Source organism: Hetaerina americana, unplaced genomic scaffold, assembly GCF_022747635.1.
Source record: "Hetaerina americana unplaced genomic scaffold, ioHetAmer1.1.p SCAF_39, whole genome shotgun sequence".
NCBI lineage: Eukaryota > Metazoa > Arthropoda > Insecta > Odonata > Calopterygidae > Hetaerina > Hetaerina americana.
Window position 1 is genome coordinate 2,283,325 of NW_027286974.1, and position 72,089 is coordinate 2,355,413.

General features: G+C 34.0%; 3 protein-coding genes across 3 annotated transcripts in view; 2 read left to right on the forward strand and 1 right to left on the reverse strand.

The window, feature by feature from the left end:
• Window positions 1–24,618: 24,618 nt before the first annotated feature.
• LOC139691686 (zinc finger protein 888-like) lies at window positions 24,619–35,036 on the reverse strand. The gene is made up of 6 exons (XM_071589530.1): window positions 34,902–35,036; window positions 34,557–34,727; window positions 32,766–32,990; window positions 32,356–32,479; window positions 27,258–28,118; window positions 24,619–24,716 (listed from the first exon to the last, which is right to left on the reverse strand). The coding sequence occupies exons 1-6, from the start codon at window positions 35,034–35,036 to the stop codon at window positions 24,619–24,621; spliced, it is 1,614 nt and encodes a 537-aa protein (XP_071445631.1).
• A 1,302-nt stretch (window positions 35,037–36,338) lies between these two features.
• LOC139691687 (uncharacterized) lies at window positions 36,339–56,078 on the forward strand. Its single transcript, XM_071589531.1, has 6 exons — window positions 36,339–36,470; window positions 36,664–36,822; window positions 37,709–37,822; window positions 46,741–46,864; window positions 49,090–49,223; window positions 55,956–56,078. Exons 1-6 carry the CDS (start codon window positions 36,339–36,341, stop codon window positions 56,076–56,078), a joined length of 786 nt encoding a protein of 261 aa, XP_071445632.1.
• Window positions 56,079–67,300: 11,222 nt separating this feature from the next.
• The window catches only part of LOC139691688 (GDNF-inducible zinc finger protein 1-like), a 5,157-nt gene continuing 368 nt past the window's right edge, over window positions 67,301–72,089 (forward strand). Inside the window, exons 1-4 of the mRNA XM_071589532.1 lie at window positions 67,301–67,357; window positions 67,985–68,203; window positions 68,567–68,690; window positions 70,780–71,016. Coding sequence (XP_071445633.1) covers window positions 67,301–67,357; window positions 67,985–68,203; window positions 68,567–68,690; window positions 70,780–71,016 — 637 coding nt within the window. The remainder of the gene's footprint in view (window positions 67,358–67,984; window positions 68,204–68,566; window positions 68,691–70,779; window positions 71,017–72,089) is intronic.

The following is a 72,089-nucleotide window of genomic DNA, read 5'->3' on the forward strand; positions in this document are numbered from 1 at the left end:
AGATTTAACAAAGCCGATTCGAGGAAAAACGATGATATTATGACATGATAATTTATACAATAGGGTTCAAACGTTGCAATGAACCAAAAAATTTTCGAAATATTTAGACGTTTGCTCCAAAAAATGATTAGAACAGTGCCTGATCGAATCGGAGTTACCATGGATTTCAGATGAATCAAAGCCGATTTGTGGAAAAAGAATGCATATTATTGGATTTAAAATTATATTTTTAGGGGTCAAATCATGAAATGAGCCAAAAAATGTAAAAATATTCAGACGTTTGCTCCAAAAAATGATAAGAACCTGATGGAATCGGTATTACCATGGATTTCAAAATATACAAAGCCGATTTGTGAAAAATCGAAACACTATGGGATTTACAATTTAACATTAAGTTTTAAACGTTGAAATGAACCAAAAAATTTATAAATATGGAAATATTTTCTCCAAAAATTGAAAAGAACATCGCCTGATTGAAATTGTGTTACGAAGGTTTTCAGAACAAACAAAACCCATTTGCAGAAAAACGATGTCTTCTATGAGAATAAAAATTATGAATTAGGGTTCAAACGTTATCATGACTAAAAACATGCCATAATATTTACATGCATGCTCCAAGAATTCAATAGAACAGCGCCTGATGGAATCGATTTTACCATGGATTCCAGAATAAATAAACAAAATTTGCGGAAAAACGATGCATATTTTGATATTGAAACTTAAACAATAACGTTCAAACGTTGAAATGAACCAAAAAATATACAAAAAAAAAGACGTCTGCTTTAAGAATTGATTAGAACAGCTCCTGATGGGATTGGCATTACCATGGATTTCAAAATAATCAAAGCCGATTTGAGGAAAAACGATGCATACATTGAGATTGATAATTAAACATCAGAGTTCAAACGTTGAAATGAACAAAACATGATAAAATATTTAGGTATATTCTCCAAATAAGGATTAGAGTCGCGCATGATGGATATGGTGTTATCATGGATTTCAGAATAAATAAAGATAATTTGCGGAAGAACGATATAAACGTTGGACTTAAAATTAAACATTACGTGTTAAACGATGAGATGAACCAAAAAATGTCGAAATATTTAGACGTTTGCTCCAAGAATTAAAAAGAACTGCGCCCGATGGAATCGGTGTTACCATGATATTCAGAAAACCAAACCGGAGTTGTAGGAAAACGATGCAAGCCATTGCATATTAAGTTAAACAATAAAGCTCAAAAGATGAAATGAACCAAAAAATATAAAAAACTTGAGACGGTTACTCCAAGAAATGATAAAAACAATGCTTGATGGAATCGGTTTTATAATGGGTTTCAGATTAAACAAAGCCGATTTGAGGAAAAACGATGCAAACCATGGGATATCAAGTTATTTTACCGTGTTTAAGCGTTGAAATGAAAAATAAAGCCTAAATATTAAGATTTTTACTTGAAAAAATGATGATACTAACGCCTGATGGAATCATTGGTACCATTGATTAAAAGAATTAAAAACCAAATTTGTGGAAAAACGATGATATTATGACATTGAAATTTAAAGAATAGGGTTCAAACGTTGCAATGAACCAAAAAATTGTCGAAATATTTAGACGTTTGCTTCAAAAAATGATTAGAACAGTGCCTGATGGAATCGGAGTTACCATGGATTTCAGAATAAAGAAAGCCGATTTTGGAAAAAACAAAGCATATTAAGTGATTAAAAATTATACATTAGGTTAAAACATTAAAATGAACCAAAATATGTACATATATTGAGACGTTTGCTCCAAGAAATAATTAGAAAAGCTCCTGATGGAATCAGTAATACCATGGTTTTCAGAATAAACAAGGTCCATTTGAGGACAAACGATGCATACTATGGCATTGAAAATTATAAAATATTGTTAAAACGTTGAAGTGAACCAAAAAAATGTGAATATTGAAACGTTTGCTCCAACAATTGATTAGAACAGCGGCAGATGGAATCGGTGTTACCATGGATTTCAGAATAGACAAAGATTATTTGCGGAAAATCGAAACCTACTATTGGAGTGAAAATTATACATTTAATTTCAATCGTTCAAATATTAACCCAAAATTGTAAAAATATTGAGACATTTGCCTTAAGAATTGATTAGAACACCGCCTGATGGATTCGCTGTTACAATATATTTCAAAATAGACAACGCCGATTTGCGGAAAAACGAAGCATTCTATGGGATTCAAAATTATACAATAGGGTTCAAACGTTGACATGACTGAAAATGTAAAAATAATGAAACATTTCTTTCCAAGAAATGATTTTAACATCGCCTAATGGAATCGGTGTTACCAAGGATTTCAGATCAAACAAACCCGATTGGTGGAAAAAACGATGCATACCATGGGATATAAAGTAAAAAATTAAATTTCAAACAATGAAATGAACCAAAAAATATAAAAACATAAGACGGTTACTCCAGGAAATGATTAAAACAGTGCCTAATGGAATCAGTGTTTCCATGGGTTTCAGATTTAACAAAGCCGATTCGAGGAAAAACGATGATATTATGACATGATAATTTATACAATAGGGTTCAAACGTTGCAATGAACCAAAAAATATTCGAAATATTTAGACGTTTGCTTCAAAAAATGATTAGAACAGTGCCTGATGGAAACGGAGTTACCATGGATTTAAGAATAAAGAAAGCCGATTTTGGAAAAAACAAAGCATAATAAGTGATTAAAAATTATACATTAGGTTAAAACATTGAAATGAACCAAAATATGTACATATATTGAGACCTTTGCTCCAAGAAATAATTAGAAAAGCTCCTGATTGAATCAGTAATACCATGGATTTCAGAATAAACAAGGTCCATTTGAGGACAAACGATGCATACTATGGCATTGAAAATTATAAAATATTGTTTAAACGTTGGAGTGAACCAAAACAAATGTGAATATTGAAGCGTTTGCTCCAAGAATTGATTAGAACAGCGCCAGATGGAATCGGTGTTACCATGGATTTCAGAATAGACAAAGATTATTTGCGGAAAATCGAAACATACTATTGGAGTGAATATTATACATTTAATTTCAACGTTCAAATATAAACCCAAAATATTAAAAATATTAAGACTTTTGCCTTAAGAATTGATTAGAACACCGCCTGATGGATTCGCTGTTACAATATATTTCAAAATAGACAACGCCGATTTGCGGAAAAACGAAGCATTCTATGGGATTCAAAATTATACAATAGGGTTCAAACGTTGACATGAGTGAAAATGTAAAAATAATGAAACATTTCTTTCCAAGAAATGATTTTAACATCGCCTAACGGAATCGGTGTTACCATGGATTTCAGATTAAACAAACCCGATTTGTGGAAAAAACGATGCATACCATTGGATATAAAGTAAAAAACTAAATTTCAAACAATGAAATGAACCAAAAAATATAAAAACATAAGACGGTTACTCCAGGAAATGATTAAAACAGTGCCTGATGGAATCAGTGTTACCATGGGTTTCAGATTTAACCAAGTCGATTCGAGGAAAAACGATGATATTATGACTTAATAATTTATACAATAGGGTTCAAACGTTGCAATGAACCAAAAAATTTTCGAAATATTTAGACGTTTGCTCCAAAAAATGATTAGAACAGTGCCTGATCGAATCGGAGTTACCATGGATTTCAGATGAATCAAAGCCGATTTGTGGAAAAAGAATGCATATTATTGGATTTAAAATTATATTTTTAGGGTTCAAATCATGAAATGAACCAAAAAATGTAAAAATATTCAGACGTTTGCTCCAAAAAATGATAAGAACCTGATGGAATCGGTATTACCATGGATTTCAAAATATACAAAGCCGATTTGTGAAAAATCGAAACACTATGGGATTTACAATTTAACATTAAGTTTTAAACGTTGAAATGAACCAAAAAATTTATAAATATGGAAATATTTTCTCCAAAAATTGAAAAGAACATCGCCTGATTGAAATTGTGTTACGAAGGTTTTCAGAACAAACAAAACCCATTTGCAGAAAAACGATGTCTTCTATGAGAATAAAAATTATGAATTAGGGTTCAAACGTTATCATGACTAAAAACATGCCATAATATTTACATGCATGCTCCAAGAATTCAATAGAACAGCGCCTGATGGAATCGATTTTACCATGGATTCCAGAATAAATAAACAAAATTTGCGGAAAAACGATGCATATTTTGATATTGAAACTTAAACAATAACGTTCAAACGTTGAAATGAACCAAAAAATATACAAAAAAAAGACGTCTGCTTTAAGAATTGATTAGAACAGCTCCTGATGGGATTGGCATTACCATGGATTTCAAAATAATCAAAGCCGATTTGAGGAAAAACGATGCATACATTGAGATTGATAATTAAACATCAGAGTTCAAACGTTGAAATGAACAAAAAATGATAAAATATTTAGGTATATTCTCCAAATAAGGATTAGAGTCGCGCATGATGGATATGGTGTTATCATGGATTTCAGAATAAATAAAGATAATTTGCGGAAGAACGATATAAACGTTGGACTTAAAATTAAACATTACGTGTTAAACGATGAGATGAACCAAAAAATGTCGAAATATTTAGACGTTTGCTCCAAGAATTAAAAAGAACTGCGCCCGATGGAATCGGTGTTACCATGATATTCAGAAAACCAAACCGGAGTTGTAGGAAAACGATGCAAGCCATTGCATATTAAGTTAAACAATAAAGCTCAAAAGATGAAATGAACCAAAAAATATAAAAAACTTGAGACGGTTACTCCAAGAAATGATAAAAACAATGCTTGATGGAATCGGTTTTATAATGGGTTTCAGATTAAACAAAGCCGATTTGAGGAAAAACGATACAAACCATGGGATATCAAGTTATTTTACCGTGTTTAAGCGTTGAAATGAAAAATAAAGCCTAAATATTAAGATTTTTACTTGAAAAAATGATGATACTAACGCCTGATGGAATCATTGGTACCATTGATTAAAAGAATTAAAAACCAAATTTGCGGAAAAACGATGATATTATGACATTGAAATTTAAAGAATAGGGTTCAAACGTTGCAATGAACCAAAAAATTGTCGAAATATTTAGACGTTTGCTTCAAAAAATGATTAGAACAGTGCCTGATGGAATCGGAGTTACCATGGATTTCAGAATAAAGAAAGCCGATTTTGGAAAAAACAAAGCATATTAAGTGATTAAAAATTATACATTAGGTTAAAACATTAAAATGAACCAAAATATGTACATATATTGAGACGTTTGCTCCAAGAAATAATTAGAAAAGCTCCTGATGGAATCAGTAATACCATGGTTTTCAGAATAAACAAGGTCCATTTGAGGACAAACGATGCATACTATGGCATTGAAAATTATAAAATATTGTTTAAACGTTGAAGTGAACCAAAAAAATGTGAATATTGAAACGTTTGCTCCAACAATTGATTAGAAGAGCGCCAGATGGAATTGGTGTTACCATGGATTTCAGAATAGACAAAGATTATTTGCGGAAAATCGAAACATACTATTGGAGTGAAAATTATACATTTAATTTCAATCGTTCAAATATTAACCCAAAATTGTAAAAATATTGAGACATTTGCCTTAAGAATTGATTAGAACACCGCCTGATGGATTCGCTGTTACAATATATTTCAAAATAGACAACGCCGATTTGCGGAAAAACGAAGCATATAATGGGATTCAAAATTATACAATAGGGTTCAAACGTTGACATGACTGAAAATGTAAAAATAATGAAACATTTCTTTCCAAGAAATGATTTTAACATCGCCTAATGGAATCGGTGTTACCAAGGATTTCAGATCAAACAAACCCGATTGGTGGAAAAAACGATGCATACCATGGGATATAAAGTAAAAAATTAAATTTCAAACAATGAAATGAACCAAAAAATATAAAAACATAAGACGGTTACTCCAGGAAATGATTAAAACAGTGCCTAATGGAATCAGTGTTTCCATGGGTTTCAGATTTAACAAAGCCGATTCGAGGAAAAACGATGATATTATGACATGATAATTTATACAATAGGGTTCAAACGTTGCAATGAACCAAAAAATATTCGAAATATTTAGACGTTTGCTTCAAAAAATGATTAGAGACAGTGCCTGATGGAAACGGAGTTACCATGGATTTAAGAATAAAGAAAGCCGATTTTGGAAAAAACAAAGCATAATAAGTGATTAAAAATTATACATTAGGTTAAAACATTGAAATGAACCAAAATATGTACATATATTGAGACCTTTGCTCCAAGAAATAATTAGAAAAGCTCCTGATTGAATCAGTAATACCATGGATTTCAGAATAAACAAGGTCCATTTGAGGACAAACGATGCATACTATGGCATTGAAAATTATAAAATATTGTTTAAACGTTGAAGTGAACCAAAAAAATGTGAATATTGAAACGTTTGCTCCAACAATTGATTAGAAGAGCGCCAGATGGAATCGGTGTTACCATGGATTTCAGAATAGACAAAGATTATTTGCGGAAAATCGAAACATACTATTGGAGTGAAAATTATACATTTAATTTCAATCGTTCAAATATAAACCCAAAGTTGTAAAAATATTGAGACATTTGCCTTAAGAATTGATTAGAACACCGCCTGTTGGATTCGCTGTTACAATATATTTCAAAATAGACAACGCCGATTTGCGGAAAAACGAAGCATTCTATGGGATTCAAAATTATACAATAGGGTTCAAACATTGACATGACTGAAAATGTAAAAATAATGAAACATTTCTTTCCAAGAAATGATTTCAACATCGCCTAATGGAATCGGTGTTACCATGGATTTCAGATTAAACAAACCCGATTTGTGGAAAAAACGATGCATACCATGGGATATAAAGTAAAAACTAAATTTCAAACAATGAAATGAACCAAAAAATATAAAAACATAAGACGGTTACTCCAGGAAATGATTAAAACAGTGCCTGATGGAATCAGTGTTACCATGGGTTTCAGATTTAACAAAGCCGATTCGAGGAAAAACGATGATATTATGACATGATAATTTATACAATAGGGTTCAAACGTTGCAATGAACCAAAAAATATTCGAAATATTTAGACGTTTGCTTCAAAAAATGATTAGAACAGTGCCTGATGGAATCGGAGTTACCATTGATTTCAGAATAAAGCAAGCCGATTTTGGAAAAAACAAAGCATTTTAAGTGATTAAAAATTATACATTAGGTTGAAACATTGAAATGAACCAAAATATGTACATATATTGAGATTTTTGCTCGAAGAAATAATTAGAAAAACTGATGGAATCAGTAATACCATGGATTTCAGAATAAACAAAGTCCATTTGAGGACAAACGATGCATACTATGGCATTGAAAATTATAAAATATTGTTTAAACGTTGGAGTGAACCAAAACAAATGTGAATATTGAAGCGTTTGCTCCAAGAATTGATTAGAACAGCGCCAGATGGAATCGGTGTTACCATGGATTTCAGAATAGACAAAGATTATTTGCGGAAAATCGAAACATACTATTGGAGTGAATATTATACATTTAATTTCAACGTTCAAATATAAACCCAAAATATTAAAAATATTAAGACTTTTGCCTTAAGAATTGATTAGAACACCGCCTGATGGATTCGCTGTTACAATATATTTCAAAATAGACAACGCCGATTTGCGGAAAAACGAAGCATTCTATGGGATTCAAAATTATACAATAGGGTTCAAACGTTGACATGAGTGAAAATGTAAAAATAATGAAACATTTCTTTCCAAGAAATGATTTTAACATCGCCTAACGGAATCGGTGTTACCATGGATTTCAGATTAAACAAACCCGATTTGTGGAAAAAACGATGCATACCATTGGATATAAAGTAAAAAACTAAATTTCAAACAATGAAATGAACCAAAAAATATAAAAACATAAGACGGTTACTCCAGGAAATGATTAAAACAGTGCCTGATGGAATCAGTGTTACCATGGGTTTCAGATTTAACAAAGCCGATTCGAGGAAAAACGATGATATTATGACTTAATAATTTATACAATAGGGTTCAAACGTTGCAATGAACCAAAAAATTTTCGATATATTTAGACGTTTGCTCCAAAAAATGATTAGAACAGTGCCTGATCGAATCGGAGTTACCATGGATTTCAGATGAATCAAAGCCGATTTGTGGAAAAAGAATGCATATTATTGGATTTAAAATTATATTTTAAGGGTTCAAATCATGAAATGAACCAAAAAATGTAAAAATATTCAGACGTTTGCTCCAAAAAATGATAAGAACCTGATGGAATCGGTGTTACCATGGATTTCAAAATATACAAAGCCGATTTGTGAAAAATCGAAACACCTAGGGATTTACAATTTAACATTAAGTTTTAAACGTTGAAATGAACCAAAAAATTTATAAATATGGAAATATTTTCTCCAAAAATTGAAAAGAACATCGCCTGATTGAAATTGTGTTACGAAGGTTTTCAGAACAAACAAAACCCATTTGCAGAAAAACGATGCCTTCTATGAGAATAAAAATTATGAATTAGGGTTCAAACGTTGTCATGACTAAAAACATGCATTAATATTTACATGCATGCTCCAAGAATTCAATAGAACAGTGCCTGATGGAATCGATTTTACCATGGATTCCAGAATAAATAAACAAAATTTGCGGAAAAACGATGCATATTTTGATATTGAAACTTAAACAAAAACGTTCAAACGTTGAAATGAACCAAAAAATACACAAAAATTGAGACTTCTGCTTTAAGAATTGATTAGAACAGCGCCTGATGGGATTGGGATTACCATGGATTTCAGAATAATCAAAGCCGATTTGAGGAAAAACGATGCATACATTGAGATTGATAATTAAACATCAGAGTTCAAACGTTGAAATGAACCAAAAATGATAAAATATTTAGATATATTCTCCAAATAAGGATTAGAGTCGCGCATGATGGATATGGTGTTATCATGGATTTCAGAATAAATAAAGATAATTTGCGGAAGAACGATACAAACCTTGGACTTAAAATTAAACATTACGTGTTAAACGATGAGATGAACCAAAAAATGTCGAAATATTTAGATGTTTCCTCCAAGAATTAAAAAGAACTGCGCCCGATGGAATCGGTGTTACTATGGGATTAAGAAAACCAAACCGGAGTTGTAGGAAAACGATGCAAGCTATGGCATATTAAGTTAAACAATAAAGCTCAAAAGATGAAATGAACCAAAAAATATAAAAAACTTGTGACGGTTACACCAAGAAATGATTATAACAATGCCTGATGGAATCGGTGTTACCATGTGTTTTAAATTAAACAAAGCCGATTTGAGGAAAAACGATGCAAACCATGGGATGTAAAGTTGATTAATCGGGTTTAAACGCTGAAAAGAAAAATAAAGTCTAAACATTAAGATTTTTACTTGAAAAAATGATGATACTAACGCCTGATGGAATCGATGGTACCGTTGATTAAAAGAATTAAATTGTCGTTAATTAATATTTTGCATGCTCCAAGAATTCAATAGAAGAGCGCCTGATTGAATCGATTTTACCATGGATTTCAGGATAAATAAACAAAATTTTCGGAAAAACGATACATATTTTGATATTGAAACTTAAACAATAACGTTCAAACGTTGAAATGAACCAAAAAATATACAAAAATTGAGACGTCTGCTTTAAGAATTGATTAGAACAAATCCTGATGGGATTGGCATTACCATGGATTTCAGAATAATCAAAGCCGATTTGAGAAATAACGGTGCATACATTGAGATTGATAATTAAACATCAGAGTTTAAACGTTGAAATGAACCAAAAACGATAAAATATTTAGATATATTCTCCAAATAAGGATTAGAGCCGCGCATGATGGATATGGTGTTATCATGGATTTCAGAATAAATAAAGTTAATTTGCGGAAGAACGATACAAACCTTGGACTTAAAATTAAACATTACGTGTTAAACGATGAGATGAACCAAAAAATGTCGAAATATTTAGATGTTTGCTCCAAGAATTAAAAAGAACTGCGCCCGATGGAATCGGTGTTACTATGGGATTAAGAAAACCAAACCGGAGTTGTAGGAAAACGATGCAAGCTATGGCATATTAAGTTAAACAATAAAGCTCAAAAGATGAAATGAAAAAAAACTATAAAAAACTTGAGACGGTTACTCCAAGAAATGATAAAAACAATGCTTGATGGAATCGGTGTTATAATGGGTATCAGATTAAACAAAGCCGATTTGAGGAAAAACGATGCAAACCATGGGATATAAAGTTATTTAACCGGGTTTAAACGTTGAAATGAAAAATAAAGCCTAAATATTAAGAATGTTACTTGAACAAATGATGATACTAACGCCTGATTGAATCGATGGTACCATTGATTAAAAGAATTAAAAACCAAATTTGCGGAAAAACGATGATATTATGACATTGAAATTTATAGAATAGTGTTCAAACTTTGCAATGAACCAAAAAATTGTCGAAATATTTAGAGGTTTGCTTCAAAAAATGATTAGAACAGTGCCTGATGGAATCGGAGTTACCATGGATTTCAGAATAAAGAAAACCGATTTTGGAAAAAACAAAGCATATTAAGTGATTAAAAATTATACATTAGGTTGAATTATTGAAATGAACCAAAATATGTACATATATTGAGACTTTTGCTCCAAGAAATAATTAGAAAAGCTCCTGATGTAATCAGTAATACCATGGATTTCAGAATAAACAAGGTCCATTTGAGGACAAGCGATGCATACTATGGCATTGAAAATTATAAAATATTGTTTAAACGTTCAAGTGAACCAAAAAAAATGTGAATATTGAAACGTTTGCTTCAAGAATTGATTAGAACAGCGCCAGATGGAATCGGTGTTACCATGGATTTCAGAATAGACAAAGATTATTTGCGGAAATTCGAAACATACTATTTGAGTAAAAATTATACATTTAATTTCAATCGTTCAAATATAAACCCAAAATTGTAAAAATATTGAGACATTTGCCTTAAGAATTGATTAGAACACCGCCTGATGGATTCGCTGTTACAATATATTTCAAAATAGACAACGCCGATTTGCGGAAAACTGAAGCATTCCATGGGATTCAAAATTATACAATAGGGTTCAAACGTTGACATGACTGAAAATGTAAAAATAATGAAACATTTCTTTCCAAGAAATGATTTTAACATCGCCTAATGGAATCGGTGTTACCATGGATTTCAGATTAAACAAACCCGATTTGTGGAAAAAACGATGCATACCATTGGATATAAAGTAAAAAACTAAATTTCAAACAATGAAATGAACCAAAAAATATAAAAACATAAGACGGTTACTCCAGGAAATGATTAAAACAGTGCCTGATGGAATCAGTGTTACCATGGGTTTCAGATTTAACAAAGCCGATTCGAGGAAAAACGATGATATTATGACTTAATAATTTATAAAATAGGGTTCAAACGTTGCAATGAACCAAAAAATTTTCGAAATATTTAGACGTTTGCTCCAAAAAATGATTAGAACAGTGCCTGATCGAATCGGAGTTACCATGGATTTCAGATGAATCAAAGCCGATTTGTGGAAAAAGGATGCATATTATTGGATTTAAAATTATATTTTTAGGGTTCAAATCATGAACTGAACCAAAAAATGTAAAAATATTCAGACGTTTGCTCCAAAAAATGATAAGAACCTGATGGAATCGGTATTACCATGGATTTCAAAATATACAAAGCCGATTTGTGAAAAATCGAAACACTATGGGATTTACAATTTAACATTAAGTTTTAAACGTTGAAATGAACCAAAAAATTTATAAATATGGAAATATTTTCTCCAAAAATTGAAAAGAACATCGCCTGATTGAAATTGTGTTACGAAGGTTTTCAGAACAAACAAAACCCATTTGCAGAAAAACGATGCCTTCTATGAGAATAAAAATTATGAATTAGGGTTCAAACGTTGTCATGACTAAAAACATGCATTAATATTTACATGCATGCTCCAAGAATTCAATAGAACAGTGCCTGATGGAATCGATTTTACCATGGATTCCAGAATAAATAAACAAAATTTGCGGAAAAACGATGCATATTTTGATATTGAAACTTAAACAAAAACGTTCAAACGTTGAAATGAACCAAAAAATACACAAAAATTGAGACTTCTGCTTTAAGAATTGATTAGAACAGCGCCTGATGGGATTGGGATTACCATGGATTTCAGAATAATCAAAGCCGATTTGAGGAAAAACGATGCATACATTGAGATTGATAATTAAACATCAGAGTTCAAACGTTGAAATGAACCAAAAATGATAAAATATTTAGATATATTCTCCAAATAAGGATTAGAGTCGCGCATGATGGATATGGTGTTATCATGGATTTCAGAATAAATAAAGATAATTTGCGGAAGAACGATACAAACCTTGGACTTAAAATTAAACATTACGTGTTAAACGATGAGATGAACCAAAAAATGTCGAAATATTTAGATGTTTGCTCCAAGAATTAAAAAGAACTGCGCCCGATGGAATCGGTGTTACCATGGGATTAAGAAAACCAAACCGGAGTTGTAGGAAAACGATGCAAGCTATGGCATATTAAGTTAAACAATAAAGCTCAAAAGATGAAATGAACCAAAAAATATAAAAAACTTGTGACGGTTACACCAAGAAATGATTATAACAATGCCTGATGGAATCGGTGTTACCATGGGTTTTAAATTAAACAAAGCCGATTTGAGGAAAAACGATGCAAACCATGGGATGTAAAGTTGATTAATCGGGTTTAAACGCTGAAAAGAAAAATAAAGTCTAAACATTAAGATTTTTACTTGAAAAAATGATGATACTAACGCCTGATGGAATCGATGGTACCATTGATTAAAAGAATTAAAAACCAAATTTGCGGAAAAACGATGATAATATGACATTGAAATTTATAGAATAGGGTTCAAACGTTGCAATGAACCAAAAAATTGTCGAAATATTTAGACGTTTGCTTCAAAATATGATTAGAATAGTGCCTGATGGAATCGGAGTTACCATGGATTTCAGAATAAAGAAAGCCGATTTTGGAAAAAACAAAGCTTATTAAGTGAATAAAAATTATACATTAGGTTGAAACATTGAAATGAACCAAAATATGTACAACTATTGAGACTCATCCAAAAGGAACCAAAGAGAAAAGTTTTTAAATTTAATTTATAATCAGAATATTTTTATATTTATCTGGAGGTATGTAAGCTTTTGCATGCATGAATTTATAGTTATTCTTCAATGCTGTGGTCAAATAATAACCTATTGCAAATCTTATGATCTGAATCATCAAAAATAATGCATGGGGCATTGACAAACAGGCTCCAGGGCCAATGAATATTAAAGGATTCCTGTTTCTCTTGCTTAGCGCATTAATAACTAAAGGGGGTTGATTGCTTTTTTTGTTTATCTAGTTACGTAACTAAATTTATTCATTGTAAGAAATTTATCTTTACTCCCTCCATTATTTTACTTCATATATGCAAATGTAAGTTACTCTCTTAAACACCTTCATATTATTCTTCAAAGAATGCAAAATTATTCTAAAAGACCCTAATTAGGACTTTTTTACGGACAACTATATCAAATCTAATCTAAGAAATTAAAGAAATCCATATTAAAATCCTTCATAATGCCTTAAATTAGGGATCACCATTAGAATGTGATTGTAAAAATAAATATAATTATAAACACTCTTTAATATATTCTTGGTCAGTTTCTCCTGTAGCAGCCAAAAAGGATCTTGTTTCTGCTTCCACCATAGATGACAGTAAGTTACGTGTTTAAATGGTCATTGTTTCAACTGGGATAAATTAACAAGTGACTGTACCAAAAGTATTAACCTTTATTGATCAAAGAGTAGCAGTTTTGACTGAAATTGTGGTCAAAGAAACATAAATACATAAATATATTACTCCGTTGAATATTTATGCATGTAATTTACCATTGTGAGTTGTACAGAGTTTGGCAAAACAACAAACTCAAAGTTCATAGTTAAATATGTTTTTGACAAAGAGAAATAAAATGTTACACGAATTAGAGTAATGTTATTGTTATTGTAAACTGGTATTATTCTAAGACCATCGTGTACATTATAAATAACCAACATTATTTGGACTAATTGAGAGGACTATCTAAGAGCACCAGTCAATTGGGGCAGTCATCAGAGATGCTAAATAGATAAGTTAATAGCAACAGCATAAATTATTAATTTTGTTAAGGGATTTGTTGAAAAGAATCTGCGGGATGCGGTAGAAAAAGAGTAATTGGCAAATCTTAATTGACAGAGCAAAACATACATTTTAGACAGGTATTTGCAAAGTGGTCCCTTTTAAATACAGAAATTTGTCAAGGAACCTAACATATAATAATTTAAATATAATTTAATTAATTCATTTTCCCAAAATGAAAATACTTTCTGGTCCCCTTTTCCCATGTTTAAAAACGTCATTTCTAAAATAAAAATTTGTTTTCAAAATGCTCTTAAAATATTCACCTCTGTAAAAAATCTGATAGAGAAATAATGGCCAATTTAAATGTTTAATGCTATTCTTAGTTTTGGGTTAATTTTTATACATATTGAAATTGCTATGAAAAGCAACTATTTGTATGTAAAAATTGCGAGGGGTAAATATCATTCCACTTTTTCTAAAAACATAAAACAGAGAACATGACTTACTTTAACATTTCATAAATCCTCTGTGGTATTTTCCAACATGAATTGTAATTTTCTATTTTATCCAAAAACATGGATCAAAACGTTGTAAACTACGAATGTAAAAACACAATTTGCACCCTTCATATTCGGCTTCATTGCACATTCTGATTGTTTCAAACTATTTGGAATGCTTCAAAGGACACAATAATGTTTAAATTGTAATGGTTTATACCACTATTTACTTGACGTATTATAAATAGATGATAAAACCCCAATGACAACAACACATACCACTGAATGTTGGGGGATCGAGATGTCGCGGGGGCTAACGTACTGGCTTCCCACCATGAGGGCGCGGGTTCAAATCCCGGCGGTGTTGAATATTTTTCATAGGTATCTCGATCCCTACTTGAGGTGCTTTGTGGAGGGCACTTTGAGTGAGTACGCCGTCCGTCGGATGGGACGTTAAACTGTGGACCCCTTGGCGCCTTTCGTTAAGAGTAGGCTAATGCCGACGCCGGGTTTCTCTCCACCCTTCATCCTTTCCTATCCATCCCCTATGGCGCAAATGACCTTAGCTGTCGGTCGCCTCCCCTCAAAACTACTACTACTACCACTGAATGTTTGTCCACTTGCATTTCATCATATCATTTACGATGCCAAAATCAAAAATTAACCATTAATCTATTCATACATCAGTTGTCTTTTTTACGGAAATGTAAAAATATTAAAACTTTACTATGATGTGGTTCTATTGACTTCCTTTCTATGTACACATCAAAATAATTCCACCATTGTTCACATGGCCTCACTAGTTGGAAAATTCTCAACATGTGATTAAGAATAATATCAACCTTTGAATGGTTTGAACTTGACAACAAGTAATCATTTCATTACTCATTTGTAAACTATTATTGGCTTTGTACAAAAATGAAAATTTAAGTTATACACCCTACTTCTCAATCATATTGTTATGATTATGAAAAGAATATGTAATATTGAATAATTTAACTCTACCATAAACTGATTAGAGGCAAATGATTATGGGGGAGAAAGAGTAAATCAGGATTATATCACAGTATTGAAATGAGGGAGTAACTTGTCTGAAAGTTATCTCAAATTACTTTTAATTAAAATTCTAAGAAAAGAAAATTCTTCAATTTGTAATTTTCATGATCATCTTCCATCATGTTTTTATTATGCTTCTTACTTTTTAATGGTTCATATTGAAGGAGTAGAGTCCCTGTACATTTATTTAACCTTGAATAAATTTCCTCAGGGAACAATGCATCTATATTGAGGAATTCTATGGTTGCAAGAAATTTAAGTTAATTCATTTCAACATGAAACATATAAGCCATGTACTGCAACAATATGTGTAAACAAATTACTTGAAAGATTATGTTGAAACTGGTCTAAGGACATGTATCCAGACAGAAATCCTAAGTTTTTATAATCTAGGAATACCAGCTATGGGCCAGGTACAGAACATTTCACCTTACCCATTTAAATCATTCCATTTCATAGTCTAAGAAGATTCTTTATCTTAATAAGGTTTTTCCTCATGAAAGCAGCTCTATTCCTGCAACCTCATTGAAATAACAGCTCATCCCCAATTAAGAAATTATATACATCACTTAAATTCCATAACAGCACCCTGTTTAATTTCTGTTGGTAAAGCATTCTAACAGGTCCACATACTTCCATTTCTTAAAATATATTGAATGAATGAATTGTCCTCAAACCTGCAAATGGGCGATGAGGAGATTTGTCATTAGGAGTGTCTCTGAAGATTAATATTTTTGTTCTACATGGATATATGTATTATTTATCAGCCTACCATTTTTTAAAATCTAAATGCACATGCATCTCAACAGATTTATGGCCATCCTTCAGGTGAATCATTTCCAAGGGATATAAGATAATGTTTTAATTATGCTTCCAACGTTTTATTGGTTAATATTGAAGGAGTACAGTCCCCGTACATTAAGTTAACTTTGCATTAATTACCTCAGGGATTAATGCATCTATATTGAGGAATTATAGGCCTGCATGAAATTTGAGTCTATTCATTTAAATAGAAAACATATAAGCCATGTACTGCAACAATATGTGTAAACAAACTACTTGAGAGATTAAGTTGAAACTGGTCAATGGACATATGTATCAGAAATCCTAAATTTTTCTCATTTAGGAATACCAACTATGGGCCAGGCACAGAACATTTCAGTTTACCCACATATATCATTCCATTTCATACTCTTAGGAGATTCTTTATCTTAATGAGGTCTTTCCTCATTAAAGTAGCTGTATTCCTGCAACCTCATTGACATAACAGGTCATCCCTAATAAAGAAATTATATGCATTATGTAAATTCCATAACAGCACCCTGTTTAACTTCTGTTACTAAAGCACTAGAACAGATCTACATACTTCTATTTCTTAAAATATACTGAATTAATGAAATGACCTCAAACTTGCAAATAATTGATGAGGACATATGTTACCAGGAGTGTTTCTGAAGATTATTTTTTTTGTTTTACAAGGATATATGCATTAGTTATCGGCCTACTCTTTTTTATCTAATTGCACATGCATCTCAAAAGATTGATATAGCTTCCTAGAGAAAACTGATGAGCAGAAATACTTATTTCAAAATGTGACCCATTAAATAGTTTCAATGTTGGCAAACTCATGATATAATAAATCTATGCAGGAATAATGGGTACTTGAAATATATCATAAATATTTTTCGAATGTTCAAATTACATACTTGAGGGCCATCTCATTCAAAATGCATTCTTGCCTTCATAGATTAATTACATTGATTCATTGATGTATCCATCTTTAAACAAAATTTATTTCAATAACAAAACAGGTGAGAAAATTCTTATGATAGTGACTCCAATTACCATTATCATGATTTTTAAGAAAGAAGTCTTGATCAAACATGGTAACTATGATTTAGAAGCCCTCTAGAAAGTATGCATACACTTTTGATGTAAGCAAGGCCTGCCGAAACAACTATCAGAAGAATACAATCAGCAAAATCTTTTACCCAGCATTTTATATAATGCCCTGCCTATCTACATCCTTTCCAGGACAAAAAGTTTGTGATATCTTTTCTGTTTTTATCTATTTCCAGAAGGTCATCATACTCTGCTAAAAGCAAACAGGTGATGGTTATTGCCAACACTCATACAAACATTGTCTCTATTCTAACAACCTCTCTATTACCAAAATTTACATAATCTTTGTTCCCTGACTGCCCAGGTGTGAGAATGAAGACCAGGATGAAATAGTAATGTCTGAACATGGAATATGTAATTTAGCAGAAGAGCAGTAAGCTAATGGCATCCTACTCTGGGCAGTAGGAAATGATGTCATACTACCTTGAACAAAAAGTTCCCGGAATAACCACCGTGTGGCGCTCCCATCGTTCCGATTTGAGTTCTGTTTTTTTTGTTAAATTGGTACATCTGTTGTTGATATTCCCTTTAAATCTTAGTGTCATAACTTGACATTTGCAAAAGTTACGTAGCCAAGAGTACATCTATCTCTGTGTGTGTTGGCGATTTTTTACAATTGCAGAAATGGATTTAAATTTGCAAGAACGAACTTGTATTAAATTTTGCGTAAAAAACGGATTTAGTGGCGCACGGACGTTGGAAATGTTGGAAAAGTGTTTCGGCAACGATTCTCTAAAAAAAACGGTCGTTTACCAGTGGCACGAGCGGTTCAGAAGTGGTCGTGAGTCAATCGAAGATGATGAACGCAGTGGCAGACCATCGACATCGAAAGTCGGTGAAAAAATTGATAAAGTAAAAGAAATGTTGGTCAATAACCGCAAATTAACCATCAGAGAAATAGCGGAGGACTTGAACATTGCCTATGGATCCGCCCAAGACATTGTGGTTAATGATTTGGGTTTCCGTCGTGTAGCAGCAAAGTTGGTGCCAAAAGACCTCAATTTCATGCAAAAAAGAGACCGTGTTGACGTCGCAAAAGACATGATTTGCGAGGCTGAATCCGATCCCACATTCATCAAAAGGATCATTACTGGAGACGAGACGTGGGTTTATGAGTACGACACGCAATCCAGACATCAGGCAAGTGAATGGCGTTCACCAAATGAGCCGAGACCAAAAAAACCACGTCGTTTTCAGTCAAAAAAGAAGGCAATGCTGACGGTTTTCATGGATTACAACGGTGTAGTGCATCATGAATTTTTGCCAGAAGGCCAGACAGTAAACAAAGAGTATTATTTGGGCGTTATGAGACGTTTGCGTGAAGCAATTCGCCGAAAGAGACCAGAAATGTGGGCAGAAAACTCGTGGATTTTGCACCATGATAACGCACCGTCGCACAGTGCTATCATTATTCGTAATTTTTTGACGAAAAATGCAACAAATACCATCCAACAGCCACCGAATTCACCTGATTTGGCTCCCTGTGACTTCTTTCTGTTCAATCGAGTTAAAAAACCATTACGGGGAACGCGTTTTAGCAGCCGAGAGGAAGTAATGGAAAAATAGCAGGAAGCACTGATGGACATACCGAAAACCGACCGTAACTTTTGCAAATGTCAAGTTATGACACTAAGATTTAAAGGGAATATCAACAACAGATGTACCAATTTAACAAAAAAAACAGAACTCAAATCGGAACGATGGGTGCGCCACACGGTGGTTATTCCGGGAACTTTTTGAACAAGGTAGTATATGACTAGCTCTATGATGGCATCCTCCAGTCCTAGCAGCAACCATCATAGTATTTCCACCATGGCAATTTTGCTTGGAAGCCTTGATTCACCACCTTACTTCGTGATTCCAAGGTTTTCGTCCCAACTATCACCGAAATCCCCATTTTCTGACGTGAGCGGGACAATAAAGGTCAAGGAAGAAGAGAAAGAGGCAGAAATGGAAAACGATGAAGAGGAGGTGGATGTGAAAAAGGTGAGGGGGGATGAGGGATACAAAGATAATGAAGACAACAGCAAACTGAGCATTGAACCGACACCCATCACTCCGAAGGTCCATGTCCAGGTGGAGAAGAACGAGTCTATTTCATGGCTAGTGGACATGGACGGAGCGGTCATCCCTGCCTCCAGCCTCTTGTTGCAAATGCAGGCTGGGGACATGTGGGGCAAAGTGTGTGGGGCAGAATGGGAGGAGAGGTATGGAGGGGGTGATTTTCCTCCCCAAAGTATATCCCAGCATCTTCCCACATCCCTGCCTCTACCTTCCTCAAACCCAGGCTTTCCAGTAAGAAATCCTATTTTCTAGGTCAATATTTGCTATTTTTTCTTCCTTTGAATCACATGCATAAATTTAATAAATATTCTATATAAATAACATGTAATTAAACTTGTAATCATTTATTTCAAAACCTGTATGGCTATGTCTTAGATGGACCCTGGCATTACAAAATAATGACCCCTGAAACCCTGATATTCATGATATTATATTTAAGAATGGACAAAATAGTGAATGAAAATGTTGATAAAAGCATAGTTATCATAGACCTATCAACTGATAATTTAGTATTGGTAGAAGTGCACATGGAATAAACACCCTTGATCATCTTTCTGGTCTACATCCCAAGGAAATATAAGCAGAAAGAAATTGATAGGATTTACCAATCTTACTGGACATAATAAATAATGAGTTCATGCAGGACAATAGGGCAGCATTTGTAACATATGATAGTGATTTAAGATTGGAATAAGATGTAAGGCAAAGAATAGATGGTGATTAGTTCGGAGAATCACCGCATGATGAAAGGAATTGAGTTCTGCAGGTTAAAGATGGAGCTAAGACATTATTTTCTCCTTTTTTTTGACACCAAAAGGAATAGGTATGCATGAAAATTGCCAGGTGACTCAGATAGGACTTAGTTAGATAAATAATACTGAGGTTTAAGAAGAATTAAGCATTAAGAATTAAATAATAAATTAACAAAAATGATAATAGTGTAAAAAGAATTGAAAAAAGGCTGTCTGAGGCTATGAAAAGTCTAAAAAGTAAGTGAGAAATTGGTACACTGTACAGTAATGCAGACTGATTGTCATTTGCCTAATGTCATTGGCGTGCTGCTCCAATTATATTTCAGGGAAAGAGTACTTGGAAGGGAGAGGGGGTGAATAATTGAATCAATTTGTGCAAGTGCATTTATTAATAAATTTATTTTCCACAAGAGTGTGCATTTTTTTATGCTGGAATATGTATGATCAGTTACCATATTACCTGCCTCTTCATTGTCTGACCAATGACTGCTACCTTCCTGTATTGATGCAACAATTGATGAATGAATATCCACTACTGGAGCAGTAGATTATCTAATGGCAATGTCAACCTCCTCTTTGACAATGATCATGTCATCTGGGATGCCACAGCCCTCTTGTCAATAGTATCACTGTCAATCAAGTCGTCAGAATGCTCTTTCTCGGTTTCAACAGGAATGTATCGCAAAGCATTATAATGCCATAATTCATTAACATCCTATTGTCAAAATTTCAAAATAAGAGTATCAAGGAAACAATTCCTTATGTCAAATGTCTTTCGTATATTTCTAAAGAGAATCATGTGGGACTCACTCATTTAGGAAAAAACTAACAAATTTATCCAAAGGCAATTAAATTGCTGACATCAACTATTCATAAAAGAGATTACATATTACTGCATGGTGGACTACAATTTAAATGTAAGTTTTGGTAAGGACACCAAAATAGAAATCTGATGCATTTTATTAATCTTGCCAAAGAAATACAAAAGCAGACTATGTAATTGGTTAAATAATAAACAGAGGTTAATCATTTTTAGAAAAAAAGGAACCATTGTGGAGATATGTTGTGAGGATATGGACACAACCTAATAGACTATGCCATTAACATGTATTAACACCAGAATGCACGTAACTCCTCTCGCCTATACTTATATATACATTTAGACAACAGTGTACGGAATATATAAACCAAATACTAATCCATTTAAGATAGCTAACAAACAAAATTTTTAAAACACTTAGCAAGACAACTGAACTTACTTTGGCATCTATTAAATCCTCTATCGTATTTTCAAAATTTATTTGAGAATATAGTATTCTAGCCGAAAACATTGATCAACAGTCGCGGTCTGTACGACCTACGTCGCGGTCTGTACGCGATACACCGAATGATTTACTGGACAATCTAACGTCAGAGAAATAATGCAATTTGTCAATATGTATTGAAATAGTATTAAAAGTTATTAACACAGCCGAAAGAACTTAGTAAACAACGTTATAGCAGGGCATTTGCATTTCGTTTTTCATTTGTTACACTCAATTGAGCTGTGATGCTATGGATTGAAATGGAAATAAATGATCTTAATCCGATCCTAATATTTGGGGCTATTTCAATGTAATCTACTAATTAGGTAAATTAAAAAATCTACCCTTTAATACATGTTTATTAGGCGATGAAGTATGATAGGCATTCTTTGATATAAAGTGGAAAACGAAAAAACTAATTACTTGGTAAATGTTCTGTTCATTCTTTCGACAGATCTGGGAAATATCTTATACACATAATTTAAAGAGCTAGCAAAATATTCTTTTGAACTTACTTTAACATCTATTAAATCCTCTATTTTCTTTTCCAGCATGAAGTGTAAATTAGTCTTCTCGCCGAAACATAATTTCATGTAATATCTACATCCTATCCATGACTAAAAGTTTGTGATATATTTTCTGTTTTTATCTATTTCTACAGGGTCATCGTACTCTGCTAAAAGCAAACAGGTGATGGTTATTGCCAACTCTCATTCAAATGTTGTCTCTATTCTAACATCTCTATTACCAAAATTTACATAATCTTTGTTCCCTGAATGCTCAGGGGTAAGACTGAAGACCAGGGTGAAATAGTCATGTCTGAACATGGAATATGTAATTTGATTACCTTGGTTATAATACCTTATTTCACCTGAATTTTAAACAAATATTTACATAAACTCTCAAGTATCCAAAACATACATGCTAATACATTCGGAATTACACACTTAACCATTCACAGAACATTTCAATATAGGCACTTTGAGTAGAATTAGTACTCAACTTGCAAATGGGTGATGAGGAGGTACGTCACCAGGAGTGTTTCTGAAGATTAATTTTTTTGTTGTACAAGGATATATTTGCATTATTTATCAGCCTACTCTTTTTATCTAGTTACACATACATCTCAACAGATTAAATTACTTTGCTAGAGAAAACTGATGAGAAGAAAAACTTTTTAAAATGTGACCCATTAAATAGTTTTAAAGTTAGCAAACTTAAATTACAATAAATCTATGCTGGAATAATGGGTACTTGAAATATATCATAAATATTTTTTGAATGTTCAAATTACATACTTGAAGGCCATCTCATTCAAAATGCATTGTTGCCTTCATAGATTAATTACATTGATTCAAGTTGACTGTTGTAACCAGCTATAAATGAAATTTCTTTTGAAAATAATACAACTGAGAATATTAATATAATAAGGGTCTGCAATTACCATTATAATTCATATTAAGATAGAAGTCTTGATCAAACATGGTAACTGTGATTTAGGAATCTTATACACTGTATACATATAATTTTGATGTAATATAATTAGAAATTGAAGAGTTTTGTGGAAAATTTATCTCTCTCAAAAAAAGGCAATTGAAACTTTTTATGCTGAGTTTCCTTGAATTGCATTACCTTTTATGTTATGTCAATATCAGAAGTAATTAAAATATACAATTAAGTTTGTTTTGGCAAGCAAAGCCTGTTGAAAGAAATCACTGTATCAGAAGAATACTCTCCGCAAAATCTTTTATATAATACCCTATCAATCTGCACCCAATCCATGACTAAGAGTTTGTGATATTGTTTCTGTTTTTATCTATTTCTACAGGATCATCGTACTCTGCTAAAAGCAAACAGGTGATGGATATTGCCATATTGCAACTGTCATTCAAAAGTTGTCTCTATTCTAATGACACTTCTATCACTGAAATTAACATAATCTTTGTTCCCTGAATTGCCAGGTATAAGACTGAAGACCAGGATGAAATAGTCATGCCTGATTGTGGAATATGATGGATAAATTGATTACCTTGGTTGTATTACCTTAATATACCACCTAAGAATAAGGAATTGTTGGCCCCTGCCCAATATTCTTAGCTGTATAAATTACACTCCAAACCTTTGGAAGGAATCTGAACACCAATCAAAAAGAAGAAAAGTTGTAGAGGGAATAACGAGAGAGACCAAATGGATTACTGGTAGCACTACTCATGTTATCCACCATACAAACATTTATTTTCTTAGGTATCTTACCAAGGATTGCATTGTCAATGTTAAAGGATCAACCTCTTGCAGGAATTGTAAAGCTTTTCAGCTCCATAAGCTAGTCATTGTTATTCTCCAACATTTATATCTATGACACTAATATGGATGCATTAAATTCTAAATGTTGCACAAACAAAGTAGCATCAAGAATTCTCAAAATAATATCATTTGGGCCTATAAGATAAAAAGATATTTGTTCCAGCATTAGCCTCATTCCTACATCAACTCAAACCAGCAATAGGTGAGCATGATTGAAACTCTCCACATGAAATTTTCTGTATAATTCCATCTCTCAACTATTCATTTAAACATGATTTCCATTTAAAGTATCTCTCATTTTTGTTATCCATCTTCTCCCATAACCAATGCCCTCCTAACAATACAGAATTGTGTTCTACAGGTGTAAACCTCATAGTTTTAAGTATTTTCAAAATAATTCCCTCAGTGTCAATAATTATCAGAAGGTAAAACAAGCTTTAATTTGGTCCTTACTCCTCTCTCAACTGTCTGGCATAAGAAGCAAAGTATCCATCTGCTGATATAATGACCTCAAAAGCCAATGAACCATAAACAAGAATTACCTCCCCTTTATAAAATGTAAACAAGCAATTGATTACTGCGATTCCCCATGGACAGTCAGGTTGACCGATAGTATGCGTCATCAATATGTCCACACTATAGACAATCTTTGTCTCGACAGGGAAAGAGTATATTGGATTGAATGTCTGATATCGATCAACCTCCATATTAACCATTCATAGGCATCTACTCAGTGAATCATTCAGGAATTGAGGCTATGGAATATTACTGTAAATGTTTATATATTTGATGGATAAGGCTTGATAATGGTGTTTCCTTTTCCAAAAATAGTACTATTTGTTGTGAAATATATTGATATATTTTTTAAATCCTGCTGTGACACCTAATCTTCCATAGATATATATAATAAAAGATAAGAAAATAAGTACTTTATTATTTTATTTTTTACACTACAAGCCTTTTGAAGTGTCATCAAAAAATTCCATAAATGACCCATGTGCCCAATAGAAAGGTATATTAGGTTTCTTTAATCAAATTTTCACCGAGTTCTATCTTATTCACTCAGCTATTCCACTAATGTTATCCCATATATCCAATACATCCATGTCATACTTTACATCACTTAAAATATTAGCTCTTTTATCCCCATAGGGGTTGATAAATAAAAGTTCTATTTTGGATAGTAAAAAATGATATATCTTTTAATCAAATTTGGACCTGATCCCTATGTTTACCTGAATCATCTTGGACCACTCCATTCTCATTGTGTGATCTGTTATCCTCAGGCAGTTCTCCCTCCTCATTAAGCTTTCCATTATGATGTGATATTTTTAACTCTTCCATATGACATGATATATTATCCTTCAACTCCATGATGGACCACCTCAATCTATAAAATCAAAATCCTAGCAAACCCACTGGCCCCAAAACACAACGCTGTGATATTATCATTTGAAAATGAGAATTTTTTTGGGTAAAACACCCATTGAGATATATCTAATTAGCATCAGAAAAAATTTGTTCATATCTTACAAACTGATGAGGCCCTAACCCAAGAGTTTAAAGAATAGTACCTCTCCCACTTAACCAAATATTTCAGTTGCTGACAACTCCCTAAATGCCTAAAAACATTGTAATCATATAGTCTGTATCATAAGAGGTGCTAACCTTGACTAATTCTTCAGCACAGAAACAACCCTTGAAATTCTCCCCATTCATATCTTGTAATTTATGAATTGGTATGTCTGGATCAACACTTGCCACTGACATAAAATACGTCCCTTAGGTAATTTCATGTGTATCCTTTTACAAATAGAAATTGCTCAATGCCTTTCCTCATATGATGACCAATTTGAAGATTTCAAAGGGTTCCATGAATTTGGTTCTTCTGCTGGTTAATGTATATGCAATTTTCATCACATCACTGGGTTTATTACGTAATTTGGAATAAACAATATTGTTATAACTTAAAATCAATTTAGAAGACATCTATGTTGTTATACGCCAATTATTTTGTTAACTACATGACATTTTTTGTGTTCAATTGTACCTTTTGAAAATACTTTTAATGGCGGGATAATTACTAGCATAACATTTTAATCCTCCATCTTTAAGAATTTTCTGAAATTTATTATTTAAAAATCCACCTACCATCCCTCTGAATTTTCAATTGTTTTGTGTCCCGAAAAATATTTTAAAATGCATCAACTACCTTCTCTGTCCCTATCTTCTGGATCTTAAAGTTCTGATGCAAGTACACCTTAATGACCCTTAATATAAAAGTGTTACCTTAATTGAATTCTTTCAAACTCCCCATATTGTTCAAGTTTTACAGCCAGCATTCATCAATATAAGATGTGTTGTCAGTTTTTTTCTGAAATGTTCTTCTAAATGTTTTGTGAAGTGTATACCCCTCTTCACATTCCAACCATTCCTTTTTAGCCAAACATTGCATTCCCACTGCTTCCCAACACTGTTAACTAAGGACTAAACAGTTTAAACATGGCCATGGAAGCCTTACTGTTGTTCCTTTTCTACTAAATGCAAAACGTGAATTTTTACTTTAAACCATTGTCAAAGATAATGATATTGAAAGAATATTATAGTAATGAATATGAAATTGTAAGTTTTAAGGAATGAAAGCGGTATTTAGGAAATCAATGTCATTATAAAAGAAAGGTATCAAGTGATGTATCATATATTGTTATTTATTAAGAAATTCGTAAAACAACAGAATAATATCTGTACACAATAACATTTTATGTAAAATTTTGTGTTTATAATGGCATCTGGTTAGTGTAAGGTAGTTGATACAAGCAACTTTTTAAATTTGATACAGTACTGAGTGTTCTAATGCATTTCAATTATTGGTCATTTTGGTTCTCTTTGGGTGATTGATGTGAGTGTGATATTTGGGCATTCTAGTCGGTGTTTACTTCTCCATGCAACTTCATATGCCTCCTAAGGTTACTTTTATCATTAAATGCTTTCAAACATATTGAACACTTATAAGGCTTTTCAGCAGTATGTGTCAGAAGATGATTATCCAGGTAATCTTTGCGAATGAATGATTTCGGACAAAACTCACACTTGTAAGATCTCTCGTCAGTGTGTGTTAACAAGTGCTTCTTCAGATTACTGTTTAGAGCAAATGATTTTGAGCACATGTTACACTTGTATTTCCTCTCGCCAGTGTGTGTCAATATGTGTCTCCTTAAATCTCTACTTTCCGGAAATGCCTTTGAGCAAATTTTGCATCTGTGGAGCCTTTCATCAGTGTGTCTCAACATGTGACTCTTTAGATTTCTATGGTGAGTAAATTCCTTTGAGCACATATCACACTTGTATGGTCTTACACCGGCATGCATCTTCATATGCGCCTTCAGTTTATTATTGAGAGAAAACTCTTTAGAACATATGTTACATTTGTGCCTCATTTCAGCAGTGTGCATCAGGATGTGTTGTCTTAGGCTTCCTTTCATTGAGAATGCTTTTGAACATATATCACACTTATGCTGCCTTTCATCTGAATGTGTCAGCACATGATTCCCAAGGAGACGTTTCTCCTTAAAAGATTTCGCACACATCTTACATTTGTGAGGACTCTTCTTAGAATGTGTGAACAGGTGTCTCTTTAAGATCCACCTTCGAGAAAAACTTTTCAAACATATTTCACATTTAAATGGCCTTTCCTCAAAATGTGTTAACATGTGGCTTTTGAGTTGACCTAATCTTTGGAATTTTCTGGTGCACTGTTGGCATTGATGATATTTCTCAAGAGTGTGCATCACTTTGATATGCCTTGCAATGTCATTTTTACACTTAAATACATCCGAGCAAATATGACATATGAATTTTATCCTTTTCTTAAGGTGCTCACCAAATTGACAAGTGTTCAGAAGGTTACCTACAGCATCTTTCCCTGTACATTCTTGCTTCTGGACATTGTCTAAATATTTAAAGAAAAATAAGATAATCAATAACTAGTTATAAACAAGTTTTTCATCACAAGTGGGGATATTCATATTTCTGAACATAAATAATAATATTAAACATATTCGTACACATTCTTAATGTATTAATGAAAGTAGGTTTTCAATCAAATGCTTAAAAGTCTTCCTTCATACAAATTCATCAAGCTGTCTGGTTATCCTATCAGCTGCAATAATGCTTAAATCTCAGGAAAAAGGCAGCTGTCATCACATAATGCTGCCCTTAATAGTTACTTCAATGAGTTTTTCCCAGAATGTCCATGGAAATTGCTTGTAATCACAATAAAAAGATAGGCTTAATACTTCTTAGCCTCTATATAAACCTTTTTAAGAAGTATATTGTAAGGAAATGGCATGAAATTTGTGACAATTTATGTGAGCAGTTACTTTTTGCTAAATTCTGTGGTTTTATAAAATCATATCAAAGAATAATTTTTAAATACTTTTGAAATAATTTCCTCTTGTTGATAATTTAAAACTTTAACTGCGATTGACTGAAAACTATGACCCTTGTGCCAACTTTCACCTTATTATTGACTATGTCAATAGACTATTTAACCTAACATACACCTTTTTGTTGACTTAAAACAAGTAGGCATTGAAAGTGAAGAAGGAATAGGGTTGATTAAATTAAGAAGGGATAATTATATTTCCTATGCTTTAAAAGAAAAGCAAGCAGGAAAGGAAAATATCACATAGAGAAGAAAATTCTTTGCCTAAAGAACAGAAAACTAAATAAAAAGCATAACATTCTACGGCTTTCAACAAATGGCACAAATTAAAACAACAGCCATTGAAAAGGCTTAACTAAAAAAGTAAAATGGGATCAATGAAAATGACAATACTTAGCGATGAATAAAATCATGAGTTCAATCATGCCCAATTAATTAATGAAAAAAAATGGTTAATTTAGTTAGTGATGGTTTAATTCACCTAACACCAAGCCTTATATTTAATTATGTGAACCTAATTATTAGCGCAGTATTATTAAGCGGTCATATCCTTATCCTGTGCCACCTGATTTCACATTGAAACACATGGGACACTTATTATTTTGATTACCTTTTGTTTAGCAAAAAATGATGAAAAGGAATTATCTAAAAAAATGGTCCATGTGGTCTTCCATAACTTTTCCAAAAGTGTTAGTTTAGGATATTTATTTTCAAAACAAATACATTTTTGACAGGAACTTTGAGAGGGAATAAAAGAAAAATCCCTGAACTTTAACAAAACAAGTGGAACAATGAGAAAATATATATCAATAAGGAAAAAAATTCTTTTAAAGGTCAAAATACAAGTTTCATGCTAATGTTTTAAATCAAATGCAAAAAATAAATCAATAACAATTGACATGACAACACTACAAAAAGTGTGATGGGGATAAAGAAAATGGCAGTATGCCCCAGTGAACTTACAGTTGTTATTCACTTGTTTTGACTATGGCATATTTTAAAGAGAATTCAGATTGGTTTATGCATTGTATAACTGTAATTTTGGCCTGGCTTGCCAAGTCTTTTTTCTGGAACAGGAAAAGAGACTGGTCGCAATTCCCTGATATGTGAATTTCACATAGCCAGGCTTAATACTGGGTGAAATCTACTGCTTGCTAGCATACCAACCTTTAAGTTGATTACAGTTTACAGATTAACATCCAGACCAATTAGCTGCATGTTTATATATCATATATGTATGTATGTATGTATACTATATACACACACACACATATATATATATATATATATATATATATATATATATATATATATATATATATATATATATATATATATTTACTGCTTAGCCACATACAAATAGGTAAATATATAAGTCTCTTAAATGAGCAGTTCAGTAAGTAAGTGTTTTCCAACAAAGAACATTCCCGAGGAAAGTATATGTTGTAATTGTGTGCTGCCATCTATTAAATGATGAGGAAATAAATGTCGGACTGATTTAACGGTTAGCTTGGATTTGGCAGCCATTTGAGAAAGAAGTGTTTCATGATTTTCGCTGAGATGGGAAAGGAGCAGTATTATTCCGTAGTTGACTTTTTGTTTTTGGATGGGTAAAAATGCAAGGAGATAAAAGCAAAGTTGGTTGCTGCTTATGGGGAAAATTTGCCAACCATGATCACAGTTAAATATCGGTTGAATGAATTTTAATGTGGACAAACATCTGTTTTTGATGTGGAGTGACCATGGCACCCAGCACACATGTTTGTCAAGTAAATCATTCAAAAGTCCACACCATGTTTCTTCATGGTGCACAACATAGCAGAGGTCGTGGGTCTGTTGACCAGAATGGCAATATTTTACATGATAAGTAGGGGATGAAAAACTTGTCGGCACAATGAATGCCGCAATTGCACAGTGTGGACAACAAGCTGATCTGGAATTATTGAGCTACATTATGAACTCCTGCCACACCCACCGTATTCACCCAATCTGGCTTCCTGTGCCTTCTTTATATTTCCTAACAAGAAGAAATGCCTTGTGGGAAATTTAGCCCAAATGAGTTATCACTGAGAAATAGGCATATTTTGGAGATGTTGACAATTCCTATTTTTTGAGGGGTTAATAATATGGCTGCAATGTTGAGAGAAGTGTATATTTCTAAAAGGGGACTAGGTTGAAAAATAAAAAAATATTTTTTATAAATGGTTTCTTCATTTCTAACATGAGTACTTATCGAACTGCCCTTTTATATGAAGAGAAGCTGCAAAGACATTTTTAAGGAAGAGAAGGAAGGAACTTAGGAAAAGATTTTAACATAAGGGTCTGAGGATGCCGGATGGAAGGGATAGGTATGGTGAGGGATGCCAAAGGAAAAATTGGATGGTGGATTTCTAGAAGGGTATGGATAACATGTAAGGTGTTAGAGGTGTAGAGGATTACCATGTATGAATAATCTGCAAAATTGAAAACCACACCATTTAATATTTTTCTCAAGAAGTAATGATTATATATGGAATATTTATTATGCTGTAGAAATCTGAGGATTTGGTGGAGGCAGGTACTTTTAAAAAGGGCATAGCATGGTCTTGAAAGGAATTATCTCAGTACTCAGGGTAATTATAGATTATGTTTTTATGGATAGGTAATAAGGAATTGACCATTTCGTTTAATATGGGTAGCAACTGTTACAATGTAAGTATTGTTCTTTGTTGGTCAGTTGTATATGTAAGTATGAGTAAAATCTGGGTTCAGGAACATCTCTATCAGTGTAAATACCTAGCATGAGGCCAGACATGATTATTAATTCTAATATTGAGGGATAAAACATACTGTCCAAAATCAGAGGGAATGGCAAAGTTGGTGATTCAGAAGATAAACTACATTATTGGAGATCATGATGAGCAGGGATTTGGTGGGAGCAAGTTAAATCCTATGTGGGATATGTATAAGATTCTGGTTTTTAAAACAAATATTTTACATATAATTTTACTGCAGGGAATGGAAGTGATTATTGGAAGAGGTTGAGATATTAAGGATGATTTGATTTGAAGTGTGGTATGTTGGTAAGGCATTTGAAAGCTAACAAGGGGCATTTAGGAAAAAGATTGAAGAAGGAACTATCATGTTTGAGGATAGGCTAGAATTCTTTAAGGATTGATCCGTCTCCCTGATTCATGAAATCTCCTGGTACCAACCTATGGTATGTGGTAGGGAATGAATGAATTAGAGAATTGAAACCTTTTAAATTTTGTTGAATGGATCATTAAGCTCTGGCTCTGTGTGGCTTAGAAACACAGTCATTGAAACAAGAGGAGATGCAAGGAATGATTGCTTTTGATGTGAAGGTTAGGAAAAGAAGGTGGAGTGGACAGAAAGAAAAACATAGAAGAAAGTGCTATTAGTGAAGAGACAGTGGACTGTTAGGATAAACCCAAAGGAAGCAGGACTGATGGATTCAGAGTGCTCCTCATCCAATGGCATTAGTCCACAGCACTTGCAAATTGGCATGCATGCAGACTACATCTTGAAAATTCAACTTCACTTATATCCTAAAAAATGTTTAAAAAAGTCCATAAACAGTTATCAAAGGCATTGCTATCAAAGGCTTTTATAAGTAAGCAACATTAACAAGTTCCTTGCCAATGTTGCTTATTCCTTCTACCTCACTTAATAGGAAACACTGAGGGTAATGAAAGGGATTTGCCTATGGTAAAGTGAAAAACTAATAGTCATGAGACCTTACCTTGTTCCTGCAACAGATTCATTCCCAGGCCTTTGTCCTCCTGAGGAATGTCAAAACTACAGTCTTCTTTAATATCTACTTCCTCATTAAAGGATAATAAAACACGTTTATCTTCCAATGGGTCCTGAAAGACAAACATTACAGATGCAGACATGTCACAGTATAAGGTTATACTCTCCTAACAACTTCTGCAGGCAGAAGAATAGGAACTGTAATCCATTATGGAGAAACAAAGTAAACTGGAATGAAAGGATAACAAAAACAAAGTGCAACTGTCATGATAAAAAAGGGGGATTGCTCAAAATAAACAGGAAAGTTTTATTTCAAAAGAGACTGGATTTAATGTGCAGATGGTTAATTGTGTACACATTATTATACATTCACATACCATATTTTATATACACACTCACCAAATTCTTTGCTTCCACATTACTGCACCAATTATTTTCATCTTCCTGAATTAATGCATTCATTGGCAGTTTAATATCCTTTTCTGGAGCTACAGAGCATCCACTAGAAGTCTCAGCCTCTTCTTTTACAATAATCAAGTCATCTTGGACATTCAAGGCACTACTGCCAACAGTGTCAAAGGCGAATGCATCCTTATCAATGTCTTTCTGATTCTCAGTGGGCAACTAATGGAAAGCATAAACAGGTTATAATATCATAATTGCAGGTGATAAACATTTACAAATAAGAGCATCAGGACAATACATCTTTCCAGCTAAGCAAATACTAGAAACAGCAGTAAAAAACTTAATCACTTTAAGCTAATTTTGTAATAAACTTTGTGAAAAAACTATTGTTTTCACTGCATTGCATAATAGCTTAATTCTTTAACCTTGATCAATGCCTTGTTGTATTAATTAGTGGTAATCTAAGTGGTTCTTCCAAGTGCTCACAAAATAATTGACATCTCTATCAATCATTTCTATTCAAGCCGAATGATATTAGATGCTGCAGCACTACTGAATGTCCACAATTTGCATGACGTACCACAAATCATATCCTCTCCTAGCCTCTTTGCACCTTTGTTGTCATTGCTCAGGACATCACCCTACTCCTTATAAACCATTAACACAGCAATCAATGGGAACCTCCATTTGGCAGTTAATGTTATAGTTCACCCGATTTTAACCCCTACATGTCATTATGTGAAATTCACCCATTAGCAGTGTATTAATAATTGGGAGTGGATAAATCCTTTCCCAGTGCCACCAATGGTTTTCCAAGATTAAATCTGGTAACGAAATAAGATTGAAAATGCTCAAGTCCATGGTATAGAGTGACCATAGCAGTGTGTATACAAATCCAATTCAAGTCTCCTAGTTGAGAATTCAGTATCTATCACCTTCCTATCACATCTCAATCTACCACTTTCATTTCTTCTTAATCCCATTAAAAAAGAGAAGAAACATTCTACCTTGATAACATTTAATTAAACCCTTTTCAATTCATTGGAAAACATTTGGTATGAGGGTATGTCCTTGATGGACAGTGGCACTACCAAATACGCAGAACTAAATATCAAGGTGGCAGCAATTGGAAATGAAAAAATCAATATCAACCAAATAAACATAGACCTAGAAACAGATAGAATACCATTGGTAGAAGTACACAGAACTGACATCCTTGATATTGATCAAGTCTTAATGCCTCCGAGCAATCAAAAGTAGGAATAAATTGACATAATACACCCTCACAAAGAAGACATAATAGGGTGTGTATTACCTCAGGGAAACCCTTGATAATGACTGCAGAGAGAAATGCAATAAAGGGCAATGGAAGAGATGGTGATGAGGAGGGAGACTATGGTTTATGTGCAACTAATGCCTGTGCAGAGAAGGAAATTGAGTTCTGCCGGAGAGAGACAGGGGATAGTCATCACCAAACTTGGCGATGAATAACCAAAACCAAAAATGGCATTTGAATACATTGGAAAAATATTCCAGGTGACTTTTTTATAATGCATTTCCATTTTTTTACTTTTTAAAACAAGGAAAATTTTCCGAGAATTCAAAATTTAAAAACTTTTATTTTTCCCCTTTCTAGTATTGTGTATTTCCGCAACACTTAAAAATTAATTGCATTGATATTATAGACCTTAGTGATGACGAAATTATTTTCCCGCAGATTCGTGTTCGCAGAAGGAAGTATAGTATTCGTTGTTCACAAAATTCAATTTAATGAATACAACTGACCTCTTCTCGATTGGTTACCCACTCCTTCGTCTTAAAATTGCACCCCTTTCTCATGCGATCATAGAAATCAGACAAACATTCGCGACATCGACGCTTAAATAGCCGGTATTCAGTCAGTAAGTCCATGCAGGCAGAACACACCAACCAGGGATGATTTGCATCCTGCACAACCTAATAAAGTATTTCATAAACAGATATTCACCAAATAACGCACTAAATCCTCTGACCTTAATATCACCATTCTTTGACACAAAAATATACGGGACATATAAACCGCATTTTAACTCATATTAGATTTTTTACAAACATAATTTCAAAAGCAGTCAAATAGAAAACTAAACTTACTTTGAAATCTATTAAATCTTCTATAGTCTTTTCCAGCATGATTTGTAATTCACTATTCTCGCCGAAAACATTGATCAACAGTCCACGACTGTTTAAACACAATCTGCACACTTCAAATTCGGCTGTATCGCACATTATGAAAGTTTTAGACTGCTCCGAAAGATTTACTGGACAATCTTACCCAAATTATTTCGGCAATATGTCACAGTTTACTTGAAATAGAACTAAAATTTATTAAAACAGCCGAATCCTCATGGTAAACAACTCAACAGCTGGACACTTGCATTCCGTTCTTCATCTGTCATACTCATTTGAGAAGTTCTCTTGAATTGCAATGGTATCGATTGAAATGGAAATAAAGGATCTTAATCCGATCACAAATATGTCGGGGTATTTCAATGTAATCTAGTAATTAAGGGAAGAAAAAATAATTCCGTTTTATATAATTTTATTAGTTAATAAGGGATGACGGGCATTCTTTTATATCATATACAATTCGAAAAAACTAAAAAGGTCTAATATGTACCATTCATTCATTTTAAAGAGCCGGATCAAAAGATCCAGATACGTTTTGCCTACGATTGTTACATGCAAGAATAACCGAGTATTTAAACAAGCGATAGTTATTTTCGTTGTAGACATAGATTGTATTAAAAATATTTCAAATTCCTTGTAACCGTTTTTTCATTCAGTAACTTCCTGAATTAACATCAAAATAATTTTTCAACCCGTAGGAACGGGACTTTGAAGAACTGGATCTTTTTCTGACGATGTGAATCGATGTCACGTTAATAGAAAAGGTTGTTTGCTATGGTTAATCAGATAATGAAGATCTCAAAATAAGCTTCATGTAATTTTCACCATCAATGTTACGTGATTCGTCTAATAATTCGTAAAATATGTTTCTATGTTCTGACTCAGATTCAGATCGACTCTAATCGTATCAATCCATTGATTTAGAAGAAATACTTCGGAAATAAAATGAACAGCTGAAGAACGAAACGCAAGTGCCCAGCTGGGAAGTTCTGTTGTTTACTAGTGTTGTTATAGTAATTTTGGAGGCTAATTCAAGTAAATTGTAAACTTTGTTATCATATATTTAGCGTTAGGTTGCTCAGTAAATCATTGGTAGTCCTTACAAACGATATTAATGCGCGAATCACTGAATTTAAACCTAGCAGATTATGATTAAAAAGCCGCGGTATGTTGTGAATGTAAAAAAGTGAAGTACCCATTTAAGTAAGAGTTAAAATAATTTTAAAATGCGGGAATTTATTTGAATATGGTGATCACTTGGAGCCAAAATAAAACCAGATCGACTGTCCACATCGCTCTTAGTAATCGATTCAGAACGAACGACCCATCGATATATAGTCGGCCATTTTGGAATCAATTGCTTACGAGTTTTTAATGTTGACAGTTTCAAGTGCTACGAAGATGGCTCGACAAGAAAGTTTAAAGTGTAGATTATGTTTTGGCCGTGGTGGTCGGTTGACAAATATTTTTAGTGAAAACGACGATGCTGAGCAATTGGTGCGGGAAGCAATAGAAGAGTTATTGGAATTGAAAGTAAGCTATCCATTGCATGTTTACGTTTTCACCATGACGCTTTTATCGTAATTTTACCACAAAGTGGTAAAGTGGTGTTTGGTTGTTCCCGGTTTTATGTCAAAAAAAGCCTTTGCATTACTCTGTTAATAATTGGAGTCCTTTTGAGAGAAGATGTGTGGGGTTTATTAGCTTGATAATCTTGTTTTCGTAGGTAGTGAGGGATGGAAGCCACCCGTGGTTTATTTGCTATCAGTGCTTTAAAATACTGACCGATTTCTATATGTTTAAGCAGCAATGCTACGAAAACAGTCTTATATTGGAGAGGCAAACGGAAATCAAACTCGAAGAGGGAAATATTAGTCGTGCAAAGGTGAGTTGTGTTCAACGTATGTATTTATTGTATAATATTCTGAGCAATGTCCTTTATAACGATATGCGTTTTAGAAAGTAAGGTATATTATTTAATAAACGTGGTGATATGAAATGAATTCCCTACCTAGTGTTTAAATGTCTAATGACCCAATGACAAATACGAGCTATGGCTTAACAATCGCGTATATTGTATATATTAGACATGCAAAAATTGAATACTTATATGTTTATTATAAGAGTATGCAAAAGACTTCATAGACTGGCTTTCTTTTACGCGTTTTATTCTTGTATACAGAAATATTTCATTCATGTATACATTGACTCAATGGTAGCTTTTCAAGCAACCTTGAAACAATTTGCCAAGAAAATGACTAGCATCTTTTCTTATAAGGTTAAAGTAATAGGGTCATATGTTCAAAACATAATATTTTGAATGATTCCTAATTAAAGAATAATTTGCATTTAGTCATTGTAGAATGTCTTAGATTTACAATTTCACTTCATGTACGTCCAATGATAACTTAATATAATTTATTTTAATTACTGAATATCTTTAAAAAATTCTAATCCCAAAATATTAAAATTGGCAACCAGATGACGTTTTTTTGGATTTTACAATTAGTTATCTTATTAATTGGTTTTTCTGTGATATCTAGCTCTGCTAGCTATATGTATGTATGTGTCTGCCCACATGTTTAAATGGAAATCTTTTATGCCATAATCATAATGTATTAGCATGAAAGCCCTGCTGTTTAATTTAAAATTGCAAATATCCCAATCACTTTCATTTAATAGAAATTGTTGATCATACACTCAATTTCAATTTTGATATTGCTAGTCTAATTTTTTTTATATTTATCAACCTTTTTAACACTTATGTACAGATCACAGTGAAAAGAGAGAAGATTGATGTTGAAGACCCGGAGTTTATTGAAATTCCAGCTATCAAGGACGAAGTGGACCACAATATTCAAATTCAGGAAGGGACTTCTCTAGAGGTAGAGGAAAATTTTATCATTCAGCACTTTTTCAGGGTACCCACTTTCTGAGACAATCAAGTAGCTGGTCCCGTTATTTTTATTGGAGGGTAGTGTTCTTGTGGAACAGAAGCCACAAACTGAATGAGGAAGGGATGAAAGATTTTGTTTCTGATGGATGCTCCCTGTTGAAATAAATTATTGTTGATTGTTGGTCAGTTTCATTCAGACTGAAGTGTTAAATTTTTTTTCTAGATGTAAATGTTGATTGCTTGGAAAGTTATATTAGAGTCAGATATAAATGAATTCAAAGATACCGTGGAAAAGACGAACAGAAAGGAAATGAAGGATGATGATGTATCATGACAGTGTGACTAATGGAAGAAAATGTCATAAATATAGTTGATGCTGGAGTGTGGTTTGGGTGTTTTTCAACGGAGGAACTTATGTTCATGTTTACCCATAAATAGATATATGCATATGCAGGAGCAATAGTCATGTCTATTGTACTGCATTTTACAATGGCAATTTGAAAAGTCAGGTCTTCTATTTTTTTATATTGAAAATCAAATATATTCTCAACTTACTGTACATCATATGAAAGCGTTAGTATTTGTAGTTTCCTTGACAATCAATCATATTTTTCATCCATGTAAGCCACTTTCAAATACTTGAGTCACTCTCTCATGCCGCAACATTAAGTTAATTGACAACTACTTCTTGCACTTCCTCGTCTAACTTGAACTTCTGTCCTCAAGGGCATGTTGTGAGAACAGAAAACAAGTGGTAGTCACAGGGGGCAATGTCCAGGCTTTAAAGAGGGTATTTGATGATATTCCTGCCAAATTCATTAAATCAAACATTCATTCATCAATGTTCACATCAAATGACCAGCCAAAGTAGGCTGTTCAATTGATGTGAAGCCATGTGCCCATATATTGTCATGATGCAAACACACTCCTTTGATAAGACAAGTGGTAACCAATAAACTTTGAAATAATATTCTTCTTAGAAAAGTAGCCACTCTATTCATTAAGGCCTTTTCTATCTCATAAAGAATAATTTCCTTGTTATTATGGGCACACTTGTCAATTAGCCCACAGTAGATTCTGGCAAATTCAACAACCGTGATGGCTGCTAATCGAGGAAATTTTCCCAGCATGAAACAATATATTGCACTTTTATAGCATGTTTTCGATGTCTATACACTTTTCAAGGTACACTTTCACTAAATGGCAATGAATTTATATTGGGGAAGCAGTCATTTGTTGGCTTCCTGATGCAGCAGGAGGAAGGTATGATGCTGGGATTAAAAACTGTCTAAAAGGATGCAAAAGTGATTGTTCATCAAGGTTACAATGTAGGAAAATGGCTAAATGCTCAACCTTTCCAAAGATGTATGCAAAATTGAGAATAAATTTCATTTTTCATGAAAAAAAAGGGAGCCTACTCTTCAGATCACCCTCGTATATGCAGACATAATTTGTCCTTAAATTTGAAAGAATTTTGGATGCAGACAGCTTGGGTCAGTTGGAAGAAGAAATAAATGGATGGGGTATGTTGTGGTTCATAGGGAAAGGTTATACCTCAGGGCTTCAAAACCTTCTTTCTTCAGGGAATGTAATGTATACTGTTGCCTTGAGAATTATTATTCTGTAAGGAATTCGGATTGAGTGTCAATGTTTCAGGAAGTGGTACAAATTTTGCATGCAAGAAGGGTTTGAATTGGCTATAGGTTGAAGGTGGTGGCCTATTAATTCTGAGTTTTGTTCATCAGATGACTTGATCCTAGAGACAATGAGGCTTTAGAGGCTCTGTCCATTTCACCTTCTCCATTCTTTTCCACATCCACATTTCAAAAGCCTCCAGTCTACGTTTATCCTCCAGCTTCAATGACCACATTTTCACACCATACATAGCTACGCTCCATATCAAAGTTTTTACGATTCTTTTCTTAACATCCTTACTCAACGCCCCCATCATCAACTCTCTCCTTGTGAAAGCCTCTTTGCCTAGCGCAATTCTTCTCCTTACGTCCCTACCACTTTGACCCTGTTGGTCCAAAACACTACCGAGATATGTAAACTTCTACCTGGTCTAGTTTTTGCTTTCCTATTCTAATGTAAAGCTTAGCCTTTTTCTTTCTAGAAAATTGCATAACCTTTGTTTTATTAATATTGATTCTTATCCCATACCTGATGGACTTAATTTCCAATTCATTCAGCAATACTTGCAACCCCTTGGGTGACTGACAAACCAAAGCTTGGTCATCAGCAAACCGAACTGATTCCACGAATTCCCCACCCACCTTCATTCCTATCTCCAGTTCTTCCCATGCCTCTTTAATCATTTCATCTGCATGCAGATTGAAAAGCAACGGTGATAATGGGCAACCCTGCCGTACACCTCTTCCTAACACTGCACAACCAAACTCCCTGTTCCCGACTCGTACCTGAGCAGTCTGAGACATATACAGGTTGTGGATTTGCCTCCTTTCCCTCCAATCTACTCCTACTTTCTGCAATATACTCATTAGTTTTTCCCAAGTCACCCTATCAAATGCTTTTTTGAAATCTACGAAACAGGCAAATACCTCCTGGTTGTGTTCTATATTCATCTCGATTAATAATGTCATTACTGCAGTGGCATCACACGTACCTTTTCCCTTCTTAAATAAAAACTGATCATCCCCTAAGTAATAATGTTTCCTACTCTCTATCCTTTTGTTTATGATCCTAAGAATAACTCTAGCTGTGTGGGATATCTTACTTATTGTCCTGTAGTCCTCACATGATATAGCCTAAAACTAAAACTTTATGTAACTGATGTAACTAATACAGATATGAAAAAGTCTTCTGGCCAGATTTCTTCCTCATAAATACTACAGCCCATATAGCCTCTCCTTCCCACATTTTCCTAAGCATTTTAAAAGTTCAGCAGGAATGTTATCCATCTGCTTGGCTTTATTTAGTTTCGTCTCCCCTAATGCCCTTTCTATCTCCTTGTCTAATATGCTTGAACCTAGGCTATCTTCCTCTACATCATGTTCCTTTCCTATGTCTAACTTTGTTGGTTTAAGCTCTTTACTATACAGTTCTTCTATATATTCCTTCCATCTCTCTTGGATCCTTCCTGCATCCACTATTACCTTACCTTCCTTATATCTAACTGCTATCGTTGATCTGCCTTTCTAACTTCTGGATAAAGATTTAACTTTGCTGTAAAGCCCACTGATTTCACTGTCCTTCTGCAGACTTTCCATATCGGTGCACATCTTCCACCATGCTTCCTTTGCTTTATTTGTTGCCCACCTCAAAATATTGTTTATTTCTTTGTGCTTCATTTCGACTAATACTGTATTTACATTCTTTCAATTTTGCTGCTCATCCATCTCTGTAATTATCTCATCTGTGATCCATGGTTTCCTAGTCCTTTTAGCATTAACCGTTCCAATAGTGTCTTTTGCAGCTTTCGACAACCCTTTCTTGAAACTCTCCCACTTTTCTCCCATAGTACTTAGCTCTTTATCATCCTCCATGATTTCCTCTACTGCCGGTTTGTATTCTTTCCTCTTCAAACCATTTAATGCTTTTACATTCCATTTTCAAACTCTGGGCCCCTGCCTTATCTTTTTGAAACGGATGCTACATTTCATAACAACTAAATTATGGTCAGAGTCCGCATCCGTTCCCGGGAAGCTGTGCAAATTTATCACACTGTTCCTAAACCTGTGTCTAACCAGGATATAATCTAGCCGATACCTTTCTGAGTCACTAGGCATGTTCCATGTATACCTGTGTCTTTTGTGGTGCCTAAACCAAGTGTTGTTGATGACTAGCCCCCGTCTCCTGCAGAACTTAACTGCTTTCCCTCTGCGGTCATTCCTCGTGCCAAAACCATAGCCCCCAACCTTGTCCCCATGTCTTCCTCCGCCTACCATCGCATTCCAATCTCCCATCACTATCAAATGTTTTCCTGCAGGAACACATGCGATTCTGTCCTCAAATTTGCCGTATATATCCTATTGACCTCTTCTTCTTTATGGTTGCTTAGTGGCATGTTTACCAGAATAATAACTAAGTTTGTGAGTTCTGCTTTTATCTCCACTAGTAGTATTCTATCCGTTACCAGCTCAATGTTGACTATGCTTCTTCCTACCTCTTCATTTAATACTATGGCAACTCCTCATTGGCTCTGGTCCCCACCGCTGTATATTATTCTATACTTATCACTCCCGTAATCTCTGCTATCTTTCCATCTCACCTTGCATAGATGGAAAATATCTATATTTCCCCATCCCATCTCTTACTTATCATTCTCCAATATCCCTATCCTCATTATTGTCCTAACATTCCACGTTCCTATTCTTACTAATGTGGTCTTCTTCTCCTGCGTCTTCTGAACTGCTGCTGCTGGTTTTCCCTTGCAAGGGTTTCATGGGATGATGACTCAAAATCTCTGTATAGTCCATCATGTTAATCTTGGGAATGATAATTGAGGTGATTTCCCATTTCCTTCCTCAATAGCTTTTTTATCATTACACCACTTACTGGCTGCCCCACTGGGGTCAGATGCCATTGCAGCCACCTCACTGAGAAACAGATGCTGCGTGGACTACCTTTCGTCTGGCTCCTAACCTTCAACCTATCTGGCATGGATGACCCTACCAGGAGCAATTATTATTACTACTGCCGGCACAGCCCTAAAGGTCATCGGAATGCACAAGCCCTTCCACCATGTCAAGGTTGTAGTCCGGGAAGAGGATGGTTTATATATATATATATATGGACAAAATTAGGGTACTATTCAGCAAGGTTTAATCATTACCAGAAAGTAAGGAGGAAAGATGTACACTAGCAATTAGAGATAAGTTGACTAAGATTATAGCTGACAGAAAATATCTAAGCAAATTGCAAGGAATAATGTGAAAAACTGTCTAAAAAAAGTAAATACATAGAAAAGTAAGATGACTGAAGCTTAGGTTCAGGCATACTTGATGATGACATAGAAAGGGCTGTGAAGCAGATAAAGTTAAATTTGGTGATAAGGCTTGACAACATGTTTTCAGCATTACCAAAAGGTATTGGGAAATTTTGGAAGAAAGGAATATTGACTGATTTGTAGTAGTATAGAGGAAAGAATCTGACCAAACAACTTTGTATGATAAGTTTCAATTCCTTTCCAAACAAGGTAAAGGTTATATCAGGACTATGGAACAATATATTTGAAATACTGCACATCTCAAGTGGTTCTTTGGATTTGTCGATAAAGGGATAGTGAAGTAAATAATTATATAGGAGATTTTTAGTATAGTTTGGAATCAATTAATTGAGAGGAATTCAGATTACAATCAGTATGTATTCATCTGTTTTGTTGATTTCAAAAGAGGATCAAGATGGTGTGGGGGCTAACGTACTGGCTTCCCACCCAGAGGGCCTGGTTGCAAATCCTGGTAGTGTTGAATATTTTTGAGAGGTATCTCAATCCCAGTTTAAGGTGCTTTGTGGAGGGCATTTGAGTTTGTATGCCGTCCGTCACTTGGGACGTTAAGCTGCAGACCCCTTGACGCCTTTTGTAAAGAGTAGGCTAATGCCGACACCGGGTTTCTCTCCACCCTTCAACCTTTCCTGTCTATCCCCTATGGTGCAAATGACCTCAGCAGTTGGTCACATCCCCTGAATACTACTGCTTGATTTCAAAAGCTCATTTGTTAGATTGAATTGGGATGAACTTGAGAGTTAAATGCAGAAAATAGGAATAGATAGGATAAACAGAAGGCTAAAAATTTATCTGTACATATCTTAGACTGGGAAGATGAGAGTAAAGAACAGATGGTCGAATTGGGCAGTGCTAAGAAGGGATATAAGTCAGGGTTGTCCATTATTTGATAGATATTGAATGAGATTCAAATTTAATGAAACAAAAATTGTAGAATTTTAAAGAAAAGGCTAGATTAAAAAGCATTGCAACAGGAAGGCAAATACTATAAGGTTTACGTATCTAGGAAGTGTTCTGTAACAATGCTGCCAATGCAGTATTGAGAGAAGGAGATTCCCTGTACTAGGAAATGTGGCATTAAAAATGTGGGAATTGATGACAGGGACATGGAGTGTAGATGTAAAGAAAAGACTTGTTCAAATTTGATATGGGACATTAACAGAAGAGTATTGTAGGCTTTCAAAATGTATGCACCTATAAAGATGAAGAAAAAGCAATTGACCTAAAAGAAAACAAATCAGGAATTGCTCGGCAATGTGGGCAAGGATATAGGTATGTCCAAGAAATCCTATGATGGCAGGAAAAATTGGAGGAAAGCCATATTGACTGGCAGTGAGAGGCTAAAAACTAATAGAAGGGAGAATATCAGTCAAACAAGGAAAGGGCAGGAACAAGAAAAGAATTTTGGATTGGGTGAAGTCAAGAAATACTCAGAGATGAAGGGGGACTTAACCCTCTTAGTGCGGCGGGGATTTCAGCGGTACTAGTAAGAAGTGCGAAGTGTAATTTAAGCAAATGTATCACCTTAGGAAAAAAAACATTATGAAGTTATTTGTGTAGATATCCATATGCAGTTTTTTTATTTTAAAATATAATATTGTAGTTAATAATGATGTAATACATTTACATCATCTGAATAATAAATGTAATTATTACAGTATCATAAATTTGAAGAATATTTTTTTAGCAATAATATTTCGATTTTTAGACACGATATTTAATTATAATAAAGAATCAAAATAGCATGTAGAAAATAATATAAATAAATAACGAAAAACCACTGAATTGCAAATTTTTTTGTCAGCCTCTGCATAGTTCGATTTTGTTGAAAAGGCTGATCTCACTGAGTCAAATTGGGACTCTTCCCCTTTTCTTGAGACTGCGGCAATGTGCTTACAATCTAAGGCAGAAAAAATCAAGTTCTAACTCACAGAGAACTGCTGACAATGTAATCCATTACACAGGGTGCAATTGATTAAATAGGATGGATGGCAAGAGAAACCAAAATGATTACAAAGTAGTGCTCTCATTCCCATCGTCTCAACAAAGTCTGAATAAGCAGGTATATATCAACAACACGACACCACAACACATTCAAGAGATTACATATGAAAACAGATTAGTAGCCTTTCAGTGGCTTTTCATAGTGGAAAGCCTACTCAGAAAAAAAACGAGCAAACAATTAGGCAGAGCTTCCCGACATGTACAAAACTGAACGGAAAATTATGCTAAGAATTATACCTTTTTAAAAGCATTCAAAATTGCTAATAAAAAATTTAAAAAATAGTTACTTATTTCTATGGAATTCAACCTATCGATAGCACAAAAACCATAAATTATTAAAGAAAAAACCATAAGTTACAATGATTTAAACAAAAGCCTAGGCAAGAGCTGATATATCGGCCCGCCGCACTTTTTGCCAGGGATACAAAAGCCGATTTATCGGCCCGCCACCCTAAGAGGGTTAATATAAAGAATATCCATGGATTTTGTGTTGTAATCAGTCCCAAAATGTTTTATTTGGTACTTATATCCATCCATAATCTACCTTAACTGGTAATTACCTAAATCAAATTATAATGCATATGAAGTTAGCACTAGTTGGCAAAGTGTACAGCTTTAGTTCATGGGTTCTTAATATCTGTTCAATAAGGCTAAGGCCAAATCTCAAGAGGCGCTTCTGTTCATCACATTATATTTTTTTAACCCTCTTGGTGCGGCGAGGATTTCAGGGGTACGAGTGAGAACTGCGAAGGGTAATTTAAGTAAATGTGTCGCCTTTGGAAAAAAAACATGAAGTTATTTGTTTAGATATCCATATGTAGTTTTTTTATTTTAAAATATAATATTGTAGTTAATAATGATGTAATACATTTACATCATCTGAAAAACAAATGTAATTATTACAGTTTCATAAATTTGAAGAATATTTTTTTAGCAATAATATTTAGATTTTTAGACACAAAACTAATATCTTTTTAAAAAATTTTTCAATTAAACTATGATATTTAAATATAATAAACGATCAAGAAGACGTAGAAAATATTCTAAATAAATAAAGAAAAGCCAGTGGATTGCAATTTTTTTTGTCAGCCTCTGCATAGTTAAACTTTGTTGAAAAGGATGATCACACTGTGTCAAATTGGGACCTTTCCCCTTTCCTTGAGACTGCGGCAACGTGCTTACAATCTAAAGGCAGAAAAAAGCCAAGTTCTAACTCACAGAGAACTGCTGACAATGTATTGCAATACACAGGGCACAAATGATTAGATAAGATGGACGGCAAGAGAAATCAAAATGATTACAAAGCAGTGCTCTCATTTCCATCGTCTCAACAAAGTGTGAATAAGCAGCTATATATCAACACCAGGACACCAAAACACATTCAAGAGATTACAGATGAAAACAGATTACTAGCCTTTCAGTGGCTTTTTAAAGTGGAAAGACTACTCAGAAAAAAAAGAGCAAACAATGAGGCCGAGCTTCCTGACATGTACAAAACTAAACGAAAAATTATAGTAAGAATGATACTATTTCAAAAGCATTTAAAATTGCTAATAAAAAATTTAAAAAATACATATGTAATTCTATGTAATTCAACCTATTGATAGCACAAAAACCATAAATTAATAAAGAAAAAACCATAAGTTACAACGATTTAAACAATAGCCTACACAAGAGCCAATATATCGGTTCTCCGCATTTTTCACCAGGGGCACAAAAGCCGATATATCGACCCGCCGCACTAAGAGGGTTAAAGAAAAGGTTTGAAGTGTTTTTCACTGTGTGGAGTCATATGCAGTTACTTCTCTTGTATTTCTGAACAAAACAGGCTGACTTAAAACTACAGTAATATAATGCATTCAAGTTACAATTTTTTTATCTTACTTTTCAAAATATTTTTTTTTATTATTACTTATGTTGTTTCTTTGATCTTGCAGGATCATTTGGAAGAAGCAGAAGTAAATATGCCCTCTGAGGAGGAAGTAAACATTAAGGAAGATTGTGATACTGAAATTCCTCAGATAGAAGTAAGACTGGAAGGGGAGGTGTTGCAGGAACAAGGTAAGGAGAGCTAAGGACTGCTGTCACTTCACTTTTGCTACTTTCTGGTGCAATACAACTATTGTTGATTAACCCTTGCAGTACTTTTAATGTATTTTGGAAAAACTGGGTTAACTTTAGAGAATTTTTAAAAAAATAACTGAAAGGCCATTTTAAATATTATGATAAATTGCAAAAAGATGATAATTTCATCATCTTATTTGCAATTATTTATTTATATGCTCAGACTAGATCTTCTATTCATTTTGCTGTGTTTTCAAGTCTCTTCTTTTGTTTTAATTGGTTATGCTAAATTTGGACTTTATCGGTCAAGAAAAATAAATGAAATAATCCAAAACAACCCTTTTCCCTTTCAATATCATATGTTTTACCCTAAGTAGGATCTAAACATCATGTGAAAGGTGTCAATGCCATTCATTTGTTGTTTTTACATGTCCTCGATTTACAGTTAGACTATATTCTTTGATTTTTTATGTTTATTATTTCTTAATAATGTGTTTGCTGCTTTTGTTTGAAGCAACAAGGTAGGATTTGTTTGGTTTTTTCTAATTGTCTCATAATTTCATTCCTAATATAAGTTTCCTGCATAATAATTCATTCAGTTTCCATGGGAATAAACCTCAAATTTCTTACCAAAGCGCTTGTTAAAACTATGTAGCTTTTTGAAAAATTAGCATGCCAAATATTATGCTCTAATTGTGATGTCTGCACAATGGATTTCATGAACCATTAAGATCAGAGTTAGGCTCTCCATTAGCAGGATGTCCTCATATAGATTGTTTTTCTGACAACAGTTCTGCCTGTGTGTCAACAAGCATCTTCAGGTCAAAGTGACCTGATCTGGTTCACTTCAAACTGAAGTTGCTCATTGAAACATGGGCAAAACTGTTAACAGAAAAATAACTTACATGGTGACATCCTGAGAATGGAGAGTCACATGCCACAAAATGCCACAAAAACCTACAAACCCAAGATGAGAGTTAGTTCAGTGCTTTCTATTTTACATTTACCCTAAGGGCCCCATGGGATATTGATATGGCAAAATAGACTATTGGCTTGGTCAACTTGCTTAAATTTTTGCAAAAATTGATATTTTTTATTTTCAGTTGATAGAGATGTAAAAAAGTCATTTAATAAAACCGAATCAAAAGTAAGAAAGATTCTGAAAAATGCTTATAGAGTTACTTATATTACATTAAAAGAAGTTGCAAAAATGATTTGCTAAAAAATACTTCAGTAATTCATATAATTTAGCAAATCAAGATGTACAATTTATGTAACCAACAGAAATATTAGATTAATGAAATCATCTGGAAACCCTAAAAAATGTACCATGATGAAAATTAATTAATTGCACAACTTAATGTTAACTGCTGTATACTCTGACTTTCCTAGTCCTAATCTTACCTTTTTCTTATTTATGTCATATCTATTGTTATTGATTTATTTTCTGCGTTACATTAAAAGCAGCAGTAGGAAATTTCCCTGATGTTTAAAAATCTTTTCATTGAAAAAATATATTAATCCTTAAAGATATATTTCCTTTTCTTAATGCTAATTTTATTGTAAATGCTAAAGAAATGTTCATTTTGTTCCTTCTAGAAGTCATTGTATAAAGAATAATTGTTCTTTCTGGGTAACATTAAGTAAACTCATGTGAAGCAGTAACATGAAAGAATTATACATCCTTTTATTAGATAATTTCTTTTTTCTTTGTAAGAAAAAACAGTTCATTTTATTTCAAGTCTATATTATATTCTTTTTCTTTGCTCAACAATAGCAGTTTTAATCTAAATAATAAATTACTTCCAAGCAAAATAATAAAAATTGGCTCATGTCACTGGATTAAGCCCCCTGTAACTGATTTAGGTTTCCCAGGTCAAGAGAGACTTGAAAGGAAAGGACTTTAACACTGATGAAGGTAAAACAAAAAGTGCTAGAAGGCCTAATTCAGATCAGCATTAGGTGATGACAGATGCTTTGTTCCTGGGATTTCAGCATAGCTGATGTTGCTTACATACATGCATAGACAAATGAGTTTGTATAGGCAAGACTAGACATGGTTGTATACATTCATGTACACATATGATTGAATGTGAACAAACATACCTATAATTATTAATTTACATTAATTTGTTTATCCAAACTGGTGAAAACAATTTTTTAATCACAGGTATTAACTTTCTAATGAATATCTACTTTACCTTATACTTCAAATCTTTCAGATAAACATAAAAAACAAGATGATGCTGGGGAAGAAACTTTGGCCACTCAACTGCATCTGTGTGAAATTTGCTACAAGGTATTTGAGCAAAGGGACCTTCTCAAAGAGCATGTAATGAATGTGCACCTTAAAAAGGTAATTCAATTCAAATGTGATGTTTGTTTGGACGTATTTAAGAGAAAAAATGACCTTGCAAGTCATATCAAATTGGTGCATGCTCTTAAGAAGAAGCACCAATGTGAATTCTGCTCAAAAAACTTTCTACATTTAAATAAATTTAAAACTCACATGCTGACACACATTGAAGAAAAGGCAGAGAGATGTGAAATATGTTCCAAAGGGTTTTCTCGAAAGATGCATTTAAAGAGGCACATGTTGACACACACTGGGGAAAGGAGATACAAGTGTGATATATGTCTTAAAGTATTGGCTGATCGTGATCATATAAAGACCCATATGTTGACACACACTGGTGAAAAGCCGTACAAGTTCATGATATGTCCAAAAGCATTCATTAATAGTACTACACTAAAGATGCACATTCGGACACACACTGGTGAAAAGCCCCACAAGTGCCGCATCTGTTCAAAAGCATTCACCCGAAGTGCTTATCTTAGGGAACACATAATGACACACACTGCTGAAAAGCCGTACAAGTGCATGCTATGTCCAAAATCATTCATTAAGAGTACCTGGCTAAAGATGCACATGTGGACACACACTGGTGAAAGGCCACACAAGTGCAATGTCTGTTCAAAAGCTTTCAGCAAGAGCAGTGAACTAAAGGTGCACATTCGGACACACACTGGCGAAAAGCCCCACAAGTGCCGCATCTGTTCAAAAGCATTCACCCGAAGTGCTTATCTTAGGGAACACATAATGACACACACTGCTGAAAAGCCGTACAAGTGCATGCTATGTCCGAAATCATTCATTAAGAGTACTTTGCTAAAGATGCACATGTGGACACACACTGGTGAAAGGCCACACAAGTGCAATGTCTGTTCAAAAGCTTACAGCAAGAGCAGTTTACTAAAGGTGCACATGATGACACACACTGGTGAAAAGCCATACGGATGCCTGATATGTCAGAAAACGTTTATCTACAAGGGCGGTCTAAAGAGGCACATGAAGACACACACTGGTGAAAGGCCACACAAGTGCAATGTCTGTTCAAAAGCATTCATTCAGCCTACTCACCTTATCACACACATGAGGACACACCCTGCAAAATGATCACAAAAATGTAAGATATATCATTCATCACCTGGAGCATTGTGAACAGAAGAGTGCCAAGGCAACATTAATTTGAAGTGCATTAAACTGCTGAGAATTATATATATATTACTCTGAAAAAACCTTTGTAAAACATTAATTACAACTTTGTATCAAAGTGACATTATTTTTCTGTTTTATATAATATCTTTAAATAAATATATTAGAGAAAGTTGAAAATCTCTGCATCATTATGTATATTATGATAAAACTAGTCTAAACAGAAACGATTTGATCCTGTAAGAATTAAAATTACATAATTTTTTATAAGATAATCTTGTAATTCATCATTAATTCAAACAATGATACTTTTCAATTCTCCTATACATGAATCAGTTATAAGGCTTACATGGCAATGTGAAAATTATATCACCTATTTGTCCATGAATCGTGTTATTAAATTCATTCCAATACTATCTACTATGTTTACCATGTACAAGGCAAAACACTTGTGTCTCATGCCTTTTTGCCTGTAAATTTACCTCCTTTCAATTTCATTGAGGAATAAGATGATGTGATCAATAAAATGCAAAGTTTGTTATGCAAGAGAAAAATAAAAACTGTTTTGTTCACAGGGCATTTCGAATATATATGTTTTCTCTTGTCAGTAACTGTGGAAAGCCTAAAATGGGCAGGAAGTATTTGTCTAGAATATTACTGAAGAAAATATATGCAAAAGTTTGGCAGTTCCTTGATGAATGTTAATTCATAGAGAATGAATTATTGCATGATGCCTATGAAAGTAGGATGAAACAAGGCATCTGCCTTTAATAACACAGCATTTGGTTTGGAAGAAGTATAGGTATGTTTATGTAGGTGTATATGTAAATACTGGAATGCTGTGAAGGTGTTCCCTGGTTCTTGGTGAATGATTTTAGGGATTGCATTGCTGACGTAATCTTGGGAAAGTAGACTAGGATGTTAAGAGTTTGGAGTAAGTCGTTATGCACAAAAAAAGCATTTAGAATGCTGTTGCATTCTGCTAAACTTTCATTCAGAATAATCAGGGGTTGAGATATTTTAGTCTGGAAAATCCCCTGTTTATGGATCTGCTGAAAATAGGAGGGTCTATGATAAAATATCAACTTATCTAGACGTTTTCAGCTTAATTACCTCATATTTCTCCTGAAACTTCTGCTGCTTAGTGAAGAAAAGTAATTGAGTGGAGAATATAATGGAAGTTGTTCATTATAAGGGTTTGAATATAAAGTCCCTTTGGAAAACAAGAAGAATTTGACTTCGGTTTTTTTGATGCTGAACCACAGGCTTCAAAATCCTGCTTTATCTCCTCTTTCAATGCATTTTGTGATGGACCAATTACACATTCATGGTGTTAAATTTTAGTTCCCTTTGTCTTGAATCGGTTGAAATATTGCTGCAAAAACCTTTTGCCCTTAGCCCATCAATCTTTAATCACAACTTGGTCTTCTCCAAGTTAAGGAATGCCATATATAATGGCTCATATGCATGGCTAAATTAATATGTAACATAAATTTTATCCTAATATCTCAGTGATTCCTTTGTAATAATTACTAAGATACCATAACACCACATATTTACAACAGATGATGTTGAATGGTTTCACTCATAAGAAGAGAATTATTGGAAAATATAAAATCAATTTAAATTGAGCAGGAAATGCAAGAAATATATTTTTAAAATTTAAAATGCATGTTACAGCATTGACAGATTTTGAAATTCAGAATGGTCAAAGGTAGGGGTACTTCTGATAGCTATTTTCCATATTTATGCACCTAAAAGTTGCTGTTTATCTTTGATCTTGGAGAATCATTTGGAAAATGAAGAATTACAATTATGTTATGATGATGAAGTTGATAATTAGGAAGAGTATGACTATGACATTCCACAAAAAGATGATGCCTTTGGAGAGGAAGCATTTAAGGTACAAGGTAGATATGGCAAAGTACAAAAAATTTCGAACTTACATGAGCTTGGGTTGTGCATCTATCTTGTTTGTGGTCTATTTTGATGGATATTTAATGTGTGTGTTTATAAGATATAATTCTTTGGTCATATTTTTTGTTAATCCTACTGAAAGTCCTCAAGTGATTGTATTATTTTATGGCCAATAATTTGCATCCCTGTTTGAGTGGGATGCACCCAAGAGAAACATTTTTCAAGTCTTTACTTAAGTATGACTGAAACAACTGAAGTGGAATTAATTTCAAAAAATATATATTGTACAAAAAAGCTAAATACATGGCAATATAATTCACATAATTTTCATTCTCAGTAGTTAAGTGTGGTACACTTCGTTTAAATGGAATTCTGTAATTATATACTTGAAAACTGTTGTAACATTTACCATTGCACTGGTGGCATTGATACTCCCTTCCCACAGCATACACTGATTTCAAAGCATCAAGCCTTTGAAATTTCTTTTCAAAATAATAATTTTAGTCACCAAGTCACTTCAATGGGTTTTTCATGCAAGTTTCTATGCAATGAGAGATGATATGCTCATATTTTTTTGAACACATTTGGTGTTCTTTAATTCTTTTTTAACATATTCCATCCTGACAAATTCCAAAGAAACTGCGGTAGATGCCGCAACAGTAACTTTTAATGGAGTCATCCGCTAATGTGCATTTCAATGCAACAATTTCAGAGTCTAAAATTCATTCATTCATTCCTTATATCTGTTTCTTTATAAATGAGTATTTATTTGCCGTTTGGTGGGATTTCGTGTTTGAATGTGTATTTGGCTAATATGGCTCATCTCTTTCTTCTGGCTATATATATATATATATATATATATATATATATATATATATATATAATGGGCTGACACAACATAACACAAATAGAAAAGAATAGACACATATAAAAGAACACTTACACGGTAAATTACATCGACGCTTAAGAAGCCGGAATTCCGTTAGCTTCTCCATGCAGGTATAACACACCAACCAGGGATAATTTGCATCCTCCACAACCTAATAAAACAATTTCAATACAGATATTAGCCACAGAATGCACAAAACTCCTTTTTCCGTAATATAAATATACATTTTGACAGCAGTGTACGAAATACACAAACCAACTCCTAAATGACATAAACGAAGATTTCTTGGAAATATAATTATAGAACGTTTAAAACAGAGAGAAAACAGTTAGAGAGTTTAAACTTACTTTGACATCTATTAAATCCTCTATGGTCTTTTGCAACAGGAATTGTAATTTACTATTGTCGCCGAAAACATTCATCAACAGTCCATGACTGTTTAAACACAGTCTGCACACTTCGAATTCGACTTTATCGCACATCCGGATATTTTTAAAGTACTCCAAATGATTTACTGGAAAACGTATTGTTAAAATTAGAATGGCACTGTTCGCAATTTACTTAACGTACTATGAAAAGTTTCTGAAACACGAAATAAACAATTTCTCATCTGGCCACTTGCATTTCGTTCTTCATCTTTTGGTTTCCTTTGAAACTCAATTGAATGATACAAAAAGTGATGATCTTAATCCAGGTCACTCATTTTAGCACATTTCTCGGAGATTAATTGGCCTGAATCACCTAGATATATAGAATTAGGTCAATTAAAATAACAATTAGTCTCTTGAACTGATGGATAGTCACAGGTATCGTATAATACTAAAATTACATCAGGAAAGAAAAGAAGCATTTCATCAATCCCGTTCATTCATTCCAAAGATTCGGATCAATAGATTCAGAATTGTATTGTTTACGTTTCCAATTTTTAAGGAAAACTATAAATGTATGCATGCATTACCTGTCGCACTACAGAGTAATGTAAAAATATATATATAAATACTGTTGTGCCGTTTTTCCTTTCACTTCCTTTCTCAATACACAAGAATATAATTCTTCGAACGTTGACGCGTACCCGGTGTTTTTAAACATCGATACACTCCCTTAAGTCTTCTCAAACATCTTTGAATGGTATTTCCGTCACTTTACGCAAGTAATTATTCAATGGTAAACCTATTTTTCCTTTATTTGGCTGTAATTATAAGTAACAATGTAAATGCTGTACCTTCTAAGGTCCCTATTACATTCTTGAGGATGTGAAAAGAATATAATATTACGAGGAATGAAAACGAGGGAAAACTGCGAGGATTTCAACGGAAGTACTATCCAAAGAAAGGTAAAGGCTTCAATTTGCAAGGAATATAGGAAGTTTGATTTAACAAGCAGCTACTGTAATACTCACGATCATGTTCAAGAAGATGGAGAGCAATGGCAAATGATTTATATTTCGAATGGAATACATTCAGGGCGTATTTCCCTGTTCAGTACATGTCGAAAAAGCGTTCGATAGCGGATATAAGGATTAATTAATGAGTTCAATTGGTTAGGTTGGTGAGATTGGAGGCTAATCCACAATCTGTACATGTTTCAGACTGCTATCAGGTGCGAGTGAGGAAAAAAGAGTCCACATGGGCATTGTTAGGAAGAGGAGTATGGAATGGGGTGTATCCCATCATCACCTCACGCAGCTCAATGTATGGTGGGTGTAGATTGGAGTAGTTGTAGTAGTTTTGAGGTAAGGCTACCGACAGCTAAGGTCATTTGCGCCATAGGGGATGGACAGGAAAGGGTGAAGGGAGGAGAGAAACCCGGCATCGGCATTTGCCTACTCTTTATTTACAAAAGGCGCGAAAGGGTTCGCAGCTTAACGTCCCATCCAATGGACGGTGTAATCACTCAAAGTGCCCTCCACAAAGCACCTCAAGTAGGGATCGAGATACCTCTAAAAACTATTCAACCACGCTGGGATTTGAACCCGCGTCCTCTTGGTGAGAAGCCAGTACAATAGCACCCCCGCACCATCTCGATTCCCTGTAGATTGGAGCCTTTTGAAATGCGAGTGTGAAGAAAGATGGAGGAGATGAAGTGGACAGAAAGGAAAACAAACAAGGGAGTGATAAAAAGAGGAGAAGAGTGGGGGATGTTCCACAAATTCAAAAGAAGGCTGAAAGGAATGCATTCCAATCCATAATTTGTTTATTTTTATATTTATTCTATGAATATACATATATTAGTTTGCTGTTGCGTGTAATACTAACGAGGAATGTTACATTAATACAAAACCATAGACACAGTAATCAACCTGAAGGCCTGTTTAGCGGGTGATGGTAGAAATCACCCAGTACAATATATGGCATGTGAAATTTACACATCATGGTAGGGGGGGCAGTTCCTTTTCCTGTTCCGGTTATGGTTTCCCAGGAAGATCTGGTACCCAGAATATCACATAGCTTGCGTGGAGCAGCAGCTGCCCAGAGTGCCATGCCCGGGAATAGAACCCGGGACCCTCAGGTCAGTAGTCCAACATTTTACCCACTGGAACTGCGACCCACACATTAATACAAGGATTAGTAAACAAGTTTTCATTGAAAACAACAGGTTGAGAAAAATGTAAAAATATAATTTTAGCATTAACAAATTAGATATGATTCCTTAAACATACATGAGCTAGGGTATCAGTCAATTCTCTGCATTCTAGTGCCCTACACTGATATACTGCCGAAGCACTGTTTTTCCTATAAGGAAGTGAATGTGTATTGGTGGTCATATAGTCATTTGTCGGCATTCAGTCGATGCCTATGTGCGCTTTCAAGTTCCTTTTAAGACTCCTTATGTCCTTGAACAAACATCTCATATTTGGGGCCTATGCCTGTGGTTCGACATGTGCTCCTTCAGGTGCTGTTTACGCCTGAAGGTTTTCGAGCACACTTCACATTTATGAGTCTTCTCCTCGCTATGGATTAACATATGACCCTTCAGGATTCGTTTTAGTGTAAACATCTTTGGACAGACCTCACATTTATAGGGCTTTTCTCCAGTGTGTGTCAACATATCACAGATTCTCACCGACACTCAAGATTTTGCTTGTGATGGAAACATTTGGAGCATATCTCGCATTTGTCAGGCCTTTCATCCGTGTGTATCAGCATGTGCCTTTTTAAATTAGCCTTTTGCGAGAATGCCTTTGAGCACACATCACATTTAAGACGTTTTTCGCCTGTATGTGCCAACATGTGCTCGGTAAGCTGTTGTTTCATTGTAAACACTTTTGAACATACTTCACTTTTGTGAGACTTCTCTCCAGCATGTATACGAGTGTGGTCCTTAAGGTGTTGCTTGAGAGTAAAACCCTTCTGACACACAGGACACTTGTGTGGTCTTTCCCCAGTATGTGTCAACATGTGACCCTCGAGGTGTTGTCTGTGATTGAAACCTTTTGAACACATCTCGCACTTGAATGGTCTTTCATCAGTATGTACCAACATATGTCTCTAAAGTTTTCCCTTCACTGAGAATGCTCTCAAACAAATGGCACACTTGTACGTCACCGCATCTGCTTCAACATCACTTGTGCAATCAAATGCCTCAGCATCAACAGCACATCTGATTTCCTCCGCCTTCACAGGATGTGTGTCCATCGTGTGAGCTTCGTAATTGTCTCTTTGTTCCTGCAACAGATCCGTTCCTGGGTATCCTTCCTCCTCAGGAATACCAATATCAGACTCCTCCTTAATGTCCACTTCCTCGTTAAAGGGCATATGTAATTGTCCGTTTTCTGTAGGATCCTGTAAGATCAGAGAAAAAAGTTACAGATGTAGAAATGTCTACTTACTTTCATAGGATTAATATGGGTGAGTAAATATTTACATTCTCCTATTCATTACTGCAAAAAGAAGAATAGGAATTGCAGCACTTTTTGGGTTTACTTTAGGTAAAGTGTGATAAAAGGAAAAACAAATTACAAAGCGTGAAAGGAATGGTTGGTGGGGAGTATGGAGAATATCGTGGGGAGTAATGTAAAGGAGGCAGGAAGAATTAAAGATCGAGATAGAGGGGATACAGGGTGTGTCCAAAAAGTATCTGACGTGCATTCTTTTTACATTGATTATTTTGATTGTGAGGGTGTTGTACACTATGAATTTGCTCCAAGAAGTCATATGACTATCAAAGAATATAACATTAGAATGTTTTAATGTCCTAGGTTGTGCCAGAGAAGAAATATTCGGTTATTCCGCAAATATTTTTAATTAAACATGACCAGGATTTTGACTTAAAACATTATCATGAGGTGAATTTGTAAACCAAACCTTAGGTCGTGTATAATTAAACGTATGTGGAATAACTATTTCTTTTCCGAAAAGAATAAAACATAAGAGTTCTGAAAAGATTACGTGATGCTGTGAGAAGAAAACAATCGCGTCTCTGGTCAAGTGGTGACTGGCTTCATCACCATGATAATGCACCATCGCATTCAGCAAACCTTTTAAAGCAATTTTTTGGCCAAACAAAAGATTGCACAGCTTCACCAGCCTCTGTGCAGTCCTGACGGAGCTCCTTGCAACTTTTGGATGCTCCCAAAGTTGAAAATGGCACTCAAAAGAAAAGAAGTTCAAAGATTCAGAAGAATATGACACATGAGTTGAATGCCATTACAAAATCTTCATTTAAGCATTGCTTTAAGAAGTGGAAACCCACATGGGAGCATGAGCTTCAATCAAATGGGGACTACTTTGAAGGATGCCATGCCCTGGATTACAAAGATTAACACCAATGTGGAGATATGAACAACACACATAGGATAGTTTTCAGACACACCTCATACACTAATTAGCAGCGGGATGTTGAAGACCATGATGTATATTCAGGCATACAGTTGTAAATATACACTTTAAAATCTCTATCAAAAAATTAATTCAGAGATGCAATCAAGAGAAGGACATTAATTTAAAAACATTACTTAATTAAAATTTCAGTTGCTGAGGCCACCTTCCTCAAACTATGAGAAGTCTTCAACTATGGCAAGTGGTAATTGTAATATTTAATTAAATTGCAATTGCTAAGGCAAAAGGTGTGTACATATATGATACCAGTGCACATTTTTCCAAATGAAATGGCAGGGTTTTACTGGGAAGATGTGGCTAAGCCTGTCATGTTCTCATTGTGGCAATTAATCAGCTCATGGCCAGTCCATGTACATGTAAGAGTAGACTGAAAACTAATGCACACATTCTTTTAGACCACAAAAAAAATAACCTCCCGAAGCTCGGTTTAGTAGGTGATGGTAGAGATCACCCAGTACTAAGCCCTCTACAGCATGTAAAAATTCACACATTGGTAGGGTATTAACGGGAGACCAGTTCCTTTCCCTGTGCTGGTTATGGTTTCCCAGGAAGACCTGGTACCTGAAATATCACTGGCTTGGGTGGAGCTGCAGGTGCCCTGATTGCCTTGCCCGGGAATCGAACCTTGGACCCCCTGGTCAGCAGTCCAATGCTTTACCCACTTGACTACTGTGACCCATATATATATATATATATATATATATATATATATATATATATATATATATATATATATATATATATAGGGTCGCACCCAAAAGTGATGTGTCACAAGGGGCATTTCCATAGTGCAACAAGAAGGGTATCGGGGAAAGTCAGAATAACTACACCGAGTCTTAACCAAACAATCGTTTATAATACAACATACAGTTATAATGCACCATTTACAAAGTTATATGCAACTTCAAGATGGCTAACCCCTCAGCAACCCAATGCCTGTCCGTTGGGAAGGAAGGGAGTATGGCAGGGCGGATACCGTCATGACACGCACAACCTAGGCAGAGCCCTCGTCCCTCAGGAAGAAAGGGAGTATGGCAGGGCGGACGAGGTCACAACAAATGTAACCTAGGCAGAGCCCTCGTCCATTGGGAAGGAAGGGAGTATGGCAGGGCAGACGTGGTCACAACAAAGATAACCTAGGCAGAGCCCTCGTCCATCGGGAAGGAAGGGAGTATGTCAGGGCGGACGAGGTAATGACACGCATAACCTAGGCAGAACCCTCGTCCATCGGGAAGGAAGGGAGTATGGCAGGGAGGACGTGTTCATGACAAACGTAACCTATGCAGAACCTTCGTCCGTCAGGAAGGAAGGGAGTATGGCAGGGCGGACGCGGTCACAACATGCATAACCTAGGCAGAGCCCTTGTCCGTCCTTGAAACATTGTCTTTGGTCACGTGGGAATTTTGGAGGAACCAGGGAAGGAATACCACGCTGCATTCTTGAAACATTGTGTCGTTGATCAGTTGGGGCATTCGGAGGAGCCAGGAAAGGGATATCATGTCGCAAACTTGCGACACATCCCACTGTGTTTCCTTAATCATTCTATTTAGCTCAATTTATTGTTAAACCATTTTTGCTTTCTTCTATTGAACATATTTTGCATTCATCCATATCCATCCTTCAACTATTTTTCTATTCAATTTGTCCCTAAGTGCATGATTCCCTTTTGTTACCTCTGTTTAGAGTACCTATATTTTTGTTTCTTGTTCTCATTAAATCTTTATAAATATATATCAAATATTTCCTCAATGGTACTTAGCTCCTTTCCCTCAGTCATGATCCTCTCTAAAGTTAGCTAATATTCTTTCCTTTTTAATTCAGTTAATGATATATCATTCAATGTTATAATGCTTTATCATTTGTATTGGATGCCAGAAATATTAATTTGTAAAAACATTCAACGTCCAACTAGGGGAAATTGAGCTGATGAATTCAGCTGTTCCTAAATATTTCCCCAACAATAATTAACCCTCTTTGTGCAGCGGTGATTCCAGGGGTACTTGTGAGAAGTGCAAAGGGTAATTTAAGAAAATGTGTCACCTTAGGAAAAAAAACATTATGAAGTTATTTGCTTAGATCCATTGGCAGTGTTTTTTAATAAAATAATGTAGTTAATAATGATGTAATACATATACATCATCTGAAAAATAATTGGAATTATTACAGTATTATAAATTTGAAGAATATTTTTTTAGCAAAAATATTTCCATTTTTAGACACAATACTTATACTTTTTAAAAATATTTTTCAATAAAACTAGCTTATTTAAATATAAGAAAACATCAAGAAGACATGTAGAGAAAATTATAAATAAATAAGGAAAAACCAGTGAATTGCAAATTTTTTTGTCGGCCTCTGCATAGTTAGATTTTGTATATTAAATGCTGATGTCACTTAGTCAAATTGGGACTTTTCCCCTTTTCTTGAGACTGCGGCAATGTGCTTACAATCTAAAGGCCGAGAAAACAAAGTTCTAACCCACAGAGAACTTCTGACAATATAATCCAATACACAGGGCCCAAATGATTAGATAGGATGGACGGCATGAGAAACCAAAATGATTACAAAGCAGTGCTCTCATTTCCATCGTATCAACAAATTCTGTATAAGCAGCTATTAATCAACACAACTACACCATAACACATTCAAGAGATTACGGATGAAAACAGATTAGTAGCCTTTCAGTGGCTTGAGAACTTCAGACAATGTCATCCAATACACAGGACGCATATGATTAGATAGGATGGACGGCAAGAGAAACCAAAATGATTAAAAAGCAGTGCTCTCATTTCCATTGTATCAACAAATTCTGAATAAGCAGCTATATAATAACCTATGCTGCATTGGATATCAAACTTATTGTCCTGTGGTCCTCACATGATGTAGCCTTTAAATATTTTGATATAGAAACTAAAACTGATCTCACCAAGTCTTTAGGAGCACTTTATCATCGATACCATTCTTCCTCCCACGTTTGCCTAAACATTTCAGTAGTTCCACAGGAATTGTATCTAGCCTCATGGCCTTATTTACTATCATCTCACTGAATATACTTTCTTTCTCATTGTTGAGTATGCCTGGATCTTAGATATCTTTCTCTACATCACGTTACTTTTCTATGTCTAACTTTGTTGGTCTAACAACTTTACTACACAGCTCTTCTGTATATTTCTTCCATCTTTTATGGATTTTTCCTGTGTCAACTATTATTTTACCAGCCTTATCTCTAACTATTAGCATTGATCTTCCTTTCTTACTTCCCAAAAAAGATTTTCTTTCTGAAAAAGAACTTTTCTGTACAGCACACAAGTTTTGACCTTGCTTTGCAAACTTACCCCATTGTCATTATGTGCCTTTGACCATGCTTCTTTTGCTTTATTTTATTGCCTACCGAAAACTATTGTTTAACTCTTTGTACTTCATTTTTCCTATCTATGTATTTACATTCTTCCATTTTCTCCTCTCATTCATCTTTGTAATCATTTCCACTGTGATCCATGGTTTCCTATTCCTTTTTGTGTTAATGTTTCCAATAGTATCCTTTGCGGCTTTAGAATACCCTTTCTGGATACTTTCCCATTTTTTTGATAGTATTCAGCTCTTTACCATCATCTATGTTTTCCTTTAAGGTCTATGAAGAGTCTTTTCTTTTCAATCCCGTAAATGCTTCCACATTTTATTTCCTGACCTGCTGGCTCTGCTATATGTTCTTGAAACGGACCCGGCATTTCATAACAACTATATTGTGGTCAGAGTCCACATCCACTCCCGGGAAGCTGTGTGAATATATCACACCGTTCTTAAATTTGTGTCCAATCAGAAAATAATCAAGCTGATACCTTTCCGAGTCATGTTGCATTTTCTAAGTATACTTGCATCTTTTGTGGTGTCTAAACTAAGTGTTTATGACGTCTAATCCCTTTCTCCCGCAGAATTTCACTGCATTCCTTTTGTGGTCATTTCTTGTGCCTAAACCGTAATCCCACAAATCATTTTAGATTTTAATATTATTTGGTGTTATGGATTCTTCTCATACCAGACTAGCAGAATAACCATTATATTAGCGTTTAAGTATTATATTTATATATCGTATCCTACGGTTAATTTTCAATATATTTGGTTGTTTCTGATTCATCTCAGATCATAATCACAGAATACCGATCAAAGCATTGTAATATTATCATATTTCATTGCTTCATCAAGGAAATTTCAATGTTCCAAGCAAGGTGACGTGATTACTGGTCATTCTGATTATGGTTCTACTGATGTTCTTTGTCATATGTACATGGTTCATCCAAAGAATGCTGAATGCTTCTGGTTATGATTTTTGCTGGTAAATATTCGAGGGCCAACATCATTTGAATAACTACAAACTGTTAATGGTATAGTGAACCCGATATTTTGTACTGCATGTTAGAAGCTCAATTTGTTTGGAAGCTATAATCAAGTCGGCACTACCATGGCTGAAGCAAGTATTTCTGCATCTCCAAGTCAGATTCACACAATATATTCTATCATCCTTTCAATATGCTTCCCATTCAATCCAAATGACCTGATGCACAAATAAAAGGATAACATTTTGGAAGACAATATACATCAAACTTATGTAATTTCAATAAATATCAATGCTGAGGCAAATGAAGAGATTCATAGCCAGACTTTTCTGTTGATTGAAGATATGTGTTACCTTATGTGCAGCAGTCTATTGGTCAAGTTAAGAATGCTGAGCCAGATCATGGAATGAACAACATGTTTATTTGAGAATTGAAATGTGAATGCGAATATGATCATGATAAAATTGACATATCATTTAAAGCGAGTATTTACCAGCTGAATCCCCCAGAGGAGGTAGAGTATGATATAATAATGAAGGAATTGATGATGGAAATTGTGGCTTATCTTTCCTGGTTGTCCCTGGTGAAACTGGAAATTCATTTTTTCTGTCATTGCTTTTGAGTAATCTTTGTGCAAATTTGGATTTTGCAGTAGCCGTTGCTTCTTCTAGTACAGCAGCCCCATTGTTGAAAGGATACCATAAGGCTCATTCATTGTTAAAGTTTCTGCTAAACCTACAAATTTCATTATAAGTAACATGTATCATTTCAAAAAAGTCCCAAATTACTGGAATTTATTAGCACCTAAAATCATTATATGGGACAAATGCATGATGGAACCCAAAGACCCATTTTAAACACTTGACTGGACATTGAATGATCTGCAACATGCTTTGTTTATGCAATATTTTATTGTCTGGCAATTTTCAACGAACCCTGCCTGTCATTAAAAGATTTACTGTTACAGATGAAATAAATGCCCATCTCAAATCATCAAACTTGTGGTGCTATAAGAAGAAACTTTAACTGGCAAATAACATGGGATTGGCATTGATGGTTAATCCATCTGCTACAGATTTCTCCAAGCAACTTGCCTTTTGTTAATGGCCATTTTCCTGTCAACAAATGAACAGATTGATTTCATATCCACAGAATGTTTGCATTTTCTTTTCACTGAAAGATGAGCTTATCAGCGAACTGTTCCCGATTGTCATTGATAGCCTCAAAAATCATAAATGATTGAGAGAGCAAGCCATTTTGGCAGCCAAGACTATTGATTGATGTGGATGACTGAACTTTGTATTTCAGAATAAAATCATTGTTAATCTGCATTTGTTGAAGACAATTGAAAACCAAATGAAGAGGAAGTCATCCACTATCCATCTGAAAATTTGAACTTCTGGGATATGCCTGGCTTACCACTGCAAAAGTACAGCTGAAAGTTGGCTTGATTGGCATGATACTGTGAAACCTAAACCAATAAAACTATGTAATAGAATGTATCTGGTTATAAGAAAATGATATGATCCATGTGATTCATGCAATTATACTCAAAGGTAAATTTAAAGATGATGAAACTCTCATTTCAAGGATTTACAGGATCCCACCTGATATGCCCTTTGGTTTAAAACAAATAAAATTGCCAATTCATATTTTATTCTGGATGACAGTTAAATAATCACGTGGCCAATTGTTGAGTATTTATGTTCTGAATCTAGAGAACCCTGGTTTTTATCATGATTAATTATACGTGGCAGGTTCACATGCTGGCAAATCGTTGGCTTAATTTGTTCTTTTGTCTGATAAGAAAACAAAAAACATAAGAAGGTGCTTGGTGCTAGAAAATAAAAGAACTGGTGAGTCTTTTTATACATACCTTACTTATCAATCCTTTAAAACCCCACCCTTAATCACTATTTTTAATTCCTGTACTGGCATGCCCTACATCTTCTTCTTTCCTAGACTCCCTTCTTTCCCTTCAAGGTCTGAAAGAACACAAGCTCAAAAAATTTATAATATGAGAGCCCTTTTATATGTTTTCTATTATATTTTATTCTCTTTTTTGCCATCCAAATATTATATACCTCCTGTGAGTTTAAATTAGATAGCATCAGTCTTTCAAATGGTGGCAAAGGACAGGATCCCTTGGGGAATATTTAGCAAAAATGTCAAATTTGCAATGAGGGATTTGCACAAGAAGGCATCCTTGAAGCTCGCAAGATGCTTCTATATCTTGTGGAGGCAAAATAAATCTTAAGTATCATTGATACTGGGGCTTTTGAGTGCACAAGTGACGTTGCTGCAAATGCAATGACTTACAGGTGTGGAGAAAGAGTAAATAAGGATTATTTCATAGTACTGCCATTTAGAGAGGAACTTGTCTGCAAGTATTCTTAAATTAGATTCAGTGTCTATTCTAAGAAAGGAAATTCTTCAATTTGCAACAATTACAGGAATATAGGAAGTTTAACATCCAGCTAAGAAGATACATATGGTCCTCTACGTGAGGATGGAGAGCAATGGCAAATGAGTAATACTGAACACATGGTTAGTATAGTTTCAGGAAGGGGAAGGTATTGCAGTAATGAGGGCCCTATTATGTACATGAACAATTATAATACAATCGGTATGTATTTTCCTGTCCCGTTTATGTCCTAAAGGGCATTTTTTGCATATATTTTGAAATACTAATAATTAAAATGAAACACAAATGGAAGAGCATGAGGGTTAACCAGAACCAGCACGTCTCAGGCTACTTTCATGTACGAGTAGAGAGAATACTATGGCATGTGGTGCATTGCAATACCGCCTGCGATGCTAATGCTTATAACAGACGTTGTTTTGATACATTTAAAAAGTCAGTTTGCAGATGGAGAAGATGAGGTGGACAAATAGGAAAGTAAAACAAGGAACTGCGACGAGGAGATGATATTGGGGGTTGTATATACGTCCTGGGTGTTTGCACATTTAATTTCCTCTGCCTTCACAGGGTGTACGTCTATTGCGTGAGCTTCGAGGATGGTTTTTCATAAGGCGTTAGATACGATTTTGGATGTCAACAAGCGTACTAATGTATATGATGACTCTTTTAGGGCCCGTGTTTAAGGCTAAGCCTCAAAATGTAGAGCTTGAGACTTACGATGCACAAATGTTCTCTCAGAATAATCACTAAAGGTCACGATACTTAAATTCTAAAAAAATCTGCCTATTTAATTAAAAGCGTCTAATTCATTACCACTCAAAAGTTCACGTTAGATTTTTACGACCAAAATAATTAATGAACACTATTTCCACTTCCAGTCATTATTGGAAATATTTATGCCGGAAACCTATTACCTTAAACACGACATCACTTTAACAGACTTGAAGTTGTTAGATAACGTACAAAATAAAATAAACAAAGCTACAGTAATGTTGCGTATAATGACTCTTATTTGAAAATAGAAGTACTATTTTGATTTCCTGATGGTCAATAGTATTATAAGCTCACAGGAAAGACCACATTCTATTAAGTGAGAGCTTAAACCATTTTTAGAAATTAATATTACATAAATATGATGATCACCTAGAACCAAAACAAAATGAAATCGATTCTTATACTCGCATTTAGCATCGATTCTGATCGAGCGACCTATCGAAATGTAGTCGGCCATTTTGGAATCTATTGCTTACGAGTTTTTAATGTTGACGGCTCTAAGTGCTCTGAAGATGCCTCGAAATGAATGTTTAAAGTGTAGATTATGTCTAAGCCGTGGTGGACGGTATACAAATATTTTTTATGAAAACAATGATGCTGAGAAATTGGTGCGGAAGCAATGGAAGAGTTGTTGGAATTGAAAGTAAGACATCCGTTGTGTGTTTACGTTTAATTCATAATGACGCATTTATCGTAATTTAACCAGGAAATGTTAAGTGGTGCCCTGTTTTAATTTATAAAGCCTATATAGCATTCATACAATGATTCGAACTGCATTGAGAGGGAATGTTTATGGTTTAATGCTTTGATAAACTAGTTCTAATAGGTAATAAGGGAAAGGAACAACCCGTGGTTGCTGTGTCACAAATGTTTTAAATTGCGGACAGATTTTTATATGTTTAAGCAGCAGTGCCGTGAAAACCACGATCTATTGAACAGGCAAAGGACAAAGAAACATGGAGAGAGAAATCTCCGTCGTAAAACGGTGAGTCTGGTTCAACTTTGGTTGGCATTTTATAATGTTCTGAGCTATGTCCTGGATAACGTTATGCGTCAACGGAAATTGTTTAAATTTAAGAATGAATATGTTTATTCTGAATCAGAGACCTCCCTTGTGTACGAAAGTCTCAAGGTCTTATTCTCGAATGACTAATACTGGCGTTGATGTAAAAATTGGAAATATTTTAGGAATTAACTGTGCTACTGGTAATATTTTGAAAACTTTGTATTAAATATACATCTCAATAACGCATGTAATAGGGTACGCAGAGTGAAATGCCTAAAAATTGTGACCTTCACATTTCACTTTCAATAATTTGTGAAAAATCCATAAACATAAATATTTTTACAGATGCCCATATGTAGAATAACGTTTCGTGAGCAAAAAAGAACTTTTAATCCTCTCTATGGAGGTCTTCTTATTCATAAGTTTGTGAAGTAATACAATTTTAAGGAAGTTTCTTCTAACATTCGTAATGATGATGTAATTATTAAAATGTATGCGTCCATTGTAATTGCTAGTAGTAAGCGGAAGGTTAAAAATAAATTGGTCCTTTTTGTATATTTTATTTATTCATATTATAAAACAGTCTTCCGTCGATAATTTTTATTTTAATGAATATCAACTGTGTTTATGAAATTGTTTTGTGTCATTTTTGTGAACATGTTGAAAATTCCCTTAACTTTTTTTGCCCAACAACTTAAGCTTCTTTCAACTCTCATTAAAATGACCGTTATTAAATTGTTGCTGTGATATACCAAAAATGGTGAGACACCATTACCATGTTGACCCTTCTTGTCAGCCTATCTTACATTTCAAGGTAAGCACCACAGAGTCCTACCTTTCCTTTAGGTATATCTCTGTGATTGACCACCTCCTTTGCATGATATAAAATCATAAGCACTGCTTTCACTATGAATTTGCTTAGTGGAAGTTTTAGAGTAAGGAAGTATATCCAATTATTATAATTTATTCTATCATTTCCATTGTATTATTATTTGGTATCTTCTTTTTAATTTTTCAAAAGGCCATTCCTGGTGGATATTAGACTTATTATAATGCCCTTTAAAATATTCAGGGCAAGTGTTTTGCAGTTCATTGATGTTTCCAAATTTGTTAGATGAAGATTTGCATGGTCATATTATCTAGCATATACCATCTGCAGTCATTCAAACTATTACCTGATGATCTAAATTTAGCAGATCACTAACGCATTGTGCATTGTCATCAGTTCCTTAACTTTACAATTTAGGACAGGAACTAATAATAACCTCTTCATAAAAACTTATATCTTACGTACTAAGAAAAGCTTTTGATCTCTTCTCTTTATATTAACCCTATGAATAGGATAATTGCATGTAATACCATAAAGGTGTTAGCAGTTGGTGAATTTAATATTCACATACCAATACCTTCTTTTTGAATATGGTATTATATGTTTAATAAGGTGGAGAGGGTAGTCCTGAGCAATGACAATGAGGCTTCAGAGAGCCCTGGAGTAGATGTAGTTACGGGTACATCAGACAATGTGATTGCATTGAGCAGTCCCATGATAGCTGCTGGCCAATCAGTAGAAGGACAATCTTTTGAGGAAGAGGACAGGTATTCAGCCAACAGAAAATTGTCTTTGATGGCTGATAATTACTGTAAAGAAGATGAGATTCAGGTAAGAGAACAAAGTAATTTAGTGTTGCTTATGTAATCTATGTTATTTCACAAATATATATATATATACACACACATACATATATTTTATATTTTATTTAATGTGCAAAAGTTAAGTTTAAGTGCTGGAAGACAAGTGCTGGATCAATTATTTTTAATTCAATGCATTCAATGCATTTTTAATTCAATGCATTATTTTTTGTTCAATGCATGCATTAATATTTTAAATTTTAATATATAATGTAATATATGAAATAGAAAACTATAATATATTATTTATTGTGCAAAAGTTTATGGGGCATTTGGTTTATGTTTAAAATGGATATTCCCTGTATAAATGTAAGGTTTGACTCTGTTTTTGCAGGATGACTCAGAAGATATTGAATTGCATTTGTCCTCTGATGAGAAAGTCAACAGAAAGGAAGAGTTTGATGCTGACAAACTTCATGAAGAAAGGCACCTCAGAGAGAAAGAGTTGCTATCACAAGGTAAGTAAAGCTCAGGACTCTCCCTGTCTTCACTTTTGTCAATTTTTGGTATAATAGAACAAATGGTGATTAAATGTCTAATTGCCACTAATAGTTAGGGGATTTAAAGGGTAAATGTATTTTGAATTCTTTAAAGTAATATTTTCATGTAAATTAAAATATTAGGAAAAATTTCAGAAAGGAAAATTGAAATATTTACAATTGAATGAAGTTTTAAAGAATTTTGCTACAAGATAAAATATTCTGTTTCAGACATTTGTAGGGCAAAACTGCTAAGAATAAAACCAAAAGCATTTTAAAACTCAAATTTCAGTTTCCCAAGCTAATATTTTCCTAGTACCTATTTGATTTTCGAACTCTTTCAATTTGACTGCCTTTCTGACATCTATGTTGAACCTGTAACATTCCATTGTCTGTTTACCCATTTTTTTCTTCCAATTAAGGATCATTACTCCTTATCATCATTCCTCATCCATCATTACCTCTTCTGACCAAGATTGCCTCTGCAAACAATGCATTTTTTCTGCTCTGCCTGGATGTTTCCTTAGGTTTTAGGTTTTAATGAACTGATTAATTAAAATGCAGCTTTAGTTATCATACTCTGCTTATGCAAGGGTTTGCTCAAAAAGTGATCTGACTTCAATGTTTTTCTAAAATAATTTATACATTCATCAATATATATTTTTTCATCCTCATAGAAATATCTATTCTAAATTATATTTTTGCAAATATTTTGCCAATTGTCATAGCACTTTAAAAAATCATTTTTAATGATCTTCTGTATCTGCTCCTTTTTTGTGGTCTTTATCTTGTTAATCATATTGTAGCATCATATTTCCAAGGGCATTTTAAGTTTTTGGAACAGGAAAAAGTCACTTACGGCCAGATCTGGGAAAAAGGATGGATGTGCCATTATATAGTTTGTTGTTTTTGGCCAAGAGTGTGCACAGAAATAACAAGTTTTTTGGTCAAAATACAAATTTTTCAATGGCCAGTGTCATTGGTAAAATTCAAAAGGCTTAATCCAATTAATATGTGTAGGTTCTCGGCAACTTGTCTGATGGTAATTCAATGATTGGTCAATACTATTTTGTTCACTTCATCAATGTTTTCATCTGTTATTGATGAATTAATACCAATGGTTTTTATAATGTTTCACATAAATTGAAATAAGGCTTCATGTTTATTGAAATATACCATATATATATGTTTTTGATTAGTGAATTGCTCATAATTGAATTAATAATTTTATTTATAACTTATTATCTCCATCGTCTTGATCTCTATATACCTTTTTGATGTTTTGCCATGTCAATATCTGTTTTATTTTGTGATTTTGGTAAAAAGCAATGCCGTGTAATTTCTTTCCTTTAATAATTTATTCTCTAGAAAATTCCTTCTAAAAAGATTCCTTCTTTATATGATACCTTTCTTTTCCCACTTGCTATTCCTTTAAAGCATAGGAAATATTTTAATTCCTTCTCAAAATCCCTGTAAAAAATTGAGTTTTTTTCAAATTTTTACATACTTTGTGAACACCTGTGGATAAGTTATGCAATTGAGCATTTAAGACTTTCATTTTCATTGAATGGGGTTAAAAAACTTGTTGACTGCTAATTCCTGGCCATATATTTCTTAAAACGGTATAAATAAGAAGCTGAGAAGTATTCTGCATACATTTTTGTTTTGAGTTAAAATATTTCTGCAGGATCTCTGGGAAACAAACATTAAAGATATTATTTGGGTCAGCAATAGGTGATGTGAGATACCGTATTTCCGTAAGATTTAAGCATATCTGAAGTTGATGGAATGAACAAACAATATGTTTAGTCTGTATATAAGAAGACTTGTGAACATTTAATTGTTAGCACATATACCTAAATGGCAATATGAAAAAATATAAAAGTTGTGTTTTAAGCTTTGTGGAACTCCTTCACAATGAGGGTGAAAAAAGATGGTATCCGAAGATGTTTATTTCTAGGGTTATTTATGTACATAAATGTGTGTGTATGGACTGAAGATAGCAAACTCATTCATTGGTTGAATATGACTATTCATTGATTATCTTCCATTTCTTCAAATCTTTCAGATGGTGGCCAGAAACTGGGTGGCCCAGTGGAGGATACAGCAGGCACTGTACTTCATGTGTGTCAAATTTGCAACAAAGTATTTGCGCAAAGGGACCTTCTCAAAGCTCACGTAATGCATGTACACCTTAACAAGGTAATGCAATTTACATGTGAGTTTTGCTCAGAGCTATTTGAGAGAAAACATGACCTTGGAAGGCACATCAAATTGGTGCATGCTGTGAAAAAGAAGCCCCAATGTGAATTCTGCTCCAGAGATTTTCTTTATTTGAGTAAACTCAAAATCCACAAGTCATCACATACTGGAGAAAGGCTATTTAGATGTGCATTGTGTTTGAAAGTTTTTGCTCAAAAGTTACATTTACAGAGGCACATTAATATACACATGGGAGAAAGGCCACACAGATGTCAGATATGTTCAAAAGCATTCACTCAGACTGGTAATCTAAAGTTGCACTTGTTGACACATACAGGAGAAAGGCTATTCAGATGTAAGATTTGTTCCAAAGCATTTACTCACAATTATAAACTAAAGACTCATATGTTGACACATACAGGGAAAAGGCCACACAGATGTGAGATATGTTACAAAGCATTTACTCAGACTAATAATCTAAAGAGGCACTTATTGACACATACAGGAGAAAGGCCAAACAGATGTGAGATATGTTCCAAAGCATTTAATTTCAAAAGGACTCTGAAGACTCATATGTTGACCACACAGATGATAGATTTGTGCCAAAGCATTCCATCAGAGTAATAATGTAAAGAGGCACATGTAGACACACACTGGTGAAAAGCCAAACAACTGTCCGGATGTGTCCAACAGCATTCATTAAGAGCAATAATCTTTAGTCACATGTGATGAAACACCCTGTGAAATGATCACAGGCATTTGTAACAAATATATTCAAAATTATTCACTCCCAATTCTTAAACGAAGTGGTATTTGGGCCACATACTGATGAAATTAAATGTTTGACATCAAATAACAAACACCATTATTAAATACATGAAGCCACAGAAAGAAGTAAAATGCTCTAATTCAACTAATTAACTACTGATTTTCTCTAATTCAACAAATCCTTCTCTCAAACAGTAATAACGCTATGTAAATTGATATGCATAATTGAATGCTAAGGATTAGGTCATATTCATGAACTCTTCCTCTTTCTTCTTCTGCTGTTTCTTTAAATACAAATTTATAGCTATGAAATATTTTATATGAAAATCTTTCATTTAAATATTATTAACTAGCATTGATAAATATTTATGTTCCACTAATTTGATGACCTATACCAGAATCAACTAA

Bases quoted from the DNA above. Each gene is read 5' to 3' on its own strand.
- LOC139691686 (XM_071589530.1), bottom strand. From the start codon at position 35,036: ATGTGCGATACAGCCGAATTTGAAGTGTGCAGATTGTGTTTAAACAGT. The intron at 32,991-34,556 runs GTCAGTTGTATT...GCTTTCCATTAG, and splicing joins GGGTAACCAATCGAGAAGAG to TTGCCCACTGAGAATCAGAA. The intron at 28,119-32,355 runs GTAAGGTCTCAT...TTAAATATTTAG, and splicing joins GAATCTGTTGCAGGAACAAG to ACAATGTCCAGAAGCAAGAA.
- LOC139691687 (XM_071589531.1), top strand. From the start codon at position 36,339: ATGGCTCGACAAGAAAGTTTAAAGTGTAGATTATGTTTTGGCCGTGGT. The intron at 36,823-37,708 runs GTGAGTTGTGTT...ACTTATGTACAG, and splicing joins GAAATATTAGTCGTGCAAAG to ATCACAGTGAAAAGAGAGAA. The intron at 49,224-55,955 runs GTAATTCAATTC...GTCGGCATTCAG, and splicing joins TGAATGTGCACCTTAAAAAG to TCGATGCCTATGTGCGCTTT.